The following is a 60948-nucleotide window of genomic DNA, read 5'->3' on the forward strand; positions in this document are numbered from 1 at the left end:
GTACCAGTCCTAAATCCACAAGCTATTTTCATGTGGCTGGTCTCACCTCAGTGAATGGGAAGGACACTAACAGCAGTACAGGTCTGTGAACCTGCAGCGTGCACAGCATGCATTTGGAGGAAGGCACACTGCTTTCTGATTAATGAGAGTAATCTGTCAGCTTCTCTGTATTAATATTTCTCTTGCTTTCTTTTTTTAAAACATTTTTTTTCCCTTTCAATAATGTCAGACTTGCTGAATGTGCAGTTGTGATTAAATTCCTCTCAAGCCTGCTCTGATAATGACAAACTGTCCTCATTTCCCCTCCTACAGAGCAAGCTTCTCAACCATTGCAAACGTGAGTCGCTGGTCGAGATCCCGGTGAAAGAGGAGCAAGGGTTCAAAATACAAAGATGGAACAGAATCAATATTCATGTGCCAGTGTCAAGAACAATATGTCTGTCATTAGCCAAATGAGAGACTGGGTTTATTATCATTTAGGGTGAAGCTGCGATTGCAAATTCATATGGAGCAGTCATTTTTATTCATTTCACTTTCAATGTTAAATGTGCGTCTGAGTATATATATATATTTTTTTTGCAACAGATTTAAAATGATGGAAGGCTTATAAAGGACAGGAAGCAAACTCGTGATAAGAAGTATAGGATGCAGCAGAGAAATGTATTTGCTCTAGCAATATTTGGGTATGATTAAAAGAATGAGTCCCATGGTAAGCAAAAGCAAAAGATAACTACACATGAAGAGGACTTAGCAATAACAATAAGTACAAAAACTCCTTTATGCTGTCAGGAGGTGCTATCTCAGGGGGCTTGAGGGTGGAAATGATCTGGGCTTGTAATTCATCTTGAGGAGACATGTTTATTTTCGTTTGTGCTACCTTTTTAAACCTACAAAAACACATGTAACAAATCGCCTCTTGGACTGGAACCGAAGTCAAGGAAGTCATCCTATTGGATATTTAACGAGGCTCAAAATTCCTGTGCCAACAATGAAGTGGAACTTCTCATTAGTTAAACTCCTGAGTCATCTTATTCCTCATCTAAAACATGCATGTATGTTATGACTTCAAGGACACCATCATGTCGATCTGTATTTGCATTTCAATTTATTTTTCTCTCGGGCAGTTTACTGAGGTTTCATGCTGATCAGAGCATTTCTGACTGGAACAAATACATTTTGTCTTTAATGCTGCGCCTGAATCTAAGCACCATCTTGCATTCGGGATGTACAGTAAGAGTGTTTTTGAAGAGCTGTGAAATATAATGGCCCAGAGTGGTTTTTAAGCAAATATGTGGCCACGTGGTCAAAGGCTAATCACAAGCAGAGTATTTCAATGCCCCGTGACACTTCCTCTATGGATTGTCTGATTTACAAGGCTGAATGAAAGGGCTCTCTGCAGGAGCTTCGCCCATGTAGCTATTCCTTCATGTCCTTTCAAATAATAGAAGGGTAATGACTTCCCAAGGCGTTTCTGTTTAGTCTGATCAAGACTCAGCAAATTGCAGGATGTAGGACCATCTATCCTCCTATTTGCTGCAAAGATTGTACAAGGGAGAAATATCTTGTGTCGCAGATAAAAGGTCCTGGCAGTGTCGACAACAGTGTTTTATCTGCTGAACAAAAGGGGACCGATCTCTCTATCACACTTGATACCTATCCCTCTCGAAATAACAAACCAACCCGTCAGAAGACTTCCGGCACTATATGGAATGTTAAAAATAAGGAGCTCAGGAGAATAGCTCCCAAAGGACTCACAAATTGACGTCACCCTCCTATCACTCAATAAGCTCCCGGTCTTCACAACCTGCTGGTGCAGTTTGCCGCAGGCAAAGACTATACTTGGCAAACATTGTCACTACTAGGAAAGTCACAATACCTTCATCTGTGCCGCTATGGAGTTATCTTGGAAATCCAGCACTTCAGTAATGATCTGACTGAATGCTGTCATAGTCCCATAATTAGCAACAAATAAATGTTATGATTACTTTGTATCTGTTCTTGGGATGTTCTTCAGAGACGGTGTCCTGAAGTTTATAAAACTGAAAACAACAGCATGCAGTAATCAGATCAAAGCATTGTTACCATAAAACCCTCTAAATTCCAAAATTAAGCCCGAATAGACACAAGAAACTAGGCTTAATGGGAGATGAATCACACAGGCACGTAACTAACTGGAAGGCTTCGAATCTAAAGCGTGTGATTTATGTGCCAGCACACACTGTTGGCTTACATGAATAGCTAGTCCTTCTTCTCTAAGGGTTTTGGCTAAGCGATGCCCATTTATGGTGACCCCTTCTTGGAAACCACTGAGCACTTCTAGCCTACTGTAGCACGGCAGAGAAACTCTGCAATGTGCATAATGTTTCATTAATAGACTGTAGCACAAAACCCTACACACACAAAAAAAAATCCCCTAAGCACTTCTGTGTTTTCATACAAAGGGAATCTTCTCATTAATGGTATCAAATTGAATTTCCGTCAAGGCACCTGCGTCCTTGTTAAGAAGCGAATAGCAAAACTAACAGAACATCATGAACAACAAATTGGAAGGCAGGCACAGACTGAGAGACTGCAAGAGTTATTTGTCTGATGTTATGTAACACTGGGTTTATTTCAATCCTGGTTTATTTTTGTGTCTGGAAAAAGTCTCTGCAAAATGAGAATGGTGTATCTAAGCACCAGCAACTGGCTTGCGCTGCATAACTGAACACAATTCCCTCCAGTTATGTATGACACAACGACAGTTTATTGAATAAAACTAAGGATAATAAAATAGTTTCACTGAATTTTCGAAATACAGAGCTATGTATGAAAAAAAAGAAAAAAATACAAAAAAAGAAAACATCAATTTCAGAGTTTAAAGACATTATCTTCCTAACACGAAATGTAAACATCTGAGAGTCCTGAATGTTACTCACCGCCTCCTGTAATGGACTTACCTTTCCATGGCCTTCATTAATAGTTTCAAAATCAAAAGACTAATATTCATGCTGACATTTCCTAAAGACAGCAATGGCAACACAATTCCTGGGAACTCTTTCAATAAGTTAATATTAGTGCCTGAGCCATGGCCTCATTGTTATTCTACAAGTGCTCTGTGTCTCCCTCAGTTCAAAACCTGTTCTGATAGGAATCTCCCAGCAATAGCCAGCAATTTCAAATAAATACAAAGGGAGCGGTGAGAGGAGCAGTGGGAAGGAAAAAGAGAGGAGAATGAAAAAAGAAAGTGAGTGAGGAGAGAGAGAGAGAGAGAGAATGGCCATCAAAGCACCTAGTTTACTTGTCATATCATATACCAGCTTTAAAAAAAATCTGGTTTACAGAACTTCATTACGGTTGATTAATAACAGACATGCAGGTATTGTAAACTGAAACTTCTGTTATATTTATCTAAAAAGATATTTTGTAGAATGTTGATGTCCAAACTTCATTAAACAGTACTGGTCTTTGTAAAATATTTTAAAAATATGTTCCACAGAAGAAAGAAAGTCATAAATGAAGACTTTTTGAAGAATTTTCGTTTGGAGTGGGGGTGGGAGGCAAACAATCCCTTTAAAACACAATCTCTGGGCCATTTTGCTTGATGGAACTGACTCGGATCATCTTGACATAAGGCAAAGCATCACGTTGCATGGTTTCCTTCAAAGACTAATCACAAATAGGGAGATCACATTTGGATTAGAGAAGGGAAAAAACCCTCTCACAGTAATATTAAGATGACTCACATGTCTGGTGTGCCTCCTGACACCTTGCAAAATTGTTGTTTTCGCAATAAACACTCCACCAGATGTGGTACAATAATGGAACAGACATGATGTTTTTAGCTACTTCATTTTCCCCCGGACCAGGTGAGATCTCAAATCTATATCATTCATATAAAATTATGTACACTTATAAAACTATAATAAGTTAAATTACCTTTTCAGGTTTTTAACTATTTAAACTATTTGCAAATGATAGGTTTATTCTACAATATGCACGTTTACTCTACATTTTATGTCTAATAAAAAAGAACATCTTTGTTAATGTTTCTTGTCTCTCACATTCAATTACGAATTACAGTCATGGTTTATGGAAATAATATGGGCTAATAGTTTGCATCACTGGATATTACTTACATTTCTGTCATAACAATTCAAATATTAATTGCTTAACTATAAATCTCACTTTCATTGTCGGAATTCAGACTTGGCTTCTGTGAACAGTAAAGCCTGCCTTCTTTGATTGGTCACCTTAAGCATTTACTTTAATCGCTTTTAAATTACTTTTAAATTAGCCAATTACTTTAAACTGCTCAAGAAGACCAGACAAAAAAAAAAAGGTGTGATGCATAATGGAGTAATACAAGGGGGGACTATCTGACTATATCCAATCAATGTCTATAATGGTTATGGCCCTGTGTTCAGTAATTGTTTTCTGTGTACTTTAGGATATTTAACTGTAGTACTGTGCTGCAGGTTTGTCATCTCTCAGCTGCATGTCTCTGTTGCTATGGCTGCCTCTATGAAGTAATATGAGCATTGTTACCTGCAATTTGACTGCTCTCAGACACACCTGACTCTTGAAAGAGAAGTCTCACTGAAAAACAGGCGACTGATTCTCCATCCAGAACTCACTGTGACTTTTATAAAACACACTGATAGCTTATTTGCTAATATACAGTACTTCTAAAATAAATAAATCACAAGAACACAAATGATTCCACACGACTAATTCACAAACGCCCACTTGTCTCAAGATTTAATCATCAGTGTTAAGCTTGTGTTTTACTTCAGTGATGGCGAGGGATATAAGATGTCATTCTTGTAATTGTGAGGACATAGTAGGTTGATTCAAGGCTTTGAATCGATGGGGCCTGAATCAATCTGCAAATGAGCATGTGTGCAAAACAAGCAAAGCCGATGGAAGGGACCTGGAATGATCGATGTCTCTAGAGACGCAGCTCAGCGAGAGCTGCATACACCGATTTTCCACTGCTAGGCATTGACGAAGCATAGGGAAAAAAAGCATTGTGATTACCTCCGAGCGCTCTTACCCATTCCACCAGATTCCTTTCTTTTAGCCATGCAGGAGATGACTACATCAGACCTTCATTATAAACTGAGAAAAACATATATATTTCATATCCTGCTGTATATTCATTGCCCACCTTGTGACTTGTGTGACTCATTTCAAAACTTTTCAGTGTGGCTCAAAGGTAGTTTAGTTATATAAATTATATAAAAATGAGATTTTCTCCAGCACACGGTTTGAGTCACAGAAATTACCTTGAATTACCTTGTATCTATACATAAAAACATGTTAGCCCAACAATATCCCTCCAAAAGTCTAAGCAAACAACAATTGCTGATTTGTCAAGGGAGCTCCCGTAATGCCCCGCAACATGAATTAATTATTTGGTTACTGTTAATATTGTTTGGATTTTTTGCTGACTTAATTTAAGCCATTGTTATTGTTTTTCGTTGTCACTGTTAGTTATCTGTGATGTGTTGATGTTTGGTGTCATCTTTTTACTTCATGATCTTTTTTGATTGTCACAGTGATTGATGTTTGTGCATTACATATTGAGCTATAGCCTATATGCATCTTTAAAAAACTACAGCAAATCATGTCTTTCCTTTGCACTGTTTTCTATTCTTCAGAGATAAAAAGTTCACTGAAAATTAAGAATACCTTAAAACTCTGCATAACAATTATATATTGGCTAAGCAAGACATTTAGCAAACCATCAGTTGTTTGTTAAATATCACTATTATACTGTTATATATGTATTATATTTTATTATTCTATTAACATTATTATCACGTTTTTATGAAAACTCAGACATCTCAATGTATTATGTTGCCTTGATTTTTAAATTACTTTTTGTTTTTTAACATAAACAGTGTGGTAACATTAATTCAGTTAAAACCATAATAATTAAGCATATTTTATTGAGATATTAATACTTTAAGAAAGGTTGCTTTTTACCCACATACAAATGAAAATAAGAGAAGCTGAGTATTATGCACCTGGTAATAAGTTGTATATCAAACATTGCTCAGACTCTTTAATGATGTTCAACTCTTGACTTTTAATGATGTTCTACTCATGACTGTTAAACATAACACATGCACTGCAGGACACCAGTTGGCAATAGATCAAAGAGGAAGTGCTGGTGAGTTGGTTAAGAATGATTTTGTCAGCCCTTTTACTCACTCTGGATGAGTGCAGGTCTTGGAGACTGGGGTGGGTTGTACCAATGATTCACTCAGCAGTCTGGACAGTCCGCTGCATTTGGTATGAGCTGAACCAGACAGTTGTAGAAGTGCAGAGGATGGATTCAATGACTGCAGAGTAGAACTGTACCAGCAGCTCCTGTGACAAGTTGGACTTTATCAGCTGGTGAAGGAAATACATCCTCTGCTGGAATGTTTAGGAGTGTATGTGGAACTCCCACTTAAGCTCCTGAGAGATGGTGGTGCCCAGGAACCTGAATGATTCAACTGCTGTTTATGATGGAGAATGCAGTGCAGTCAAACTGCAGTGAGTCCAGCAAGCTTCCAGTGATGTCCTTCAGGTAGGTCAGCACTGGTCTTTCTTGCTGTAGCAGGGTAAGGTATAGCCCAGGTATGATTGGTAGATTGGTAGACTTGTGTACTAGGTTTGCTTTATATTGTATCCAAAACCCAATGTTTGAACCATTTCAATTGTGTATAAATAAATCTCAAATGTTTTATGCTGTCTATGTCTCTCCATGCTCACCCTGGCTTTTGGCCACGAACCTGTGTACCCTTTCGTAGGGCTGTTCTGTCCCAGTATATTCTGGGTGGTGTAGTCGACGTGTATTCACAGTTGGTAAGTAGTAGTAATAAAAGGATTCCCTAAAGTGTCATAGACCTTGAGCCCTCGGGATTAAACTATACAGTACATTTATCTCAAATGTGGAAACCTCTGGATGTGGTTAGTTTGAACTGGAGGTGGGTAGTTTTTGCGTGAAGAGCTGAAACCAGGTATCATTGCCATCTGCCAGTTTGTTGGAAATCCAGGCCCTGAGGAGAGTGGGAGGGAAATCTGGGGGTTGGTAGCATCAACCTGGTTCCCTTAAATTATTGTAAGGTAGTGTGGAGACCATTGTAAGAAGCCTGTGTTGCCTTTTTAGAGCTTGAGTAAAGGGACCTGTCAATCACAGTAAGCCCAATTGGATCAGCTCTTTGGAAACCATGACCAGGTTAGATGGTTTTAAGTGTACATTAAGCCCCAAGGTTCCTGGTTATTTGCCTTAGTTGCAAAAGTAACCTCCCTTTGGGTAATCCCTTAACTGTAAGGGGTTGGCAACCTGGCTATTTTGGTTGGAAGAAAGTTGGGGAACATGTTCTACTCTGCCCTCAATTTGAAAGGTCCCTCCTGTGATTGGGAGTAGGCAGCCTTTTAAACCATAGTTATTGAAAGGAAAAAAAACTGTGCCCCCCCCCCCCCCCCCCACCACCAAACAAAGGAGTTATAGCTTTGTGGTGAATAGTGGTTCTAGTAGTTTTAGCGTCCCAGCATGGCATTGTCATTAGTGTCATCGTACTCTCCACTGTTGATTAAGCCTCTTTATTATGGATGTGGAATTCTGTCCAGCCTTGCTCCATCTGCAAGGTTCAGTCAAGGTGTGGAGTTGTAGGATATGGTGGATTGTAAGTGGCATATTCAATTATTAATTGTAACTTGGTCAGAGTGAGTTTTCTATGACCTTATGCTTTTTGAGCCTCCTAAATCTGGACTTTTTAGTGAAGTTGGTGGCCCCACCATCATTGGGGTAGGTAAGTTGGGGTACTTTTAATGCCAGTGAATGTGGGTATTAATGTGGAGCAGAATTTATGCTTTTATCCAGGTAATTTAATTAGCATCCATGCAAGTTCCCTTCTAGAGGTTCAAGCAGCTTGTGGAGGTTTTAGATGGATATTACCATTCCTGTAATCTGGAAGGGTAGGCCTTGGGATGATCCTTAACATTTTTAAATTCATCGTCTGGCGATAATGCATGATGTGGGGGTGGAATGTAGCAGGATAAGGTATAGCCCAGGTATGATTGGTTGATGTCATGCCAGCCTGGGAACGTATCAGTGTTCCTACTCCTTTCTCATTGGTTAAAATGGTTTAAATCCAATGAACCTATCAGTGTTGGGATTGATCCTATTAAAAAGGTCAAGATGCATCATCCTTGGTACTAGATCTTTATGGAAAGTCATGGACAAAGGATAGGGTTTGTTGCATCTCCCTGTTGTGTTGTAGCAAGTAGGCCTTTTTCAGCATGCACACAACAAGTCCCCCACTATAAAACAAAACTCTGTCGTAAACGCATACTAGGGCCTGCCATAATATTAGAAAGATATTAAATAGATGGGCATAATATCTTCATTTGTGAAACATAGCATGAACATCATATCTGAACTTGTATCTTAATATTACTCCAGGGCTTCACTAAAAAGGAACTGCTTATTGAGATGTCATGCTTTATCCTTATAAACATTGATGTAAAGGATTATACTCATACACAATCAGATTCTACAAATAATTTGAATGTATTTAATTAAATGGTATATTTGATATATTTAATGATCTTGTGTCAATTTTAAAACAACACAGAAAAATAAGATGAAGTCATATTCTGTTCTGCAGGTCTACTGAACATCATGGACATTCTTCACTCAACATCAGTTGCATTTATATCTGTGCCATTGATAGTCTGCAGTAGTTTTGAAAGGAGGGTGCAACAGATTCGATCAAATTTTGATCGGACTGAGGAAGCCGATGAAACCTGCTCAACAACAAAAAGCATTGCCTCAGAGATGTTAACTGCAACAGCATGTGGAGGGATGATGAGACCAGCCTCTGAAGGGGTTTGAATCACCCAAGCTCACTTCAAGCAGTACAAAATGGATGGCAGAAAACCATTGCTACCTGGATTCCCTCAAATAACAAGTCTTTCTAAGTTTTTCTCTGAATCAAGACTCTGGCACAACACAATTGGTTTTCATTTTCCTCTCAAGCTGTTAAATTGCAGACATAATACAACTGACTAATGCAAACATGTTTGAAGTTGCAGAGGGCGCTTCCACAGAAGTACAAGAAGGCCATAGAGACAACAGTGCCATCTCCTGGCTACATTATTTGAATTGTACATAAAGCTGTACAGCAGTGGTCCTCAAACCTCTCCATGAAGCACCCCCAGCACTGCACATTCTGTATGTCTCCATCTATTACACCTGATTCAGCTCATTAGTGGAAACTGCAGGACCTGAAATTGGTGTGTCAGATATATGGAGACATACAAAACGTGCATTGCTGGGGGTACTTCATGGAGGGGTCTGATAACCACTGCTGCACAGTATATTTATGGTTAGAATCTGTGCGATTATAGCAATTTCATATGAATACAAACCGCGGCCAAATTAGGCAACAAATTCTAATCATGACATTATGATGCCATTGTTGCTAAGCATCAAAGCATCCACACAAAAAGAAGAATGACATTAATTTGTTTCAGAATGCTGTAGACTCATGCAAGCCATTACAATATTTCATTCTGTTTGCAGGTAACTGACATTGTAAAAAATATTGAATAGAATACTGTTGTGAAAATTAAAAAAGAAAAAAAAAATTATAATAATTGCAAATGATGATCTGTACATTTTGAAAAGTCCAATAAGCATTTATTATTTTGAAAACATAGTGGTAACATTTGTTAAAGACTGTATCAAACAATGCCTTTATCTTCAGTGGGAAGAGCAGAGGGTTCCAGGCCACATTGTTTCATCTTCACAGCTATGTCAAATAAGTAGTCATAACATTCACACCTGAAAAATAACACAGATTTAAATACATATTGTATACATACACAGAATATAGCCCTAAGGTGTGCATTTCATTTTCTATAGCTCACATTGTCTTTGCTTTCTCCCAGGTCTCTCCCCAGACGTAGACCCCGTGTCTGCGGACGAGAACAGCGCAGGAGTCGGGGTACATCTCCATGGCTCGGGCCATGCGCTCTTTCAAGTCTTTCTCCTCTGGGGTGTTCTCAATTATTGGAACAACTAGAGTGTCATCATACCTGAGTCAAAACACAAAACACAAACAGTAAAGTAAAAGCAGGATTTAAAATACTGACGTTACCATCACAACTATTCATTTTTGTATGAAATACTATTACATTACTAATGTAAAACGGCATGAGTGCAGCATCTTTGCAGCAAGTACAACCTGTAGTTTGTACCAGAGTTTCCTTTTCGAATCCCCTTGATCATCTCTTGATGCGTGATGCGGAATTCTTTGCCGGGACACATGAGAGTTGCCATGACAGCAGACTTTGAGTGTGTATGGATAACAGCCTGAGCTCCTGTGAAGAAGAATGACAATGGATTTTAGACACAGTACAGAACAGAAGAGACCCACTGTGTGTGGACAGGTACCTCTCATTGTGTAGGCGTTCATGAAGAGGGGCGTGCATTGGCTTTTCTTCAGATTCTTCTGTGGAGGTGGACAACTGATGTCCTTCTCATCAATGTCACACACAAACAAGTCTTCTGGCTATAAACAGGAGTGGAAGGATACACTAGTGTGTTGCGAATGACACAATGCAAATAAAATAAATAATATAAAATACTTTACTTGTATTCTCTCCTTCTGAACACCTGAGGGAGCTATATAAATGTGCTCACTGGAAGAAGAAAACAATTATACAGTACAATCCATTCCATACATTTGTAAGTACATGGGTGCATGCATGTTTTTAATTTCTCAATTAAAAATCATTTTGATGGGCATTAAAGTGATGAAAAAAAAAACAACCCAGGAATTAAAATGTTCTCACCCTCAAGTTGTTCCAAACCTGTGTGACTTTGAGTCAACTTTAAAACACAAATAAAAAATATTCTTACTGAAATCTAAGAGGTTTTTGTTCCACTGCTGAAAGTCTAGGTAACCAACAAAAGTTGTAAAATTAATTCATATGAATCAAGTGTTTTAATTCAAGTCTTGAGAAGTAGTATCCTTGCTTTGGTAACACTTTAGAATAGGTAACACATATTCACTATTAACTAAGAGTCGTCCCAGAACAAACTCCTAGTTTGCGGTTTATTAATAGTTAGTAAAGTAATTGGTAGGAGTGGATTAAGAGATCTAAAATATGGTCATGGAGAATAAGGCATTAATATTGTGCTTTATAAGTATTAATAAACAGCCAATATGCATGCTAATAAGCAACTAATTAATAGCTCAAATTTGGTCCTTAAAATAAAGTGTTACCTTTGTGGTATCTGATGAATAAATTTAATTTAGGCTTTTATTTGAATCTAAGCAATGGTTGATTTAGTGCATTACATATAGTTCACAGGGAAGCTTGTGTATAGAACTTTTTTCTTTTAAGATTTGGTTACCTGGGCTCATATTCATGGAATTCCTTAGTGCAAAGAGTTGCTCCTAGTGAAAATTTTTTCATAAGCAAATTCTTAGAAAAGATGGTGAAGATTATTTTTTTCTTCTTCTTGAAATTAAAGAGAAGATCCTAGTAAAGATAAAAGTTGTTCACAAAGCATCTTAACCCTTAAAAGAGCTCTTAAGTTCGAAAGGTGATAGGCGTAGAAAGGAGGACCTTTAAGAGGATTGAGAGCTTTTTTAGCAAAGATGAAGAGGAAGAAGAAAAGTGTTGCAGACAATGGATGACAGTGTCAATAAGACACTACAGATTAGATTGTTCAGGGATCATGTCTGTGACCGATCTTTACATTAGAGACCTGACCACATCTCCGACACAGCGCAGAAATGCCATAGTGCCACAGATGAATAAATACATTTATACCATGGTCTGTCTATATAGTCTACTCAGATCTCATTGGCTAACATGTATGAATTAAAACAGTTGCAACTTCCAAGTCAGCTGAATCGCCTTTCTATATTAATGCAATGGTTTCACTGACACATACACGGAGCGAAAGAGTTATCGGGCTGCGCACACACAGAAACTTTCAGGAGCAAACAAACTTGTCAGGGCTGCCCCACGGCTTTTATTAATAAAATAGCTGAGATACTGGATCACGTCATATTCCTCACCAATCAGGGGTAAAACTGCTGTTATGTAACTAAAGTCACAGCTTCGCTATTTATAGAGAGAGACGTGCATGTGTGTGTGTGATTAAAATTTTTAGTGATACAATTTTAGATAGCTAATTATTATATTTATATTTTATAGATTATGATTATGTATATTTCACATAATACGTTCATATGTTAATTAATATCAAGTCTATAATAATAAAATGTTTTTTAAATAAAGCTTTTTAAACTGATGATTTTTTTTTTTTAGCTTCTTGTAATATAAATTATTTAAATTCAGTTGATTGACTTGAGTTGATATAGTTAGTAGCTGCCTTTTCAAACCTTTACTGCAGCGGTGTTAATTCCTGCCTTGTAAATGTTTTTCAATTCATGGCATTTTTTCATAACTATCTCTTCGTCTCTTGGAAGAAGTCAATCAAACTGATGCTTTCCATGTTCCGTGTGATTGGCTGTTTGCCACATGTGTCACACTGCCAGATGTACGTGCCTCACAAACTCTGGAATAAACTGGAGTTGACAGAGAACGCTTATACCAAGTGTTGTGCAACAACTGATCCTGATCTAAACCCGGTTGGGTTTACTCTGGAAATCTGAGATTGTTCATCTCTCTTCATGCTACAGGCCACAGGGGTGTCAAACTCAGTTCCTGGAGGACCGTAGACCTGCTTCGTTCGTTTCGTTCTAGCCTCCCTCAAACACACATTCCATGTAGTTTTCAAATAAACCAGAAGAACTCGATTAGCTCGATCAGGTGCATTTAATTTGGATTAAATCTAAACTCTGTAGGGATCTGGTCCTCCAGGAACAGAGTGTGACACCCCTGATTTAGGCCCAGTTTAAAAGCTCACAGTCTTTAAAAGAATGTGTCATACCAAGCACCAGTGTCAGCCCCACCTCCTCACTAACATTCAAATATTGTATATTTCAAATATCACTCTTAAACTAAGACTCATAGTTAGACATTTTAAGCTAAATTAGGACCTCTTTGAGAGGATTCTTAGAAGCCTGGAGTTTCAGTGGAGAGACAGAAACCTTTTAATCTGTGTTTCGAGGATGAACCAAAATTTTTGGGTTTTTGAACATGAGGGTAAGTGGTCACTGACAGAATTTTCATTTTTGGGTTTATATCACAAACATGGTGACACAACCATCCCGATACAAAAATGAATCAGTTTTGATAAAATAATAATATTCTCTAAAAATAAAGATTATTCATTAATCTTTTATAGTACATCGGTCTTACCATTATGCAGAAAATAGACTAAAATTGTTAAATATAATACAAGGAAGAGTTTTTCATACGAAACCAACATGAATACAAAGAGTCCATCTGTAAGAATTTGGTAAGTTACTTTTCTATCTTTTTATAAGACCTTTCCATTTCTATTTTGTGAATACCATGTACATCACGGACTCAAACAGCGATTGAATATCACAGAACACAGTGGATTTGATCACTGGTGTAAAATGTGTCGACTAACCCATGTCGCATGCTCACTCCTCCCCCGGTTCCTGTCACCCAGCCCAACTCATAGAAGAGCCTGCAGAGCTCTGGGATCAGCACAAGAGGATCGTCCTGATCCTTCAACAACAACAGCATAAGATCCGTAACTGCACAACTATCCACATAACACAACACACACTCCTGATCAGATACTGGCTCTATGAGAAGGGACCTTATAAGCTTCGGAGAAACAAACAATATCGAGTATTTCAGAGAGTAAGTTATACAAAACTAGTGACAAGGACATTATGTAACGTTATAGTTTTACCCTTACTGCCTTTCCGTTGCACTCCACGTGTACAGTGTTCACTATCGACGACATATTTATTACACTGAAGGGGGGAAAAAATTACGTGGAAAGAGGCTTAAGCTTTTATGATTAACATTTCAGCTAGTTTCGATTCGCAAAAACCCTCGCGTGATCAAACAACGACAGAGCTGCAGCGGAAAACGAAACGGAAGTGAACATCTTTAAAAGATAAAAGACCCGCAGACAAATACGTAGGTACCGTACATCAAAACACACGCGCGCGCCTCGTATTGATTTATTATACAGCTAGATATAAACAGTAACATAACTGTAACAGAAAACTTTCTACATATGTTTAAGTTACAAACATTTATTTTGAAGAATACCGGAAGACCTACAACAGAGAAATGTTGTTACACGGTTTGAACACAGTGTTAGTTGTGAGTTCATGAAAAACAATGAGGATTCTCTTCAGACAAAGACAACCCACGCAAAAGCTCATTTCAGGAAGACACCCATTCCCTGGAAACAGGCCTTCTCTGTCTTGCTCAATTTCAAGAATATTAAATAAAAATTTGCAGACTATAATATACTAAAATAATCAGTGGGCCTCTGTCAATATGTGAGAGACTCCCAGACCTTCCAGAAAAGGTGGGAGAAATTATGATATTTCGTCCCCTTGGAATTATAAGGTTCTATCTGACATTTTTGTCAAAATTGAGTTATTCACATATTCTTATTCTGTGACAATTTATGTACATTATGTGATGTTTTATTTTAAGTTGTGTACATTTTGCGATTTTTTATTGAAAAAACAAAAAGGTTCTATCTACAGAAGTCTATGGAACACAAAAATTTTAAAGCTCAATATCTCAAAACTACTCAGAACGCAGATAGAACCTTATAATTCCAAGGGGACGATTTATACAATACAAACTTTATATTCTTATATAAGTCTCTTTCTTATATAAATAAGTGCTGTACTTTCTGTCTAACATGAGAAGTGGTCAAATGTATGTCTATTTATATGATCTTAGCTCCACATTTGTTTTGGAAATCTATTTTGTGAACTTTATATGTGTTTAGAACTATAGTAAGGAAATTAGTGTGTTTATGTAAATGCATGACTGCACAGACTGACTCTAAGTTCACAGCCTTGACACTGAGCTCAAGAACGTGAATTTATTAAACCTATTCTTCCACACAGTTTTGATACTGGCCGCATGCAAAATAATGCAGCCCGTGGTCTTTCATTAACTTGTCTGGAAATGATAACTCCAGAAAAACAAATATCTTTTTAAAGTCTGGAATGATTTAAAAAAAAAAAAAAAAAAAAGCTTTACCCCTTTCTCAGTATATTCAAATGACTGAATTGACTCGAGAGACTTCTGATGAATTTCATAGGTAAAATGTTGAGGAAATTGCCAAGTTATTTAGTAGTTTATTGAGTTCCATTTAATCCACAAGATCCAACATGAAAACAAAGTGATAACATCCTACCAGCCACCTTCACTTTCTTCCCCCACTTGAATCAGGAAGTGAACGTGTATCAGCACACATGAGGGCGAGGCCTTTTCAGCACACCTGAGTCAGCCACACCACAGCATGTTCACACTGACTCACCATAATACATGAGGCCACCCTCCTCACCACAAACTAGGCCGTTTATTCCCACTTTTCACCTTGATAAGTGGAACACAATGCCTTTATCCAAACATATACATTTAAGTATTTTGTTCCTGCTTTATATTTAGTGTCTTTAGTATGTAGCCTACTAAAAAAATACACTCATACATATTAGGACAATGGACTTAGTAAATAGTAAGTACATTTTATTTATATAGCACATTTAAACACAGCGTAGCTGACCAAAGTGCTGAACAGAGTATAATAAAAAGTACAATAATAATAAATATATATAAAATAAGAATAAAACAACATGGAAGACAATATACTAAAAAAACACAGTGCTAAGATTAGATTAAAACGCCTGGGAGAAAATATATGTTTTCAGCCTCTTTTTAAAAATGATTATAGAAGGTGCTAGACGAATATCCAGTGGCAACTGATTCCATAAGCGAGGGGCAGCAACTGAAAAAGTTCTGTCGCCCTTGGTTTTTAACTGTGACCGAGGGACATATAAAAGATACTAATCAGCAGACCTTAAGGATCTACTAGATGAATGTGGGATAATAACTGATCATTAAGAGCTTTAAAAACAAACAAAATAATTGTAAACTGAATTCTGAAATGGACTGGGAGCCAGTGGAGCGATGTTAAGATCGGGGTGACATGGTCAAATTTCTTTGCTCTGGTTAACATCCTTGCAGCTGCATTTTGAACCATCTGGAGTCAAGAAATGGTTGACTGAGGAAGGCCCAAATACAAGGAGTTGCAATAATCTAAACGTGATGTGATAAAAGCATGAATGACCTTCTCCAAATCTTGAAACGACAAGAATGATTTCAGTTTAGAAATTATACGTAGCTGATAAAAACTATTTTTAACAACCACATTTATTTGCTTGGTTAAGCATAATTCAGAGTCCAAGATGACACCTAGGTTCCTGACCTGAGAAGAAACTGAGGGGAAATGATTGCCAAGTTCCTTAATAAGCCCGTTTCTCAATTTTCGGGGGAACAAAAACAATAATTTCAGTTTTAGCTTCATTAATTTGGAGAAAGTTATTTTTTAACCATTTCTTGACATCATCAAGACAGTCCAACAATTGTTGAATGGAATCAGCAGCTTTCAATGGGATATACAACTGAGTATCATCAGCGTATAGATGAAATGAAACATTGTGCCCTCTAATAATATTCCCTAATGGAAGCATATATAAGTTAAAAAGGAGCGGGCCCAAAATGGAACCCTGAGGGACACCTCTAATAATAGGAGCTGAAGAAGAGAAAAATTTGCCCAATGATACAGAAAAGGACCTGTCTCTAAGATATGAAGTGAACCACTGTAAGGCAGTACCCTTGATACCAATCAAATGCTCTAAACGCCAAAGAAGTACATCATGATCAACTGTGTCAAATGCAGCTGTAAGATCTAGTAGCATTAAAACAGCATTTTTACCAGCATCAACTGAAAGTAAAATATCATTAGATACCTTTAACGAAGGAGACTCTGTGATATGATAAGCAGTGAAGCCAGATTGGAAAGGTTCCAATAAATTTGCTGAATTTAAAAACAGGATCAATTGTGATTGCACAACTTTTTCTAACAGCTTTGACAGGAAAGACAGCTTATAGACAGGGTGATAATTATTTAAAGTACCTTCATCCAAACCCTGTTTCTTAAGCAAAGTTTGAACAACAGCATGCTTAAAACAATTTGGCACTAACCCAGCATCCAAAGATGAATTTATCAATACATGAATACTGGGGCCAATTTCAGAGAAAGATGCTTTTATAATCTCTGAGGGAAGGACATCAAGTGAGGTGGAAGTTATTTTTATTTGGTTGACCAGATCACCCAGATCCTCTAAAGAAACATGTTGAAAACTATAGAAGCATACCCGAGTAGCCAACAAATTCAAAGTCAGATCTGGGAACTGTAAAGTGAAGGAAGAACGGATGGCAATCACTTTGTCAGAAAAAAATGTAAAAAAGTTCAGCCGAGGGTACCCCATGAAATTGGCAACTCGGATTAATTATTGAATTAATCGTGGTAAATAAAATCTAAGGCCTATGAAGATGTGTGGCAATTAAATCAGAAAAATACCTTGACCTAGCAAATTTTGCAGCATGCTGAAACTTGAACAGACAGTCTTTAAAATTCTCAAAGGAAACAGTTAAACGATCATGCTTCCATTTCCGCTCCGCTTTACGACAGGCCTGTCTGAAAGAACGGGTATTATCATCAAGCCAGTAATAAGATTTTTGCTTTGGTTGTTTCAATTTGAAGGGTGCAATGGCATCTAAAATGTTAGAACAAAATGTATAAAATAAAGTAATCAAGTCATCATGCCCAGAGGAAGACTCGGCAGCATTTAAGATAGATAATTCAACAGCATTAGCTAGATAACATTCACTAAACTGAGAAGCAAAAAGAGAGTTTATAAAACGGGAGTAGGAGCCAATAGGCATAATTAAAACAAGAGGGCATACAGCAGGGACATTAAAAACAATCGGCTTGTGATCAGAGAAGGAAGCCTTTTCAATATTAACATTATCAATACGTGTCCCATATGACAATATAAGGTCGAGAGTATGACCAAGGACATGTGTTGCTTGATTTATGTGTTGACTTAGACCAAAGGAATCCAAGACATTACTAAATTCAGCAACAAATGGTAGACCTGGGCAGCATAAATGTACATTAAAGTCACCTAAAATTAACATATGATCATACAGAGGCAAGATAAAAGTATAAGATTCTGAAAAATCGCAAATAAAAGCACTGTTTAGGTAAGGTGGCCTATAAATTAAGGCACAGAATAAAGTGGAAGTAGTTGATCCTAACACGGCACACTGAACCTCAAATGACGAATAGACTTTAACGGAAACTGTCCGTACATTAAGTGTCTGTTTAAAAACCATAGCAACCCCACCGCCCTTGCCAGCGGACCTTGGGGTACTAATAAAACTATAGGTCGGTGGACAGAGTTCCTCGAATACTGTCGATTCACCAGCACTGGCCCAAGTCTCTGTCAAAAATAAAATGTCCAAATCATGACTGGTAGAAAAGTCGTTTAAAATAAAAGTTTTGTTGCACACAGACCTAGCATTTACTAGAGCTATATGTTCAGATGAAATTCAGGTAATGAGGGCAGATCCATTTGAACAAAATCCAGTTGGCGAAGATTTAAACAGTTTATTCCTCTGTGGCGAATCCGTGATTGCGGAGGGGCAGAGCAGACTGACGAGCAAGAGAAGTCCGGGAGAATAGGCAGATGAAAAACATATCTATATTCCCATGAGCGTTGCGTCAAGTGAAGTCCTTCCAAGTTTAAAGTATCCAAGGGAAACTCTGATTATTGTATTGAGAAGGCAATTGTCCATCTGATTCTCACTCGAACACCACCACGATTACCTCTCTTTCTGCGGTGCTTCCTTACAAGAGGAACGCAGCAAGGTAACCGGCGAGCGCACTCTAATGCGGGCTGGTTGAACGAGGATTGAAAGTGAGAATACAGAGCAGGACAAAATGGATGGAATCCCATACAGTTTTTGATGTTGAGCAAAACTTGGCGATCATAGGTCAACACTGAGTCTACACGATGCCAGACGAGCAGGACGAGCAGGTGCAACAGGTGCATCAGACTGTGAGAGACGGCATGCCGACAGGTACACTGGCGCCATCTTGGAATCTCGACTTACTGTGTTCATGTATTACAAAACACTTTTGCTGCTATTGAGATGGTATACAGGTAAAGTTAGGGACAGGATTCATGGTATAGTTAGGTTTAAACCTGGGTTGAGGGTACGTGCAGGCATATTTATTTAATTTAGGGTACATTCAAGCTGGCTGAATAGTGTGGCACTAACAACCTGTCCCTCAATGTGAGTAAGACAAAGGAGGTTGTGATGGACTTTAGGAGAAACTGTAGTGCAGCAGACCACAAGACCCTTCAGCGGACAGTGAACACAGCTGCAAAGATCATCAGTGCCCCTCTCCCCTCCATCCTGGACATGTTCTTTACACAGTGATCCAGCAAACCCAACAGTATCGTGAAGGACCACACCTATCCCTCCCATAGTCTCTTTCAGCTCCCACTGTCAGGAAGATGGTACCGGCGCATCAGACTGCTCGACAGCTTTTTCCCCCAGGCTGTGAAAGCCCTGAACTCTGAAACCCCACAAAAACCCCCTACCTACCTCCTGAAAAATGGACCATCTCACCTCCTACACCCCCCCCCAAACACCCCCCAACCTTTCCACTTCACAGAAAAACTGCCTGAAACCAGATGTCACCTTGTAAATATAGTCAGTCACATGACAGAAATTCATAGGTAAGACTTAAGTGTACAGATGCAAGAAATACACACAGATGTTTCAATTGGTGTAGAAAACAATATTAAGCATTAACCATGTTTTTTTCTTCTTTGTACATTGAAGGTGGATCCCCACCCGCCATTATTTCTCTCTGTCCTAGCCGGAGAGACTAATTTAAAACAAAAAACAAACAAACAAAGGGCTATGTAAAAATATTTTTTGTTGATGTACTTTGTAACACAATCTAGTTGGACATTAAGTTTTGTGCTCCTTTTTTGTGGCATAATTACTAAGTTCGACTCATTTGCACATTCATGATGTCTTGGTCCTAAAACAACAATCCATTTTGGTGGTAAAGGATGAGAAAGTAACCTTAGAAATCTTGTAATATGCTTTGTCATTAGATAAATCAGGACTTTGGTCTGCTGTTCGATGCTGAAACATCCAACAAGCTTCTTGAGAGGTGGGAGACCGCATTCAAGCAAAATATCTACAATGTCTCTTCAACAGCAGAAATGTGGTGTCTTCTCAATGCAGCAGGTGGGCAAGGATCTGAAAATGTTTGGCATTATTAGGGAGGATGTAAAAACTTCATATTTGCTCTGGTTACTTGTTATTGTGAGCACTAAATGTTTGTTTTTGTTTTCCCAAATTGCCCACCATACTCTAAACATCTGGCCATTCCTGCTGGGATCAGAAAGGACTTAGAGCAGGATCGACCACTTGCCTCGTTGTGGACAAGCGCATCATCCCTTTGCGTTGGAACCAGCTCCATGAGTGCCTTTTGAACTTTTTCAAGTTCACTAGTCTTCAACCTGTCCTACGTGGAGGAAGCCCTGATGTCAGAAGTGTCAACAGCTTGAAGTTCTACTATCCTTTTGATCTGCAGTGTTTATGTGGGTCAGATGATGGTGAATTTATTGTATCTTCTTTTATGTTGGTGTAATTGTAACATCTGTGTTAAAAATAACATTTCAAAATTGATACAGGGGTTTTATATTTTTTTACATTTATTTTTTTGAACAGTGCACACAGTTATTTTTAGTCGAATACAGATTATACTTAATTTCCTTACAGGAAATTAAGCCCCTTTCACACTGCAGTCGGACCATTTGCCGGAACATTGCCGGGTCGCCTTCTGTGTGAAATCAAACACGTCCCGGGATTGATTCCGGCATAGAACTAGGTCGGGGACCTAGTAAAATTGCCGGGTTCAAACCGGGACGAGCGCTGTGTGAACAAAAGCCAGATCTAATGCCGTTTCGTAGTGATGACGCACGTTATCTTTTACCGGCTGTTTTGAAGGAAGATCAGCGTTCGTGACAAAAACAATATGTGCAAACTGTAATGAAGCAGAGATCAGTTACAGTTAGTTTCCTCACTTCCCGCGCTGACACTGAGATCGTTCACCGGTTTCAGTGAAAGTATAAGGTGCCTAACGTTTTCAACTCGTACATTAAACGTCACGCCCTGATGTCACGTGTCGTTAAGGGATCTTTACGGGTTGTGTGTGAATGCACGCACATACTCCGGGTAATTACTGGCAGTGTGAAAGTGCAAAATCCAGCGACCCGGGAATAATTGCCGGAACATTTTACCCGTGTATTTGACAGAATCGCAGTGTGAAAGGGGCTCAAGAGACTTATTTCCACACTAACGTAGTGTTAATACAAACCCTGATTAAGGAAATTAAGTGTAGATTGACACAACTACTGTAGTTTCAACATTAACTTAATGTACAGTACAGACCAAAAGTTTGGAAACACCTCATTCAAAGAGTTTTCTTTATTTTCATGACTATGAAAATTGTAGATTCACACCGAAGGCAGCAAAACTATGAACTAACACATGTGGAATTATATACATAACAAAAAAGTGTGAAACAACTGAAAATATGTCATATTCTATGTTCTTCAAAGTAGCCACCTTTTGCTCTGATTACTGTTTTGCACACTCTTGGCATTCTCTTGATGAGCTTCAAGAGGTAGTCACCTCAAATGGTCTTCCAACAGTCTTGAAGGAGTTCCTCAAGAGATGCTTAGCACTTGTTGGCCCTTTTGCCTTCTGTGTGCGGTCCAGCTCACCCCTAAACCATCTCGATTGTGTTCAGGTCCGGTGACTGTGGAGACCAGGTCATCTAGCCCAGCACCCCATCACTCTCCTTCATGGTCAAATAGCCCTTGATGCCTTCAGTGTGACTCTACAATTTTCATAGTCATGAAAATAAAGAAAACTCTTTGAATGAGAAGGTGTGTCCAAACGTTTGGTCTGTTCTGTAAATGAGGGGGAAGGGAAAACTAATGGTGTTAATGTTGAACACTTACAGTGTTTTTACTGTATGCAAGTGTAAAAAAAAAAAAAAGTAACACTATTTAAAGTGTTAGTTTAACTATTTAGTGTGGACCTATATAAACCCCGAAAAAGTGTTACTTTTCTCACTGTGGGTGTTACTTTAACACTTTCAATTTTGTTGTGAGTAGACAATTTTCACACAAACTGCTGTATATACTGTACATAATCCCACAAAAGACTTGTGTTTACATGCTCATGCACTACAATTCATCTTGCACTGTTCCCCAGCCAGTGGCTTGACTTATGATGTTTCTCTTTGCACATGTACAGTTTTATGTGAAGCATTCATATAGTCTATATATTTTTCTTTTTAAGTCTATGTATACCTGGTAGCAACTGATGTAATTTTACAACACATTTTACAACAATGCACTGTATTCATGTCTTTTTATTGGAAATGCAAATGCATGATGGAAAATTGACGGACAGTCCTGTAATATCCTTGTAACTACACTTTAGAAGCATTATTTTACAGCCACCACCAAGCATGGTGGGATAGCATTAAAACAGGTACTTTCATATTCTTTTAAACATAAAAAAGTCCAGTTTTCTTAATGTCAAAATAAATTTTTTAAAAGGTATGATGTTCCTCAAACATTCTTTCAACTTAATTTTGATTTAAAAATTCAATATTCTAGGAATGTTGATTTGTAACATTCCAAGAACATAAAAAGGCCCAGTTTCCATATTAGTACGTATATTGTTAATTTAAGGTTAGTAAAATGTTCCTGTAACATTCTCCCAGTCATTCAAACACCTGCTGTGTACAAGCACTGAAAGAAAGAGAAATAAGAACACAAACTACAACTTTCTTCAGCCACAGCTTTAGATGAACTGAAGATACAAGACTTTAAATCTCTCAAGATCTGAATAAACAACTCCACAAACAGCATCACCAGCTTCACTTACAGTAATACTAACCAGAATGATTTTATTTCTGTCATGCATCTACAGAAGTTCTTATTGAGAATTCACAGCGGTTAAGATGTTGATGTCTTATTGAAAATGTTTTTTTGAGATCACCCACAGTTGAGGGTTTCATGGGGACCTCCATGTCATTCAGAACCGAAGTTTCTCGTTTTACTCTTCCCATTATCTGCTCCACATCTACCAGAAAGCCTTCAGTCTCGACCTCCGTAAGAATGTCTTCATGCGATTTTTTTTTATCTTCGTAAGAAAACAGATAAAGGATTACTGCCAAAAAGCTTAAATTTTTTAATGACAGAGTGCACAAAATATATGTAGTATTCTCTTAATTGATAAAATTTTATATTTCTGAAGACAATTGTTAGATATAACCATAATTCCATCAATGACATGAAAAATGTACCCTAAATTATGGTATGACACATGCATATACAGTATATATTTTACGAAATATTAATGTCACGCATACAAAAATAAATAAATAATAATAATAATAATATACACAGTAAATTAATTGCATCAAATTATTAATTTATTAGTTAAAGGCACTTAATATAACATGGGTCGAATATTTTACAGAATCTTTTAAACACAGTGACTTCCTTCAGTTGAACACATGAATCGTTTTATTTAGATCCTAAAATTGGAGCATGCATAAACAAACTGATCACTGAAACTCTACATTAAAGGGGGGGTGAAATGCTATTTCATGCATACTGAGTTTTTTACACTGTTAAAGAGTTGGATTCCCATGCTAAACATGGACAAAGTTTAAAAAATTAAGTTGTACGTTTGAAGGAGTATTTCTGTTCCAAAAATACTACTTCCGGTTTGTCACAAGTTTCGGAAAGTTTTTTTCGAGTATGGCTCTGTGTGACGTTAGATGGAGCGGAATTTCCTTATATGGGTCCTGAGGGCACTTCTGCCGGAACAGCGCGCTCCCGTATAGCAGCGCACTGAGAGCACAACGGACTTCACTGATCAGAGCGAGATCGTTGCGAAATGTCACAAAAGGAGTGTGTTTTTGGTTGCCAGGGCAAGACAACCCTGCACAGATTACCAAAAGAGAAACAGCATTAAGGGACCAGTGGATGGAGTTTATTTTTACAGAGCATCAACAGAGTTGTGCAAGTGTTTGTGTTTGTTCCCCTGCATTTCGAAGATGCTTGTTTTACAAACAAGGCCCAGTTTGACGACGGATTTGCACATCGTTTATTTCTTAAGGATAATGCAGTCCCAACGAAAAAGGGTCACGATCGTGTGTTGGAACCGCAGGCGGTGAGTAAAACTGCTTCAAATATCACTGTGTTGTTAACTTAGCTATCAGCGTGTAAGCACATCAAGTAAACAACATGCGATGTTGTCATCAAACTGCACGAGTAAAAGTGCTTCAAATATCTCTGTGTTATTAACTTAGCTATCGGTGCGTAAGCACATCAAGTAAATAACATGCGATGTTGTCATCAAACTGCACGAGTAAAAGTGCTTCAAATATCTCTGTGTTGTTAACTTAGCTATCGGTGCGTAAGCACATCAAGTAAATAACATGCGATGTTGTCATCAAACTGCACTTTCCACATGTACAGCTTGAAAAAAAAAAAGAGGACAAAGTGGAACTTAGTCATTTTCCAAAACCGCTAAGCAAATATATACAGTTTCAGTACATACCACATAGAGACTGATTGCTGATGCTGCTCTTGTTCAATTTCAGCCTCTGGATCTGATTCTGGATCATAAATATACGCTGAATCTGACTGTTAGCCATGGTTTGTTTTGGTTGGTTTTGTCCTCACGGTGTCACAGCTTACAAACGATATCAACGCAAAAGCTTACTGGCGCTTGTGATTCTTTAGCTCCGCCCACACGTCACACCCCTAGCCGGTCGTGTTTTTCCGGGAAAAATCGGTACAGACTATCTTTCTCTTATGAATATAATAAAACTAAAGACTTTTTGGAGGATGCAGTACTACTCTATAGGTACTAAAGATTAACAGGGTATTGAGTGAAAACGAGCATTTCACCCCCCCTTTAAAACCAAAACTGTTATGCAAATGTGTCTGACATGTTAATGACTGTACAGACGCAGATAGAGAGCGAGTGTGAGAGAAAAAGAGAAGGGTGTGTTCTTCATAGCACCACCCATCATTGAGTGTGTCACAGAGTGTCTGAACATATAAAAGAGGCGAGGTACATCTCTAGAGGGCTCAGAAAATTACAAGGACTGGAAGAGAATCAAAGCATTGTAAGAACCATACCAGTTCAGGGCCAATAAACAAGTATACTTCCCTTTATCTAGCACATGACACAGCACTCGACATGTGGACTTTGTTACTTGTAGTATTTGTTTCTGGATCACCAGCTCTACTTCAGGCGGCACCGGTTCAGGGTGAGTGATGGTCAATGTGTTACTTATTTATCTCAGAAGTGCTTTGGTGGCGAGTGTCTTTACCTTGTAGTCATGGTCAAAACAGATTTACAATCACAAGATCAGGTCATACGTAAGATACTGATATGAATATAGTAGTGAGATTGTAACCCTTTTTGCTTTTCACAACAAAGGCTATATGGTTACAAAGCCCATAATTAATCTGCAGATATGACAATTTCAGCTGACTTCTGCTGTTATCTGTGAGACTTTAAAGACTGCATCCATAGAGGAAAAACTGAATCGTAAAAGAAAATGAAAAGTTCCCACATTTCCACTAATTCGTTTTAATACATTTTCCAGTTAATCATGAGTACATAATTTTTAAATTTGCATTTCAGGAACGGAATAAATACATTAAAACAATTATTCTTATCAAAATCTTTAAAACAATCAGGCTGATAAATTGCTAATATTATTTTGTATAAAACTAAATAAACCCAACGAATAAATAAAATCAATTATTTATATGCTACAGGTGAAATTAGGTAAACTGCATATTTGAGATCTGATAAAAATGACATTTAACAGTATTATCAAATTATTAAAGATTAACTTATCGTTAGATGATGGCAAAAGTCATTTTAAGGATCCGATGAATGTGAATAAAGATATTTTGGAGCTCATCTTTTATTGTTTACTTTTAGTGCATTGTAGATACATTTCAGAATATATGGCTTAAGATAAAGTCCTAGGTTGTACATAAACTTGATATCTTTACCAATGAAATTTAGATCTGACAGGTTTAAACTGATATCAGTATGGTCACAGATAAGATAAGTTTCAGAGTAATGATCTTTCTACCCAGCTTGTTAAGTTTATTGTACATATAAAACATTCTCTCAGTTCCACATGAGTTTATTCATCTCATATGCCTCCTCAGGTTTTAACTTCATTGGAAAAATGATTTTCTTACCCAGTATTAATGTATTGATATCCAGTACAAATATCTAAACATTCTAAAATCATGGTTGTGCATATGAAATGATTTTCAAATTGAAGTGAGTTTTTGATTAAAACAAGAAAAAAATATTTTTAGTTTTTTTTTAAGCATCATTTTGAAAAACCTAATATATTAATTCATACAAAACCTAATAATTTTAAGCAAAACCTAATATCCTAAGTCATTTAGCCTCTAAAGTAATGTATTTGGATTTCAAGACAGTCTGGAAATCAAGACCAATAAAGTGTCTCAATCCATAGCATACCTGGTTTCTTCTAGCCACATTAAACTCACTCATTATGCTGCACACTATTTATCACTCGTTCCACTAATTGATGTCTTTAAAATTGTATGTCAGTGGATTACAGATGGCCTAGATGTGTTACAGATGTGCTCACGTCTGCACATGCAATGAGTCATTAAGGGATTTATCTAATGATACCTAATGTTAAACTGCTCATTCATCACACACACACATCTAGCCCTCATTTACAAACTAATGGTTAGTATGATCACACATGGAAAACAATTAAAGATTTCTGATTTTGAATATTCACATTAGTTTCCCTTTCGACAGGTTCCAGTGGCAGATGCAGTTTTGCCGGTGTTTCCCTTTTTGAGGGAACCAGCCTTTACTCTTTTACTTTCCAACAAGCTCTGGAATTGTGCCAGAGGTTTGATTACAAACTCGCAACACAGGAACAGGTCAATGACGCTTATAAAAAAGGCTTGAGAACATGCAGGTAAAGAAAGCAGGCTGTGTACAATAGCCTTTAGCCTAGAGCTAAATAACATGTTCAGACGTAAAAGCACTTCTTTTGATATTGTTTAATGGCAGTACTTAAAAGTGATTTTTTTAAAATTAACCCCACACCTTTGTTTAGATATGGCTGGATAGATGGGCAACACGTCATGTTCCTCCCACACGTTAATGGTCCGAACTGTGACTCCAGTTCCACCGAGATTACCATCCATCCTGAAACAGCAGGATATCTTTCTGATGTCTACTGCTTTAACCCAGCAGGTGAGGGGATCAAGAAAATGTGGTATCTTACTGAGAAACACCATAAAAAGGCAGGTTTTGTCTTATTGTCTGATTTCCCTCCTACAAAGCTGCATCACTAAACTGTGAAGATACTGGTAAATCGAACTCTGAAGACTTAACCAATGGAAACACAGCCACAGCAAGTAAGTTCCCTCTATAATTCCCTGCAGTACCTAGAATTAGATTTTGATATCATGTGCTTTTATTGTAGACTCTTTGCCTTAAATGGCTCAGACTTTCGGTGCCTTAACTTAACCTTTTGAGTTGAGGGTGTGTATTGTGAAGAAGCAAGACATGCAGCAGACATACAATTCATTGTTCATTATCCAACCACACCTAATCCAAAGCATTAGTCATATCTCTGTGACCTCATGCATGTTTTATGCACCTGCAGTACTACAAAGTAGAAGGAACAAAAAATTGCTGATTTCATTTGAATTCTCAGGAAGTGATTCCTTGTTCGTTATTGGTTCCTGTTTAACCATTTACTCTGTACCAACGTATCTGCGTGGTTTAACTCGACATTCCACTCCTTTATTTTGCTTTGGAATCGGCACAGAAATGCAAAACACTGATGTATCATAAAAAAATGTAAGCTTTTTGGCAGTAATGCTTTATCTGTTTTCTTACGAAGATAAAAAATCGCATGAAGACATTCTTACGGAGGTCGAGACTGAAGGCTTCATAGTAGATGTGGAGCAGATAATGGGAAGAGTAAAACGAGAAACTTCGGTTCTGAATGACATGGAGGTCCCCATGAAACCCTCAATTGTGCCTGCCTTGGAGGAAACCCCTACAAGCATGCCCCGTTTTGTGAAGAGCTCATCCCCTGTTACCTCCCACGTTTTGTTCTTTGATACAGAGGGCAGTGGATCAGCATCAGATAATGACCCATTGATTAAAGATCCTGAGCATATTCAATTAACAACAACAACGATTGCCACAGACGCAACTCAGAGTACAGACATGGCAAATGAAATCGAGGAGCCTCCAATTCTTCCAAACAAAGTTCGAAAAATAGTCTTCAGTGAAATAGGTAAATATCCTTAACAATCCTAACCCTTATATAATGGATATTGTTGGGTTGACGGGGGATCATAAAGGCCAACATAGTGAAAGTGAGAATTGTGTGGCAGACATGTGCATGGTTTCTATGGAAGCCTGTTCCACTTCAGAGTAAAAAGAAAAAGAAAAATGTTACTTGAATACATTCTTAGTCTTAATATTTTACTTTGTATGGCACAATATGACTATATTTCAACTTCTAAGCCAAAAACATTTAGCTTCCATGGGATTTTTGACAATAGTTATATAAATAACCTGCATTACAATTAATATTAATATGGTGTGGTACATAACATATTTGCTTATAGATTTTGTAATTATGTTAATATATAATACAGTATGCTAAGTCATCAACTCTTATTACAGATGTGCCTTCTGAAGTCCCACAGAGTGGCCAAGTAAAGAACGATGGACCATCTAGTAAGTTCTTGCACAGCACTGCAGCACTTCTTGACTTTTCATTCAACTGACATAATGTAATCTGTCAATTTACCATTTTCTCCCTTCTACAGCCTGGCTGATAATCGTTGCATTCTGTGTTGCTGTTGGAGTCGTAGTATGCATACTTGTTGCTATTGCTATGAGAGACAAGTAAGTTTGTTATTGTTGTTATTGTTGAGTAAATTCATCACATTCATCTGCCACAGCAGCATGGCTTCAGTTTACTAAATGTAAGTCTTACTCTAGGTTGTTCGGACAGAGACAGAGCAGAAACCTCACAACTGAAGTGCACAGCAAAGACTGCAGTAAATCAGAAAAACTGCCTCTGTCAGAGAAAGAACAGGAGATAGTGGCACTGATGAGTGTTGCGAAGCTGAAGAATGGTCATATCGAGGACATTGCTCCCTGTCTGGAAGAGCGTGAGAAAGAGTATTTAATGTAATGCTTTAAATCCTGTGTATTAATAGGTTTGAACTCTTTTGTACTTTTTATTTGCACTAGTGATGTTTTTTTTTTCTGCTTAGAGTCAGATTTTTGTATGCAATTTGTTTTTGTTTTTATTGCTTTAGAATTTAAATGCTTCTTGTATTTCATGTCTTTTCTAATATAAAGTTATTTTTCTTTTTGTTTTTCTCAGTAATAAATAAATGCTTATCTCTTACCGAATGATGGTTAATAATGATATGGTGAGAAAACATTTTTATACTGGGTTTCATCTGTTCGTAGGTACTATGTACTGTGTGAGATATGAAGCATTTTTTAATGCTAGACATGGCCCGTGTTTTTATTTTATTTTATATAAATAGAGAAACCCAAGCAGTTTGTAATGCAATTAAGCAATTGTAAATCATTTAATTTGTTAAAATACCCATGAATATGTATTTTGTCAGCTCTCCGAGCACATTTATGGTAGGATGAGTCTTTCAATAAAACATGAAATTTGAAAAAGGTATGGGAGCTTTAATTAATTAGTTCAGTTATAGAAGCTGAATGTAAAAAATAATGAGTGAGTTGTGAAATCATAAATACAATTTACCTTTCTACATTAAATTGATTTAATGTCTGAAAGAAAGACAGAAAAAGAAACGCCACTGAGACAAGAAGCATTGACTTTATTTACATTTTCTCACAGGTGTTTCATAGAAAAATAGAGGAAAAAGACAAATTTGAAAAGTGGATGCAAAATCAAGTTTGGTAGACAAGTAATACAATATCTTTGAAACCAAACATGGCTGACATAATTTTAAAAAAGCAGGATGATCATTCAATACGTGTTAACACAAATCACTGTACCTTTACATATTTGTCAGGCCCTGCCTGAACAGATATTCCAACAGTGCACACTTTTACATTATAGATACTGTATCTAGGCTGTATCTATTTCCATAAGATACATACTAGAGATTTCTGCACTCTACAAGGCTGTTAAATCTGTAACAAGCCTAGTTTAAAATAATTAGTAATTTGACTTTTTCCCCTAGTGCCATTATTCCTTAGAATGTATAACAATACACAATATTTGAGATACAATATCATCATGAATTGTAACAGTGAAAAATACGCTTACATTAATATACATACATTTGATCTCATCAATCAATGTTTCAAAGCCACAGTTCACAGCAAGTTCCCTGTGACTTGTACTGTATTATAGCATTAACTACTTAAGACAACCTGTTACATTCTAATCTACCTAGTAAAATATGGAATTGAATACATGGATTGCCATTGTTTTATAAAACAATGTGCAAAAAGAAATGAAATTCTACATTTTGAATTTGCATGAGATATATATCTAAAATAGAACCACATACATATGTGTATTTATTTGTATACAGAAAGTGCAAGGAGGCACTTTAATGAGAACATTTGAAGATTCTGGTACAAAAGAGAATCTGCTGAATATGCTGAATGCTCGTGTTGCTATGAAAGTAATAACAGACTACCAAATAAATGGTGCAAATGTAATGATAGATCTCAGTCCGGTCATCTCTTTTCTGTTAAATGCTAACAACCTGAGCACCAAATAACTTGAGGGCCTCTCTTAACAGCGAGAATATAGAATCCATTCAACTGGACATAATATCTGTGTATCCAAGAAGGCTCCTCAGAGATTTAAACATTGTTACTGGTCTAAGATCCAAGAAAACGGGATTGCATTTAATATTAATGTCGTAAAGTCTTCTGTCTGCAGCTTGCAGTTGAAATCTTCAAGGCAAGATTGTAACTTAGCAAATAAACACACAAATAAATCAACAACTTAACAAAGCACACAGATACATACAAAACCTAAACACATGCAAGTCCCTTCCCTCAAACATAAACACGCATGGAGACTTATTATTAAGTCTGAATGAATACTATTCAGTCCACTATGCCGGATTTTAAACCCAACAGTCCTTGCAGATGACGTCAATTGACTCAATGTCATACTTCATGTCTGATTGCTCTGTAATTGCTGACGTGGCATTTACGTCGGGCAGCGTCTAAAAATAAGTGGCAGCATTTGGAGGCAAACCACTATTTCAGAACCTCTAAGTACACTGGTAAGCTCTTATAAGAGGCTGATCGGGAGTGCTGCCACCAAGGGTTAATCCACCTAAGCTGCGCCAGTCAAAGGTATCTTCAGCAAACAAGCTGCACTTCTCTCCTCCTGCCACTATAGCGCTCTAGGGTCAATCTGGGGCTGGACAAACCAATGCGATCCTTCTATGCAGAAGCCTTAAGGCAGCAGGTTTCAGAACAATTGTCAAACCCAAGGCCTAGAATTCTAACTACCGTAATCCTTGAGTATAAATAATAACAACTCAAAATGTAGCCTGTTCTCTATCGCAAATGAACTACCCGCTACTTTAAGCTACGCTATCTTCCCTTTGTGTATCAAATGTACTGAGATTGTCATACAAAAGTCAATGCTGGTGCATATGAAATGTTCTGTGGTAACTTCGGACTGTTTATATGTACAAAATTAGCATTTGGTTTTCACCAGAAAGGATAAGCTTGCGGGACTCAGGATAAGGCGGAGCTGGATCTGTGTGCTGTGTTACTCGCGTATCCATGGTTCCTCCTCAACAAGTGAGAAGTCCGCAGGGGAGCCATTTGAGGCCAAGGTTACCTGAAAGCAATTATCAGGAACAACTAACTGTTGGACCAAGGCACAGTCAAAATGCATTAACCGGTGCTTACTAAACTGTTTATGGTTTGGAGCAGAGAATCCAAGTAGTTTGATATTTTAACAGCACAATTTATATCCAAATTCACAGAAATGTACCCACCACAAGACAGAAAATAATTAGCTGCAGCAGGATTCCTTACAGAATGCTGAAAGACTGAATACAGATGGAGAAAATCATTTGAATTATTATATTTTATAAATATATACTTTGTATTTATTCATTTATTTTTACTAATTACAGTGAATCTCTGCCCAAAGCTAATCTTCTAAAGGGTTTGTGAAATAGTGCCACGCGTGCTACCACACAGACCTATACATTTGTGAAACACAGGGTCAAAAAGAGGCATAAAATTCACCAAAAAAGAAAGAAAACAACTGCAGTTTTGGAAAACAATCACTTTTCTGTCAAGCTTAAAAAACTCTGAGCTTGAAAGAAATGAAATAGCAGCCTTTGTTGTCTCAAAATGTAGATGGTAAAAATGATATGTGCATTAACACACTGCTTTGTTTCACTTTTTTTTTTTTTTTGGGTTGAGAACAGCCAAAGGCATCTTGGCATTAGTACTATACAGACATTTGAAGGATTTACTGTTCACATGTATATAGTTGCCAAACTGATGATATGCAGACTGATATGAATAAACAAAGTTTGTACAAAAACTGCTATTTCACCAAGTACCAGAACAAATAAATAAACCATATTTATTTATTCCTTCATTCTGTTTAATGTATTATGCATTCACGTCAGGAATGACCAAAAAATACAAAAGTGTAAAAAAAAAAAAAAACACAAGTGGTACATACAATATTGGGGAAAGAAATGAAAGCAGCTACATACAGGTTTCTATGTCAGTGAGAGTAAAATGTACCTTGCAGTCATCTATTTGGACCGGCTGATAGGAGTTGTGAGATGAATATACACCGTGGTTAGTGTTATTCTCAAAAAAGGATTGTGTCTTGGTCATCTCAAAGTCATCTGGTCTTATCTGCTGTGCATCGAACAGGTCAAGCTCATCCTTGGAGAGGTGGTACACGATTCCCGCCCCGTACGAGTCACCAACAACATTGACTGATGTTCGGAAACGATCACTGTTTGATAACGCAGAAGGAAACAAAGAAAGGAGCCACATCTCTCAGTACTAAAAGACTCCAAATGCCATTAGGGCTTGTACTAACATGCAAAGCAAATGCCTAAACATGCCTTGAGATTGGCTTTAACAAAAAATCTTAATCTGGAGATCATTTGTATATCATATATAGATCATATAATATAGATTGTGTCCTTTTTTCAATGAAAGAGCAGAAAGAGAGAGAGCTTGGTTTAACTTACAGCAGCCAGTCGACTGCTACCAGTAAACTGATGTCTTGAGTCGGTAGACCCACAGCAGTCAAGATCAGAAGCATCGTCACCAGGCCAGCACTGGGGATACTGGCTGCTCCTACGCTAGCGAGAGTCGCCGTCAGGCTACAAACAAAACAGAAATATTTCATTTGATAAGATTGTTTGTTTGATAACTGCAAACTTTAATACATCACATGACTCTCATTCTCACTTGGAAAATGGTATCATGTGATTCTATCAATAGTTTGTTTCAACAAGTATACTGTGTTTTCTGTAGAACTGAGAATGACAGCTTACAAAGAATCTCCATGCAGCTATTGTTCATACAGTTCTCACACTGAACATATGAAGCTAGAAATAATTTGTTTCCTATAGTAGGGTGACCATACGAGCCATTTTCCCAAGACGCGCCCTTGCCAGGATTTCTATAATGCCTAAAACATCCAAAGTAGTTTGACCAATAACATGCAGGTATTGTACATAATTGACCAATCGTGGCGTATGAGAAGGTGAGATCTACAGAGAACGATCAAAGCAATACAAATACATGTACATGTCAGGTGTGTTTGTTTGTCCGTTCGTTCGTTCAACTTGAAGCGTCCCGATCACTGTATGACACCAAAGTACCAAGAGAGTGATGCGAATGCACAAGGAGCCGTGTGCTCTACTCTCTGTAGCTCTTATGAATGTCATACAATGATCAATCTGCAAAGTGCAAACAGCCAAAACCTTCATATTTTAGGCAATATAGAAATCCTGGCAAGGATATAAGAAAAATTTATAAGAAAAACAGACTGAAAGTTCATTGTTCATTTACTAATAACCATACCCGCTAATGAGTTGCTAGCGGCTGCTACCTGATACAATGAGACAAAGAGTTGAACTTGAAAAGTAGAGCAGTCAAATTCATTAAAAAATAACACTATTTTGAGCTGATTCTTTTCAATGAACCGGTTAATAGAATTCACAAATCAGATTGTACTATTCTTTTCTTACTCAATGATCCAGATGTACCCAGGAATATTTTGAGGAATAGAGAGCACAATTCATATTGGACTACGTTTCTGGTGCTTTTTTGAAGACATGATTACTATGTCACTGTATGGCAAAAACTCAGTAAAGATTCTTCTGATTTTGTTTAATGGAAAATACAATAACATTAAATAAGTTTGGAATGATGTGAGGACAAATAATTACTGAAGTTTAATTTTATATAGCAACCAGGCAGCCATCTGCAGTGGCTCAGAAGGTACATGCCATTAGAAAAGCATTTTTTATAAAGTATGTTTATTTCTGCTTCCAGACATTTGGTCTTACCTGACTGTCACAATCTGACCAGGATCAAGTTCTATTCCATTCATCTGGGCGATAAAGATGGCCGCTACAGCCTCATAAAGTGCTGTACCATCCATGTTGATTGTGGCTCCAACAGGTAATACAAAACGAGTCACTCTCTTGTCAATGCCCAGATTTTCCTCCAGACAGCGGAAAGTAACAGGTAATGTCCCAGCACTGGAAAAAATGCATAACAAGATTTCAGAACAGATTTTTTCATTATTTATAACTCAACATCCAAACATGCCAAATTAATTAATAATTCCCTTCCATTTATTTAACTCAATATGTGTCCAAATTCTCAAAGGTTTACAAAAAACAAGACATAGTTATAGAAAATGTTGTTATTAACCTTGAAGCTGTTCCTAAGGCGGTGACCCACGCCTGGAAAACTCCCATGAAGAACGTGAATGGGTTTTTCCGAACAATAACAAAATATATTAAGGGAAGGAATATGCCTCCGTGAATAATAAGCCCAATGATGACAGTGAGCATGTACATTCCCAGCTGCCTGGCCACCATTTCCAAATCGTTAATGGAAATGATCTTGCCACAGATCAAACACGCAATGCCGAAGGGGGAATACCTGTTACAGGACAGAGATGTGCAGCGAAGTCAACTAACAGGTTAATCAGACACTTCAACACAGTTACAGACAGTTAAACTGTTAAAAGTCACTATCATTACACTACTTTTAAAAAGAACGGGTTCTGTAAGAATTCAAATAAAACTTTTAGTATTTAGTTAATTATAATATTTGTACTCAGCAAGGACACATTAAATTAAATAGCAGAGCTAAACAAAAGTGCCAATAAATTTATAAAGTTCCCAAAATTCTATTTATATTTCTATTTTCTTCTTTTTACATAATTATCACAAAGGGTTTTTTGTTTGTTTGTTTGTTTGTTTTTTGTTTAGCACCAATTGGCTAAAGGATAACGTGATACTGAACTGGAGTGATGGCTGTTGAAAATACAGCTTCGTCATCACAGGTATACAATATACATTAAAATATAAAACTAAAATTGTAGTAACATTTTAGAATATTCAAATTTTTACTGTGTTTTTGACCAACTAAATGCAACCTTAGTGAACATAGGTTAAAAAATACTTTCTTATCGACCCCAAAACTTTGAATGGTAGTATAAACACTTCATATCTGTATAACAAACAGATTCCTAATGTTGGGAACGGAAATCATGTAAACTTTAATCATCTACGTCATTAACAATCATAAAAGCTGACCACATGATCATGCCGACAAGCCTCATAACGATCTCGTTGAGAACGTTGAAGAACTCAAGCATCAGCTTGGCCTTTTCTCCCATCTTTCCCATGCAAATCCCAAATGCCACAAAGAACCCAATGAGACCTACAGAGACACACATTGCCACCATGTTAGCTTGAAGTACATAAATGACACATTCATGCATATACTGTGTGATCAGAGCCATTTATTACCTAAAACATTCATGCCACTCTTGAATTGAAGAGACTTCTTAATCACATATTTTGCTGCGCTCTTGGTTGCATTTCGTCCAAACCGGTTTAGATGTGGAGGAGGACTTACTTCGACCTTGTTACTAACAGTCTGGATCTACATAAAGGGATAGAAGAACTGTTAGTGAAATATTAACGAAAGACTAATAAATATTAACAGACAAAAGATCAACAGAAATGGCTGAGATTAAATGGATGAAATTATATGAACTCAAAAGCACATTCGACACCCACACACCTGCTGAAAACAAGCCTGAACAAGATTTTCTGGAAACAGATTTCTGATGAGATCAAAGAAGGCATCTAAACTGGACACTTCGTCGTTCTTTTTCCCCTCACCGAGGTTTGCCTTCAGTTTGGGGTTACCGGGGTGGATGAGGAGCACCAAGATGACCCCCAGCACAGCTGCAATGATGGTGGTTGACATGTAATACACCATGGCCCTTGTGCCTAGACGACCACTCGACTTGGCATCCAACCCTGCTAAACCTAAAAAAATTAAAAGCAGTATGGCATTTAAACTACATTAAATATTACTACATAAATACTACTTCACAAGGCACAATTACTCTTTATTTTTTTAAACCACTAAAGCATTGTACACTAAAAAATTACACACAATATGAAAAGTTTTTTTTAACATGTTTAAACCTGTTCTGTTCATGAGCTGCTGAAACTGATCCACCCTAAAATGTGAGAGGCGTGCCCCCCCCCCCCCCCCCCCCCCACACTGGATTACAAAGAAAGGTCAAAAGGACAAACAATGGCTTAATCATTAAAAAAAAATTACTATTTCTTTAGTTATTCCTTGGTTAAGATATAAAAGCTATAACACTGGTTATAACTTGAACTCTGATTTCATTGCAGGCATTATTTCTACAGCTGTTTTTGTTCTTTCCTATTTTTTTTTCTCTTGTATCGTTGATGGTTTAACATCATACACATAGAATAAGATAAAAATGGGTATTGTTTTGTGTTGATGGCATTGCTGGAGGTGTTTAGCAAAGCATATATGAGTACCTGTGATCAAACTTGAGATGATCAGAGGCAAAATCACCATTTTTAACATCCTCATGAGAATGTCACCCGGGAAGGCGATGACCATAATGACATCAGCGGGGAGTGGGGATGCATACCGCAGTAGAATACCAGCTACTGAACCAACGATCACACCTAAAATTGAGACAGGGAATCACAATGAACAGTGAACATTCAAAAAATTACCGTAAATTTACCGTAAGCAGTAACAAGTGTTCTTTCATTAGCAAATTGACACCTAGGCGCTACATTCACCTAAAGTGCAAAAATGCTAAAGTAACTTGCCAAGAACTGTGAGCACGAGTATGAGATTCTTGGTGATTTTGTCACAGAAGCCTCCACACATGGACTCTTCAGGCAGTGGAGGAGGGTCCAGATGATTCTCGTGCATTCTGATTTCCACTTGCTTCTGCATTTTGTTGGCACTGGTGGGAAAAGAAGTGGAGCATACAGTAAAGTATGTCAATATAAATTATCTAATCAAGAAACACTAGCAAACAGCACTAGCTATGTTTTTTAGTTTATGTCCTTCTGAAAATTACCACTTTACACAAAATTCATTCATGCTAGAAATATAAATTGTTGTTGGGTTCAGTATGTGTGACCAAGATATGTTTGTGTATGACATGTTGCAATTCCAATGACACTGAATGACAATGCTGTGCAATTCTTGAGTTTACATCTAACATTTTTATCTGCACATATTGTACAGATGCAATCAAAGTATGTGAACCATAGAATGGAATGCAAATATACATTTCAAACCAAACTAAACATGCAAAAAGATGCGTGTTTGAGCTTTTGAGTACATGTCCATGTACTGTATATCTGATATAAAACAGTAACCACAACAGTAACCACAATGTTTAAAAGAAATACCATAACTTTAATATGCCTGCCATTGTTTCTTTACTTTAATCTACCAGCTGGATAACTAATACAAGCTGCCATGTCTTGTCACATGGCACGAGAGTTTAGCTTTACCGTGGTCTGGATTAAAAGGTTCTTAAAAGTCAACCCCGATCAACAGAGATAACCTTGTTTGGTTACATAACCTGAAGTCTTGCAGTAATTGGGCACATCCATGCAACAGTTTGTTTTATTATGTCTAGATAAGTTTCAATTAAGTTGTATGTTTTTCTTGCAGGAGACATCTTAGAGGCCTACATATACCAATCTCATAAGAAGGCTTTTTTGGTTTTGGTTTTTTGGACCACCACTATTCAACAATCATTAACTGCATGGAAAATGAAAGGAAATGCAGATGAAATATATTACTAACACATGCAACAATAACATCTACCAAGAAAATACTCAAAAGAACAGATAATAGATGCTTTAGTGCTTGAGTACAATGTGACCTATCAGAGTAGCTGGACTCGGGCTCATCTGAACAAGATTAAAAAAGCTGAATGATGCCAAGGATGCAAACAGCTCCAGCCCTAATGAGATAAAAGCCTGCTAACTGGTTAATTTTAGCCACTGAGCGCAGCAGTAATTTTGTTGCACAACAGTTGAGAGTATGTAGGAAAAGTCAAGGTGCACATGAGTGTTTTGGTTTCAAATGGTAAATAATAGCATTTGACTGGTTTAAATAATGCAGAGCAAGTCCAAAAGATTGAATATGTGATTATTCATTCTGATAATAGCACACACATTTATAGCTAAGGTTGTATTTTTGTCCTTTTATGTAAAAACAGCTCAATCCAGTCTCATTAGTGTTTACATTAGCTCCATCTCACTGACATGAAGTCTGAGATGTGAGCAGCAACAGTTTGTCTGCAGGTTATTTAAAGATTATTAAATCTTAAAAGATGCATAAATCTATGAATGTTCATCAGGTTAAAGCTATAAAAAAAAATTGCTAAATGAACTTGGCTTTTTTTTTTCATCCGTCTTACCTGTTGTGGTGCAGTCACTGAAAAGGAAGAGCTTCACAGCAGTTTTCTAGAAAGCCATGGGCTATAGAAATGACTCTGAATGAAACGCTGTCAATCTACAGTTTATCCATCAGGAAATCCTGTCCAGGTCATTAGATATGTCAGTCAAAACTCCAAGCACTAGGTGGAAAGCAATATAATAAGTGACTGCTCTGATGCAATCTGCAACACTTCCTTGCCAGATTAATCAAATTGACGGATAGGAGATTCCATGCACAATCTTCTGTCTTTGAATTGATCTTATCCCACCATTAGTACTAGAGAAATGGGCGAAAGAGGTGCTGCTAAGGACTCCGCGGGGCAACACAGAGGAGGAGTCTAGCATCCAGATTATGTGTAAGTAGCAGCTAATATGCTTGAGACTCCTCGTCCTCTCACTCTCATTCTTTCACCCCCTCCATCTCACTCCCCAGTTCTGATCTTCTCTAATGAGCTCTGAAATGAATGAACGGAATCAAAGAGTTATACATGGCAGAAAAGCAGATTCAGGCAAGCTGTCCAACAATAACTTTCATGGAAAAAAGGGTTAAAAATGATGTGAACGAGTCCCTAATAACTCTAATAATAGACCAACATAATTAGCTGTACTGAATATGTGATTATTGCATACTGTATATGAGCAGTGCAAATGCTCATTATAAATTTATCCAGGCTACTTGGTTCTTTCCATGGAGACATCATGGCCTACACGTTGTTTTGTTAAAGGAAACAATCTTGACCTGTGATGACCGTTCAGTTGCATGTAGATTCTGGCCCAGGGCTTTTCATCAACTCTACAGACGCTAACAGATCAAACAATTAGTAGTGCATGAGAACAGTGGCCTCCTCTGAGAGCCTCTTTTAATGACATATAAACCCAAACTTCTGCATGCTTATAAATATTCTTCAAATAAATATTCAGTGTACACTGTAAAAAAAAAAGAAAAATTGTAATTTCACCCAGAAAATACTGTTACCAAACGGAATAAGTTATTCATTATGTAACTTTCTATTTACCAACGATGGTACACTGTAAAGAGTAAAACAAGGATTATTGGAGTACGTTTTAAAGAAAATATAATTTTCTACTTTCTACTTCAAAATTTCACATTTAATCCAGCATTTTACTTGTCGTTTTTTAGTTATTATTTGTTAAATTTACTAGCAATTTCTAAGTAAAATATGTTTCTATTCAAAAGAAATTTCAGTGTGTTATGAATGTCAGTATATGTACATAGGTTTTAGTAGCAGCGTGGCCTTGCTAATTCAGCAGAAAAGGACTGGTATATTAACCAGTTTTATGTATTTATTGTTTATTTGTTTGTAAATTAACCTGTAATATTAGTTATTTCGTTTATTTTGCAAACGTTTACAATTTTCTGTATTTTTACAGAATTATTCTAGAATATATTATTTTAAAAAATACCATATTTTATTACAGTGTATAAAAAAGACTAAATAATGACTAAATACATTTGACATTAAAAGTTTGTTCTTTAAAACTTAATCCGTCTGTAGTGAGTCTACAAGTCCCACCAGAGTATGAAACACTCGTTTTGTGCAAGTGGAGAAGGTGGACTGATGCCACATGCAAGGAATGTGCACAGACACATGGTCTCACATCTGCTGTCTGCCCCCCACCTGTGCTACACCACGCTGAATGCTGTCCAGCACACTCTTCAAGCTCATCCACCTGACTCCAGTCTCCATGCTTAGCAGACAGGTGTCTATAATTAACTAATCTGTTCCAAACCTCTCTAATCCCTCATAGATAGACATGGTTCACACACACACATATTCTCATGTGAAAGTACTGCATGTACACAGAGTGTTAATTTTAAAACCTCACGTGCATGTATTCTGTTATACAAGTTCGTTCCTATACATATTTGCATTGGAAACCTAAGGCTTTAAAATGACCTTGATTTTGTGGTCTGGTGTTGATGTGCAATAACATGCATCTCTACAAATCTGAACTTGATATTGTACATGATTAACAAATAATATTTTGTCTAAATCAGATTTTCCCTGAATATGTTATGGCACACGATGCAAAGCACTGCTCATTAGGAAAGGTTAACTACAATTACTACAGTTCTCAAGGGTCATGCAGCTTGATTAAGTAACACCAGCATGTGCTGCATAACATGTGTGATGTCTGCATGTGCATCAGATGTGTGATGCAGATATTTGACCTAAGGTATATCAAAACATGCACAATCCACCTAAAAAGGAAAATGTATTTATATGCAACTATTTAATGAATGATTACTTGTATTAATAAAAAAAAAACAACAACACTTGAATTAATTACATTTTGGTTAAAAAGGGTAACTGTTAGACATGTTCCATGTTCCATCTGCTAGTAATAACAGTAAATTGTGAATATTTCGATGCAACTGACTCTAACCAAACCCTATTCCTAACCCTATAAGCATGTTACACTACAACAAAGCACCTTAAAATAAAGTGTAACTCCGAAAAATGATGATTCGAGAAACTGATTCAGGTGATACAATCTCCAGTTACATAGGTCATTTAGACTCGAGTGCAGACTTTTCTCACTCACCGGTTTCAGAGGTGAGATAATGGAGGATCAAGTAAGGAAAATTGACAGGTCTGTACCAGCCTTGACAGCATCACTGAGGTCAGTGGTCTGTGTTACTTATAAATCATGCATCACTGAGAATAAATGAGTACATTTCAAGATAAATTCACCATAATGAAACATGATATGTTACAAGAAACCTAAAGCTGAACCAGTGCTACAAGTTGTGTGCAGACGTAGATGACATTGGGCTGGGAAGAGATATGTTATTGTTGTATGTTATTTTTGTACAATTGAAAGAGGCATTTCTATGACTAAAACTAAAAGATTACATTAACTATATTGTCACAATGTGAGTGCGACTATTTCGAGTCACAATGAAATGGAAGTAGCTGTGCACAGATCTTTTCATCCATATTGTGGTGTACATCCAAGTGAAACAGATTTTAAGATGTGGCCCTTGCACTCAACCATGAATTCAAGCTTGAAGTCAGGATTTACACAAACTGAATTATTGGAGAAGTTCAGTGTTCAACACCAGTGAGAAAACTGTTTTCACCAGAAGATCATGTGTTTTTTTTTTTTTTTTTTTTTTTTTTATGAAACATACACATGGATGAATCATTCACAATAAAATGTGTAATATGCATTTAAAAATATTCATGCTAACTTTAAGTATACTTCAACAAGCTAAAAAGTGATTAAAACTGGTTGAATAATTGATTAAATAAATCATTTATTAAAATTGACTACAAAAAAGTAGAAATGGTTACTAAAATTACTGTGCATTTAAAGTAAATATTACCATTTAATATTTGTTGGGAAAAGTTCACATCTGTATTATTTGTTAACTACCCACAGTTGGATAAGTTTTGAGTATTGCCTCTACACTCTACACAAAAGCTGTCACTGGGCCAGGACCCTTGGGATAGATACTAATATGTACCTTTTTGGTGCCAAAATGCAGCCTTTAAAAAGGGTACAATGGTGTACCTTTTGAAAAGGTACCACCCCAGTGAGCTTTTGTACCTTTTTTGTGTAATAGTGCATTATGCACACATTGTTCACTGTAAATAACTTTATTGTTATTCATTTTAAACTTTGATCATTTTTTTTAAAAATAATCTTACCTTGAGATCATACTTTTCTACTTGATTTCTGCATCTTTCAGCTTAAAAACTTTCTGCAGGATTTAAGTGCAACCACTCCACAACCACCCACAATGCAATAGTTTGACATGCTATGCTTAGTCAGCGTAAATAAATTCTGCAATGTTTGTCATTACTGACACGCTTTTCACAATTCTCACTAAATGCATTTAACGACTGTTTGCGAAGTATGAGTCAACTGAGTACATAAATGAAGCATGTTTACAAAGAAGTAAGACTTTAAAGCTGAATCTTTGGATAAAGCAATATTTCACTCTTATTGTTCCTCAGATTATCCTGCAAAAAAGTTAAACAGACAAACCTAGAAACCATGGACATAAACATATACAGCCCTGCCTAGACTTGCCAAACTTCAAGAAACTTACTGGATCCCTTTTCACTATTAACATTCAACAGATTGTCTGCATTCATAACAAACACAGAAAGGGGTCACAAACTGGCGCGGGGTCCAGTGTGAGGTGGGTGTGAGGCGCCCCTCGGTCCATTCGTGTTCCACTGGGTGGGGGGAAGGTTATGGGGTTGGTCCTTCTGTCTGCTACAGTTGCAGTTCCCTAAGGACAGACAGTGCATCCTATAAACCACCCACCCACCCACACACACACACACACACACAAACACATGCACAAGTAGATACATGCACAATCAAAAGGTCAGGATCCTACCCTGCAGATTATAGGTAACAGATTAGTTTCTACACCCTCTATTTTCAGACACACACCATCGCAGAAGAGTGTGGAAAACAGAGAACAGCCCCCAGGGAATTTCTGTCATCCTAAACAGTGCATTTTGAATTGCTGAGAGATTACTCTGTTATTTTGTATGTATAGTATATATACATAAAAAATATACATGTATATCATTTTATATTTATTTATTATTATACGTTTTAGATTATGTTTATGATGCATGAATATTAGAATGATTTCTGAAGGATCATGTGACACTGAAAATTGGAGTTATGGGTGCTAAAAAAATTCAGCTTTGCCATCACAGGAATAAATTAAATTCAAAAATATATTAAATTAGAAAGCAATTATTTAAAATTTCATAACATAACTTTTTTGATCAAACACATTTAGCCATAAGAGAAAAACAAACAAACAAACAAACAAAAATCGTACTGACTTTTGAATGGTAGTGCATGTACATTGTACATTTTGATAGATTTGAGAAAGCTCTACATTAAATTCTTACAGCATCAGTGCTCAGCACTAGCTACTGTAGGTTGCAGGTTTGATCCATGAATGAGTCATGAGATATCCATGAGATATCACCAGTGTGTCCTTATGAGGGCACTTAACCTCAGGATACCTAAGGGGGCCGTCCTTGTAAGTGTACTGTAATCTTTGGGTGTAGCAGAATAGATGACAACAAGGAACATTTGTATAAAAAATATAAATACAACACTGGGTTTCTCAAATTTGCATTTATTTAAAAGCCATTTGAATAATAAATACACTGTTCCAGTTTTAGTTGTCAAGGGCTGCACTAAAGGCAAGTGTAAATACATATTGATTGTGTAGAAAGTATGAGCAAATTGGATTGTGAAACATCCTAAAGAAAGAGCAAAGACAAGCTAAGGCCTGCAAACCCAGTGACTGAATTCACATGGAACGCTTGCTCTTCATTTTACCATGCAAAAACATATCCTCATACACACGCAAGGCCATGAAGGAGTTGTGAAATCCCGAGTTTCACACTTTCTCTTATTGATGAACTTTTGATTTTTGACTTCTCTAATGTGATTTTTGCCAAACTATTTCTGTCAAATGAATGTGAAATCGCAAAAAACAAATGCGACTTGTATCATCTTCATTTTTTGGGATATGGAAAATGCTACACAACAGATCACGCTATAATATATGATCTCTCTATGTAATGTTCTTTTCGATCCAGTTTTTAAAGGTGACTTCCAGTGTGTCTGGAATCTGGATTATAGCCCTGCGGATCATGTCCGAAGCTCACTAGCCCCAGCAGTTCCCAAGCATAATGAGAATCAGTGTCCTCCTGCCCTAAAGTGTGCTGGGAGTCAGCAAAGGATGAAATTAAGATCCCTCCGGTTTCAGAAGAGCATATCCTGGATGGGCTGAGTGGATGTTGCTGTCCACATAGCATATTGTCAGTCATACTGATCGGTACACCTGTTTGCTGAATTGCCCTTCACACTTCATCACATCGGCTAATTCAATCAGTCTGGTCCGGGCTGCTTCTGAGTCTGTGTGTGCCCTGTGTTGGCCTGCTACACGCCAGCCAGTGAGGAAGTCCTGCTTTGTAGTGACCTCTCCTCCCTGCCAATATGGCAGGCACACAGGGGACACACACTCACTGATTCGAGCTTTGTCCACCAGCTTCAGCATGGCCAGGTCAGAGTCTAAAGCCACGGTCACACTGCACTTTTGGCTCCACTGACTTCCACGAATTCCAATTAACCGCATACTGGAAGAGAGTGAGTACCTGTTGTGTGGGTGAGTGAGTTCTGGCACAAATTTCCAATTTAATCAAATTATTAGTGAGTGCAAGCTTTGGAAAAATAAAATGAGTGTTATCGATTATTGGATTAAATAATGTAATTTTGCTTTGTTAGCCTACATCTGTCAGGGTTATTAGAATATTTGCAAATAGGGAAACCGGTTCAACAATTTGCTGTAAATGTAAAATATATATATTTATAAATAGGAAAACAGAATACTTAACATGCTGTAAATGTGTTAGTGCTTCCCCCACCTGGTGTACAGGAGAAATGACGTCCTCTTCACTTGCCTGTCTTTAGGCATGACTGGCGTGCACTACCTGAATGATTGTGAAGCACTGAAACACACTCATATTCTATGCTGGTGTACACATGGTGGAAAGTTGGTGGCAAATCTCCCCAAAACAGGAAACGCTTTCTCCACTGTGTCTGCTACAGTCCCTCTCTGAATGGATGCGGAGTAGAGCTTGTGGCCTGGACTTCCTAGCATTAAAAAGGTAAAATGAGGATCTGACTTTACCAGTTTAAAACCACACTGTCACAAAGAAATTCAAAACTACTACCTGGACGGAGGTTGGTATTTTAAGACTGTCTGCTGCACAAGTTTTTAAACTTTAGATTCTCTACAAGCTGTAACACAGTGTTCAAGTTCACAGTTTGTTTGCAAAAAGTATTTCCTAATTGGTTTCAAACTCGAAGTACAGATGGCACCCCTGACACACAGAGGCTGACTGCCGCTCCAGGTCCTATTTTTATGGCATGTTCTTTTTGAGTCTCCACTGAGAATATATACATATTGTTGCAGAAATAATCATTGCGGAGATGTGGTGGAGGTGGACAGTCTTTTATGATTGCTTCTGTAATTCAACAGTAGAAAGGGTCACTAAAATTAGCAATGATCCTTGTTACTAACAAAAGTGATTTTTAGAGCATTGCTTACATTTAAAAGACTTATTTTTCATAAATTTTAAAATACTGAAAGGACAAAATAAAAGATGATGTTCTGTGATCTCAAGTTCAAAGAAGCCTGACTCACATGACTCACATGACAAACATGCACACCTGACTTTGATTGTAAGCAGTTTAGTCAAAGGGTCTTATAACCAAAAACAGTTGTCATAACTATAGGTGTCAGCATACAGGAGCACTTCCACTCCAAGTGCCATTGGGAAGGCATGCCTGCTGAGATGCTCCCTTAATATTGTATGGTTTATATCAAAGGAACTGAACCGAAGTGAAGGTGTCATCTTCCTTGCACTGCAGGAAGAGATCTCTGTGTGCAGGCTTCTTGGAAAGTTGCACAGAAAGGTGGTGCTTGTCCTTGTGAAAAGCAGTACAATATTATGACGCATTAAAAATTAAACAAAATGTTTTGCTGAGAAGTGAGGTCCATAAAATTAGAGAAAACTTAAACATGTGTTCATAAAAGGAAAGGAGCTGTGTGCTTCAGGATTTGAAGACCAAATAATTATGAATTAATTAATTGCTAACAAAATATACTCAAAAATAAGTAAATGAATAAATAAATAAAATGTAATAAACAAACAATAACATTAGCTAACTACTTATTGATTTTGTACCTGAGACTTCCTGGAATGTAGCAAAAAAAAAAAAAAAAAACACACACACACAATACGGTGCATAGTTCTTGAAGTCATCAGACACAAAACGAATATACACAGTTTCCAGAACTTCTGATTGGTGAAGGGCTTTCATCCCCACAGTATCTGCCAATCACAGGCAACGTCAGACTGTTGCCATCCCACACCTCTACATAATCATATAGTCTCCAGGCTAATCATTGAGAGCCTGAATACATCTGAACATTGAGAAACTGTATTGTGACAACATACTGAACATATTTGCAATATAATAGCTTCTTCAAGCTGATTCAATTGATGTTTAAACTACAAAATATTGTTCATTAGCTTTGTAGCATTTATAGTAGACACCCGAGTTCTGTCGTTGCTCCTTTGCCAACCTGTGGTGTCAATTGACATTTGGCATTGATTGGATAGCTTTACGCATGTACTGTATGCAATATAAATCCATATTATGAACTGCTAAGATTGAAAAAATGCACTTGCAGGTCTTCTTAAGTTCAGAACGTCAAACACAGTTGTGTTTCCTCTTACCCTGGTGAAGGATGCAGTGCTCACACTCATCCAGAGCGTTTCGACTGCAGGGTACAGCGTAGCCCACTTTCGTTCCCGGAGATGGTCACTTACATGAAATCTGCTCATACTCACAGCAGGTACGGCACATTGCATTCCACTGTGGGCTGGGACACTTATCCTCCTGCGACCTATAAACTAAATCAAGCAGACTAGAACACGAAATTCATCTAGAATTCATGTGACTGACATTAAGTGAAAGCTGCTTTTTTAAAATGAAGTGTTCACTGTGATAAGTTTAATTTGGCATGTTAGAGGAAAAGTAAATTTATCTTCCAATTCAGTCAGAGAAAGCTGATGTGATGATTTATTAGGGAATATTGAGCCAGTGAAAAATGTAAAATGTTATAATGCTGTAGACAACCAAGACAAAAAAGTTAATTTGCTGAAACTCTACTCACTTCTAGGTCATCGAAGATGTAAATGAGTTTGTTTCTTCATCTGAACAGCTTTTACATTTAGCGCTACATCACTTGCTCCCCAGATAGCATCAACTATTTAAATAATGTTAAGTCAATGTTGATGTGTCAACGCTAGCTGCATTGATTAAATGTTACAAAATGGTGTTGGTTCAGTCTCACTTTTGCAACTGCAGCATTACACTATGATTAATTTAACATCACTACTGTTGAATTAACATTGAAATGAACAAAAATAATCAGTGGTAATATTATTGAATCAACATTACACTATGATGTTGATTCTACATCACAGCTGTTAAATCAATATTAAAATTAACCAAAAAATTATCAATGTTGATGTAAGGTTGGTTTTAAATCACTTTTGTTGAAACATTGAAAATACAATTGAAATGTCATCATAATATAACGTTGCCATCTGACGTAAGTTAATGATGAAATAACAAATATTTCTGACCATTTGAAAGTTTTGGGAAAACCTTTTCAAACATAAATGACACCTTTCCAGCAGTTGGGTCAAATTATTTGATTTGACAGAACATTAATGTGCTAACAAGTATGATCCACCGGTTTAAATTTCTCAGCACAAAATAATCAAACAATATTTATAATACTGTAAAGCTTCAAAATCAAATGGAAGCACTATACTGTAGCAAGGTGGCCAATCTTTCCACCTACTTTATCTCCAGCCCTAATTTAACACACTTGAACCAGCTAATCAAGATCATTAGGATCAATGAAAGCTTCCAGTCAGGTGTGTAGGAGCTAAACTCTTCAAGAAGAGGAATAAACGCCTCTATGACCATTGTGTAAGTCTCATTTTCTAAGAAACTACAGGACAAGTTTCTCTTTCTTCCCAGGAATATGTATTATTATCTGATTAAGCAGTGATCAAAGAGCAGGGCATAAGAAGCAGGATCCCATGTCAGGTGATGATCCTGTCAACTACAACTAAAGCCCCTTTCACACATATTGTAGTCTTTAAATTACAGGTAGGGTAAATTAGAGTTAAAAGATCAGGGTTGCATTCAGCCCCGACAAAAATGGTGCAAAACATTTATTTATTTTTATTTTATTTTAAACTGAAATGGTGGTTTGTTGAACACCCTGTTCTGATGATGCAAGAGTTGCAACTATGGCAGCCGAGAAGGCCATTCTTTGTGTTCTTTTTGAAGAATTCTCAGAGCCTGATGAAATCGATATAAATATTTGTTTAATACTGAAAAATACACTTGATGTTACAGTCACTGGCCTTGCTGTTCAGAATAAAAGAGAACATCCTAATCGAGTGAAGGGATTTTGGAACTATGGTTCTTAATTATTGTGATCCAACATTTACCTCGCATTTCAGGAAGACAAATCATTTCAGGTGAAGGATAATCCACTTCTTACCTCCTGTTATGATCTAGATGACCTTATTATTTTTATTGTGGGTATTATAGGCTTATCATTATTGCTGATTGTTGTGCTATGATATTGTAATATTCACCATTCTATAATCAGAGGAGTATAGAAAAGTTTATGAAAGTGTCACTCCATAATACAATAGCAAAATATATAAATATGTATAGCATTTTTTATGTTACATTAATCATTATTTACCACACCTTCCTAATGAAAGGATATGGACCAGAAGACATGGCAATTACTAAATGATATGTAGACATACTTAAAGAAGTTCAAGATCTATACTTGTGCTCTTATTATTTTAGTAATTTTTCCTTTAATGTTAATAATCGTGCAAACAATACACTTGCTCATGAATTTATTTTGATGTTAATTACATTGTGCAAGCTGTCTCTTTAATACTGCATGGTTCATATACATGTTGCTGCTGATTGGGTTATGTTTGACACACCACCAAACAAGAGAAAACGCATCTCAAACCCTGTTTCTAGTAAACATGTCGTTCAAACCAAATACCGTAGCAAAGCGGTGCACACCGGATTGAGCTTGAACTTGCCCCAGTTCTACTATTGAAACTGTTCTAATCAGTTGCAACATTACTAAAACTGTAACCTACCCCACTGCTTCAGTTTTTGTGTCAGCAAGATTCCTGTCTGTGTCTTGCTGTCTTTGAGTTCACAAAAAATATTCCTAATATAAATTTTCTGATACATTTATATAACTGTTTTTCTAATTTGTGAGAATGTCCAAAGAGATTTATGCATGTCAAGCACACCCATCCAGGTTTACTAAACAATAAACAGAACTGAGCAACACAAAGACAACTTTTGAATATTTAAACAGATTTATAATTTAAATTAAAAATGTAATTTAAATTTATGCATTTAGCAGACGCTTTTATCCACATTTATTAATTTTCAGCAAGTATGAAAAAAACAACTGGTAAGGAACACTTATCTAAAGCTGACCTTTAAAACATATGTGCTTTAATGGAATGCAACCTGCAGAATAACATTAAGTGGTGTTAAAGGACTAAACATACAGTCGTATAAACATATTTTCCAGTGGCTGTGGGATTTAAATTACACACTGCATTGCAATAACAGTGTCTGTGACCGAAATGCAGTCATTACTTTTTAAAGTAAATGTTACAGTTCTTGCAAAACTCTTACCATTAGGCCAAGATGCTCCAGTGCTTAAAAACTGAAGAAGATAAAAAAAGAGAGGGAGCGGACTAGCATGGTATCCACACTTAGGGGACATCCATATCCCTGTAGTCACAGCCAGCTGGCCTGAGGGAAAGAGTATTCTTCTGCCAAGACTTCTGTTGTGTCAAATGAGCTCCTGCAACATGAGGCCAGTGATTAGAAGCCCCAGTCTCTCTGTCTTTCCTCTCCCACTCCCTCTCTCTCTTCTCTTTCTCTTACTCTCTCTCTCAATTTACAGTCTGTTGTAGTTTCACCGCTCAACTGCTGCTGTGACGTAAGAAGTTTGATATAGAGCAAGGGGAAACCTTTAACCCATTCTCCTACCCATGTCATGTTTGTATATTTGTTAGACAATGTTATTTCTAAATATTCCTCTCAATAACGTTCTGTCAACACACCAAATTGTTGTAGTTGTTGCTGTAAATGTAGTTTCCAGAGGATAATTTTGACAATAATAATTTTGGTTATAATTTATGTGCTGACAAAGCACTGTTGGGAGAGTATATATATTAATATATAATGCATAGGCAACATTTCACTGGTCAAGCAGATAATAGGATGTGGAGAGGTATTATATAAATGACTGGCTCTGAGAACTCTCTTTCATTTGCTCTCTCTCTCTCTCTCTCTCTCTCTCTCTCTCTCTCTCACCCATCTGTTTCTCCATTTGCCTGCTCCATTGGGACTATTTTCTTTACATGTAGACTTTCAGCCTTCTGCTGCAACTTTCACTTTTGATGTGAGAAAAATATTTGTTTTCTCAAAGATGGGTGTTACACAGACAGCTGGTTGGTAGAACGGTTGAGCGGGATAGACTGAAGAGGGAAACATTTCCCCCATTTGTTTTGAGTTTCCATATTCTTAACTGCTCCCAAATACACTCATTCTGTCTGAATGAAAAGAAAACCGCTTCTCTTATGACTGTGATGATTTACAAATGTGTCACAAGGAGAAACACATTATAACAGTGAAAAAAAGGTTTTTAATTACCCTCCTGGTAAACAACAGTTGATTTCCCCTACACTATCAATATTTATAATTAGACAGTTAGTGTATAATGATATTTGTGTTCGAAACAAGATCTCGATATCTCTGCAACTGTTTTCCGGTTTATTTTTTATTACTGCATTTTCCACCCTTTCTACACCATACAGTATACATTTTCCATATAAACTCTCCTTTTCATTCTTTCCAAACATTAAAATCAGCACCAAAATCCATATACCACTACATCTTTGCATGGTTATGATTGTGAGCATATTGAGGGCTAATATAAGATTATGTCACCAGAATGTTTAGCAGTTTTACAACTATATGTCATATTGAAGTATAGCATCAATGAAACGACCGAACTTGTGTCCAACATCAGGCAAATAGCATATATGTATAATACATTTAATAGTTAGTTAATTTTGTTTTTTGATGGGTTGTCAGAGATGTTTTACATGCAACGCTGACATTTAATTAGTTTCAGCTGTGGAAGCTAAATATAAACAAAATTCCACAGAAAGAACAGTGTTTAAAACATATTTTTATAGAAACATCACTTTCCAGACTTTCTCTTGGACAAATATTAATGAATTTTGAAGGACATTTGAACAAATTTTTGTTTTTTGTTTTTGTTTATCACAAACTTTTTAGTTCTGTTCAGGGGTAGTCACACTCTATCAATGTCTAAGCAATATTGGATTATATCCTTGCACAGCAGGGAATGATAGCAGGAGACTGTAATAACTTATTGAAACCCTAGACTTGCCTCTGGATGTTTTGAGTTAGAGTCAACTACCAAACAAGAAACATTCAAGAACCGTTGCTGATGGTGTGTTCTACTTAGCATCTCTTGCTCAAGGGCAGTCTGAAGGGAAAAAGGGCTTCTCTCTAAAATATTCATGGACATTCTGGACAAAGTTTGCTAAAATGTGCATTTCCAATGAAAAGGAACATCAAGGTAACATACACTTTGGTAATTTGCCACTTTGGCACACCCTCTGTTCGGCTCTGCAACATTTATTCCCTATATTTTAATGTTGATCCTGTTTATACCACCTATGTCACTATTATTTGTTGCATTCACAAAGTAAAAGATGAATGGACCATTAAATGTATTTAAATATAGCAAAATGGAAAATGGAGTGAAGTGTCTATGATGTCCCTTGTTTGTAAGAACCTTTGGATAAAAGTTTTTTTTTTTTTTTTTGATTGCCAAAATCATACAATAAGCCTTATTATTCTTATTATTTGCTTTGCTAAATTACAATTACAATACCTGTCTAAGTGATTAATATGATTCTTCTGATTGCTGGAGCCGGCCCAGTAGTGATTAAGCAGTCTATAACAGACAAACAGTCTTCTTATTTATTTATTTATTTTTATTTTTTTAGTTCTAGTTGTCAGTCAGGGGTCTTTCTTTCCTCAAAAGAACAAGCACCTGCCAGCAGAAGAGGACATTCCACATCGGCTGCTGCACTGATCTCAATGAAATCCTGCAGCGGGCCGAAGCTGCCTCCAGATCAACCTTCCTCATTCTACTGGACTTGTCTGATGCATTTCAAGCTAATGATGTAGAGCTTATGCAACATGACAAAACCTATTCTCAAAGACCAGCTCGCAGTCTCTGTACCATTCTCCTTTCAGACAAATTGGCCAGGATGAAAGAACAACACCTGTAACCCAACCTAGCAAAGACAGGGGCCCTTGTCAACCCTTCCAGTCATAAAATATGACAACATATCAATACAGATAGGCTTAATTGGTTTTCTTAGATCCTCTAGCAACTTCAACATGTTTCAGTGCAGACTTGTTATCTGCAGTGAAATAAGTATAGTTTTTTTTTTTTTTTTTTACAGATGAACTGCTGTTAGTGTATATTCATTAAATGAATATATGTTTTAAACATTTCATCTATTTCAAAAACATGTATTTTCTGCTGCAGCTGACGACTACTTGGTTATTTTTGGTTCTTTGTCATTTTGCATTATTTGATGTTTGATTCATCCTGGGTTACTTTTTAAGTCATACTCCAGGGTTCCCTTATGAGCATGTGCACTCTTCTAAAATGGTGCTTATCCCATATTCAGAATTTGTGCTATGCATTTAACCCATCCAAGAGCACAGTGCGCACACAAAGTAGTGAAAAATCAAACACTGTGAACATTTTGCTGCAGCACCCAGGGGGGCAATTAGGGGTTTGCTATTATGTCACGACTACCCTATAGATTGAAAAGAATATATTTAAATGGAATATTAGATGTTAGACATATTGTACTGCATGTTATCTTGCTTATTGTGCCCAAGAGCTTAATTTAAGTCCATGTGTCTTACTAAGAGACTGTGCTTCTAACCACAGGTTGAGAACTGACGTTCCAACCACGTACGTTTTCTAAACACATTTCTGTTTAGAAAAGTGATGATTTATGTTTTGTTTTTGTTTGTTTTGTTTTTTTTTTGGGGGGGGGGGATAGTTTAACTATGTCGGTAACAAAGGAACTTGAGACCCTAGATGGCTAATGATGCTTTTTGGAAACACGCTTCATGGTCTGGCTTTGTTCCGCTATAACACCATCCCATTTTGGGGACCACCAAACTTGCACCCAAACCACAACATATCTCAGTCTTCTCAGCAGGTGCAAAGCTCCAAAATCAGTTTGTGTGCATTCAGGTGAAGAGTGACAGAATGGAGGCGGGGGGGGGGGGGGGGGGGGATTAGGCACAACACCTGCAGCTTTTTCATGCTCCTGGCCAGACATTTTGGGAACATGGGATGACCAGATGTATTTTTGGCAGTGTATTCAAGTAATAAGTAACAAGTCAAAACAGAATGACGGTAGGATCTGCTCACAAATGACAAGACACCCCATAATGTTGTGATATTAAAACTTTTTAATCAGCAAAAGTTAACGAGTGCACCCTTAACGGGATAGTTCACCTTCAGTTGCTGGTCCCCGTTGACTTGCATAGTGTTTTTTCTTCTTCTTTTTTTTTTTTTCATGCTATGCAAGTCAATGGGAGCCTGCAACGGAAGGTGAACTATCCCTTTAAGTAACAACCGGCCCGCCAACTAATCACACCATGCAACTGATACTGTAGGTCTCCAGAGACCTCATGGCTTTAACTTACTATGCGAATAAATGCTGCTGTTGATAGAGAAGTTTGTAAATATGTCAAGAACGAATAGTTTCCTGTGCCTTTACCAGAAAAGTCTAAACATCCTCGTCTAACATTTCGTCATTCGCATCCCCCCTGGAGAAATATGAAACCACATTTGTCAAGTCTCACGATCTGATTATGGTCACGTGGTTCGCGCCCATGAGACTGGAGCTATAACCGAACGCTGGAAGAGTTTGGGAGGAGAGGCAGGGAACAACGCATAGGAGAGGAGAATTCATAATGATTATATTTCAGCCATAGAAGACACGTGTAAGAAGAGGTAAATGGAAAGCGAAATGGACTAAAATGCGTTTTGAAATCATGAACGCTGGCAAGATTCAATTATGCGCCTCACTTTGTATGTGGCTTGGAATAGTTACCTGGACAGGGAATATGAAGTTACATATTTGGTCTGTATTTGTCCAACAGTCCTATGAAGGAGACGTTGTGTTTTCTGTTTTAAACGAGCAGGTAAATGTGTCTAAAGGATTGCGCGATGGAAAAACTTTCAGTATTCGCTCCCCGGTCACTCGGAAAAACGCGATTGAGCACCGGGTCTTCTGGAGCGCGTGGCTGGACAGTCTCTCCACTCGTGTTTTTGGCGTGGAACACGAGAGGGCGTGGAGAAAACAGGTCCGGGACGCTCGGGTGGTTGTACTGGAAGCGGGCTGTGGCAGACCCACAAACCGCCTCGCGACCTTCTCCGACGGCACGAGAGCATGCGTGCGATACGGCATCGACGCGGATCAAGTGCTGGGAGAAACGCTCTCGTATTATCTAGCGGAACTGCTTGGGATTTCCAACCTTCCGCCCTTGGCGCTTTCCAAACTGAACCTGTCCAGCGAGCAGTGGGCAAGTGTGCGAGGACACATCGAGGCGTTAGAGTGGTCGCCAAATGCCATTGTGTCTCTCACTGAGTTCATCCCAAATGTCACTGGAGTGTTTATTCCATTACATTTGCGGAAGCAGCAAGGAGGTCTGCAACTCTCTCCTGAGACGGTATCCAACATGACTGTGACATATCTGGTTGAATTAATGCAGTGGAGTGATCTAATCATATTTGATTATTTGACAGCCAACTTTGATCGAATTGTCAGTCACATTTTCAGTCTCCAGTGGGACGCGCGCGTGATGGAGAGGACCACTAATAACCTTCTCAAAACAATCAATGGACATTTGCTTTTTATTGATAACGAGGCAGGGATTGTTCACGGATACCGAGTGCTTGACCTCTGGGAACGGTATCACAGACTGCTGCTGGGTTCGTCGTGTATATTTCGCAGAAGTACAGTCCGGCGCATATCTGAGATGAAGCGCTCCGGTGACAGCGCGAAGCTGCTGTGTGAACTGTACCGCGCGAGGGAACCGCTGGCGCGCGAGCTGGGCTCTCTTTCCCAAGAGCACGCGCTTACGTTGCAGAACAGGATCGATGTCGTTTACAAACATATTCAGCAGTGCACAGACATCATGTAGACCTTTGCGAGCTCAGGTGTTTCTGTTTGTATGCGCTACATGTTAGTCTAAGTCTGTTATGTCATTCCAGTGTGAATATTTTATGCAAAAATGAATAACGTGATAGAATATGGATACTAACACAAGGTTGTTATTGCTTATTCTATGGGTTGAATCATTCCAGCTCTCCTGCTGGAGGAAAGAAAACGATTTAAACGGTTTAGGATGTTTTATTTTCATGGGGGTCCGTCTGGTTAAAATAAATAAATAAATAGGCCTAAATTAATTAACATTTGGTGGATCTTAGTCAAAATAAATACAAATAAATAAATAAAAATCAAACATGTTTTCCCTTCACTTCATTTCCTGTGTGATATGTTAGCTGTGTTAAAGGGTTAGTTCACCCAGATAGCAAATTTATGTCATTAATAACTCCCCCTCATGTTGTTTCAAACCCGTAAAACCTCAGTTTATCTTTGGAACACAGTTTAAGATATTTTAGATTTAGTCCGAGAGCTCTCAGTCCCTGCATTAAAGCTGTGTGTACGGTATACTGTCCATGTCCAGAAAGGTAAGAAAAACATACAATTTTTTGAAGCATCAAAAATACATTTTGGTCCAAAAATAGCAAAAACTACGAGTTTATTCAGCATTGTCTTCTCTTCCGTGTCTGTTGTGAGAGAGTTCAAATCAAAGCAGTCTGGATATCCGGTTCTCGAACGAATAATTCAGTTCACCAAATCGAACTGAATTGTTTTAAATGGTTCACATCTCTAACACGCATTAATCCACAAATGACTTAAGCTGTTTTTAATGTGGCTGACACTCCCTCTGAGTTCAAACTAACCAATATCCCGGAGTAATGCATGCACTCAAACAGTACACTGACTAAACTGCTGTGAAGAGAGAACTGAAGATGAGAACACCGAGCCGTCAGCCCATCAGGGTAAGTTATTAATTACATAAATTTGCTATCTGGGTGAACTAACCCTTTAATAGGGGACAGCGGGGAGCATTGTAGCAAAACATTTAATGTCCTACATTTTAGATGCATCACATATTTTATGCTATTTATCTATCCCTAAACTGTGTAAATGTGTGGCAAGTGTAGAGTGCTGTTGTTACACCACCACATTACCGGGGGAAGTTGCAACGCAGAAAATCTAGTAAATTTAAAACGTACCTGTCAATTTATTTTAGTCATTTTTCATAAACATTGGTCTACACTTCATTCAATTTTGTACAATATTTGTTGGTCCAGTAGAAGTTAATTACAACCCTCTTCATCTGTTCAGCCATGATGCATCTCATTTCTAGAACATGTAGATGAGATCTTCTTAGCATTGGTTGAATATGAATAGACCTGACAGAAGGATCTATGACTGTCCAATGCAGCCTACTATGAATGCTGAGACAACAATGCGTTTATATTATATATATATATATATATATATATATATATATATATATATATATATATATATATATATATATATATATATATATATATATATATATATATAATACCATCGTCTTTATCAGAAATATTGATCTCCATGACTGATATACTCTGTGAAACCCTTCCTGAAATACAATTACATGCATTATTTCCCTAGTTCAAAATTATACTTTATTAGAGTTTTTGCCCACATTTATACTGGCAGAGTAGAGTCAGCAAAAAAAAAAAAAAAAAAATCTTCCTAACTTGTTTGCAAAGAATGAAAATCTAATATTTTTTATTTATATTATTAAATCTGTCAATTATATTCAGTTCCATAAATCAGATGTGATGGAGGCAGGGGGAACTGTCGCTAAATATTAAAGTGAAATCTTTGAGCACGCTTTCATGAGAGCATGACTTTGGCATCTCGTCAAAAGTTGCAGAAATGTTCATTTAAAATGCAATATACAGCTTTAGACGTGGAAGAAATACTATTTCATGAGAATTGAGAGAGGGACTTGAAAGAAACAAATATGGCGAACCGAGGGCTCGATTCCTGCATTTCCCCACAGACTCTCAGTCCTGTCGTGGCCTGTGCTGAGGGGGATTTGGTTTCAAAGGCATTTGCAGCTTTCATCAACATCACTCATAGCCTCTTTAAGCTATTTTATCATGACTGCTTAGGGATCGGGAACACTAACAACAAAGTGAGCTTTTTAAATACTTTTCAGCGCCACATATATTTGAAATAATTCACGTATGGTATGACTTGAATTCCTATAGCTTATATACATTCGAGGGAGCAGCAGAAGTGATTAAATGGAGATCAGAGGTTAAACAAAGGGGAATGTTTATACCAGACCAGCCACCTGCACAATCAGTCACTTTCCATGTCAAACACACCCTACAACCACAGCTAAATATGTTTACTCTTACAGTTTGCAGATCATAAACTATATCACTAAGTCTACTATACTGAAACTCCAACTGTAGGATACTGTGTCCAACATAGTAGCTTTTGAAGACATTGGTTAGTTAAAAAAATAAATACTTTTATTCAACAAGGGTGCATTAAATCAATCAAAAGTGACAGTGAAGACATACTATTACAAGAGATTTCTATTTCAAACAAATGCTGTTCTTCTGAACTTTCTATTTATCAAATAAACCGGAAAAAGCAAAAAAATGTAAAGCAGCTCAACCGTTTTCAAAATAGACAATAAACTTTTGTATTCCCAACTCTAAACTTGAAGTTCAAAAAGTTCTTCTGTATTTGAAGCAAGGCTATAGGCATTATGTAATGGCCTCAGAGACCAGGCCTTCTTCTAGTATTCAAAGGTCTGTGGTTTTGTGTACTGCAGTAGCTTATTATATTACAGTATATGGAACAGCATGTAGACTATATGGGCTTTTTTAAATATTTCAAAACTGAAACCAATTCCCTGATGTTAGGGTGTCAAGTATGGTTAAAATATTAACCTATCCCCAATATGGAACACAAATAATTTACTCGGCCTCCACACAAAAAGCTTTCCCCTCTCTGTACGCCACAAGCACTGATGGAACCAAATAGATTCCATCTATAATAATGACAAATACATGGAGCCGAGCGCATGTGAGAATTGGAGAAATTGAGAATTGTGGAGAATTGAGAGTTGGAGGACCATCTATCAACGTGGAACGTGGGAGTTGCAGAATGGCAAAGTGGGTGTAAGCGTGAACTTGTGGAGGATTTAATGACTCTGTTTTTCAGACTTTTCACAACCTTGCCACATGAATGTATTGAGCATTAGTTATTTTTCCTCATTATTTTGTCAGTAAAAAGTATTTTTGTGTCACTTGCCTGTTATAGGAAGGATTTCGAGAGAAATGCTTGCTCGTGAATGCACTATTTGTTGAAGTAAATCTCCTGCTCATGCACACAAACACATGTACGCACATGCAATTCATGAGTTGCTATGGAAGAACAGAGGCGAGGCCAAAGCACTCCGTAGCACACTGGCAGTAATTGGCATTTCTCCCTCGATCTCCCCAGGCCCTGTTTTGCTCCCACACTGAGGGAAACGAAAAAGCCATAAAATAAATAGGAGAATGGCACACAGCACATTCCTTCCCCTGTGTTTCCCTCAACTGATCTCAAAGCACATTGAGCACAGAGGAAAAATGGCCCTTTCATGAGCCCCTGCCAGCTCCAAGACACCACCTCCTACTACATCCCAATGGTTCAGAAAAGATGAAGTCACCCCTTTTGTCAAAAGTAAAGTCATGGCCTCATCCACATAGTCTCACTCACAAAGCTCTACACATAAGCCCTGGTACTCTTTCATAATACATTCTTACTCTAAAGAGAGATTTCATTTGTACATTGAAAGAGAGATTTATTTACGCCACCGTTCTAAAGTTTTACATGTTCTTGAAATAAGAACATTCTGCTCACTAAAGCTGCATTTGTAATGAATCTTATTTTTTTAATTATCTTAATTAATTGAAGGGGAAAAAACAATAATAGTATACATTATAAAAATATTCTATTTGAAAATATATTATTTTAATATATTTTAAAGTGTAATTTACTCCTCTGATGGCAAAGCTGAATTTTTCAGCAGAAATTTTTTGTCACATGATGCTTCAGAAATCATTGTAATTGATTCGTATTATTATCAATGATGAAAGTAGTTGTGCTGGTTGAAACATTTGTGGCAAAAATTTTTTTTATCTCTTTACATAATACACATAAGTTACCACATATTTATAAGTTATTATAATAATAATTAATTAATTACGTTATTTAAAAAAGTGATCAGTGATCATATGAACCAAAGCTGTGCATATTCAGCCACCAGGTGGCAGTCTATTATAACAAAGTGGACTCCTGCAGGCCACCATTGGTGTAACACTCTGCCAGAAAGTAAGCAAAAATAATAATAATAATAACTAAGATGATTTTTAAGATTTTGGCTGTGAAAATGTTCGTGCATATTAATAATGAAAGCTAAAAAACATGTAATAGATAGGATCCATCACATAGTGGACCATACTTGAGAATGTTAATCCCATAGTATCATGTGTCATTTTGTGTGTCCCTCATCCCCCTCCTCTCCCAGTACCCCCTTGCACCTTGCTCTCAGGAATCTCCAGACATGGAATGCCTCAGTAATTCCCTCAGGAGTGTTGATACTTCCTCCGGCATTAAATGCCTTAGAGCACCAGGTGATGCAAATATTTTGTTTT

The 60948-nt window shown here is 37.3% G+C and overlaps 4 protein-coding genes and 1 pseudogene across 7 annotated transcripts; 2 read left to right on the forward strand and 3 right to left on the reverse strand.

Annotated features, from left to right (window-relative positions):
• Positions 1-9657: 9657 nt before the first annotated feature.
• On the reverse strand, positions 9658-14045 carry LOC128016602 (methylthioribulose-1-phosphate dehydratase). Of its 2 annotated transcripts, none has more exons than XM_052601243.1 (7): positions 13859-14045; positions 13562-13662; positions 10635-10683; positions 10436-10553; positions 10227-10362; positions 9910-10077; positions 9658-9823 (listed from the first exon to the last, which is right to left on the reverse strand). In XM_052601243.1, exons 1-7 carry the CDS (start codon positions 13904-13906, stop codon positions 9724-9726), a joined length of 720 nt encoding a protein of 239 aa, XP_052457203.1. In that variant the 5' UTR covers positions 13907-14045; the 3' UTR covers positions 9658-9723. The 2 variants fall into 2 exon arrangements, with proteins under 2 accessions (XP_052457203.1, XP_052457202.1); XM_052601242.1 differs by having other exon boundaries at positions 13853-14045.
• An 11204-nt stretch (positions 14046-25249) lies between these two features.
• Positions 25250-29922, forward strand: LOC128016603 (uncharacterized). The gene is made up of 8 exons (XM_052601244.1): positions 25250-25441; positions 27001-27166; positions 27308-27447; positions 27537-27611; positions 28103-28504; positions 28900-28953; positions 29046-29124; positions 29221-29922. Exons 1-8 carry the CDS (start codon positions 25372-25374, stop codon positions 29414-29416), a joined length of 1182 nt encoding a protein of 393 aa, XP_052457204.1. The 5' UTR covers positions 25250-25371; the 3' UTR covers positions 29417-29922.
• Positions 29923-30066: 144 nt separating this feature from the next.
• LOC128016604 (excitatory amino acid transporter 2-like) lies at positions 30067-39609 on the reverse strand. 3 transcript variants are annotated; one of them, XM_052601246.1, is made up of 12 exons: positions 39266-39609; positions 37650-37789; positions 37347-37499; positions 36565-36815; positions 36288-36423; positions 36072-36198; positions 35179-35412; positions 34809-35003; positions 33480-33614; positions 33019-33238; positions 32250-32303; positions 30067-32089 (listed from the first exon to the last, which is right to left on the reverse strand). In XM_052601246.1, the coding sequence occupies exons 2-11, from the start codon at positions 37777-37779 to the stop codon at positions 32286-32288; spliced, it is 1599 nt and encodes a 532-aa protein (XP_052457206.1). In that variant the 5' UTR covers positions 37780-37789; positions 39266-39609; the 3' UTR covers positions 30067-32089; positions 32250-32285. The 3 variants fall into 3 exon arrangements, 2 of the variants coding, with proteins under 2 accessions (XP_052457206.1, XP_052457205.1); XR_008184219.1 differs by having other exon boundaries at positions 32250-33238; XM_052601245.1 differs by lacking the exon at positions 32250-32303.
• A 4802-nt stretch (positions 39610-44411) lies between these two features.
• On the reverse strand, positions 44412-50895 carry LOC128016605 (inactive serine protease PAMR1-like; annotated as a pseudogene).
• A 4064-nt stretch (positions 50896-54959) lies between these two features.
• LOC128016298 (four-jointed box protein 1-like) lies at positions 54960-56618 on the forward strand. Its single transcript, XM_052600789.1, has one exon. It carries the CDS (start codon positions 55131-55133, stop codon positions 56295-56297), a length of 1167 nt encoding a protein of 388 aa, XP_052456749.1. The 5' UTR covers positions 54960-55130; the 3' UTR covers positions 56298-56618.
• Positions 56619-60948: the final 4330 nt, after the last annotated feature.

Source organism: Carassius gibelio, chromosome A7 (assembly GCF_023724105.1).
Source record: "Carassius gibelio isolate Cgi1373 ecotype wild population from Czech Republic chromosome A7, carGib1.2-hapl.c, whole genome shotgun sequence".
NCBI classification, from domain to species: Eukaryota; Metazoa; Chordata; class Actinopteri; order Cypriniformes; family Cyprinidae; genus Carassius; species Carassius gibelio.

Excerpts from the sequence above, each read along its gene's own strand:
- LOC128016602 (XM_052601242.1), bottom strand. The coding sequence starts at position 13,906 with ATGTCGTCGATAGTGAACACTGTACACGTGGAGTGCAACGGAAAGGCA. Across the intron at positions 10,554-10,634 it reads TTCAGAAGGAGAGAATACAA|CCAGAAGACTTGTTTGTGTG; the intron begins GTAAAGTATTTT and ends TCCTGTTTATAG. Across the intron at positions 9,824-9,909 it reads TGGGAGAAAGCAAAGACAAT|GTGTGAATGTTATGACTACT; the intron begins GTGAGCTATAGA and ends GTTATTTTTCAG.
- LOC128016298 (XM_052600789.1), top strand. The coding sequence starts at position 55,131 with ATGCGTTTTGAAATCATGAACGCTGGCAAGATTCAATTATGCGCCTCA.
- LOC128016604 (XM_052601245.1), bottom strand. The coding sequence starts at position 37,779 with ATGCAGAAGCAAGTGGAAATCAGAATGCACGAGAATCATCTGGACCCT. Across the intron at positions 35,413-36,071 it reads CTTGTCGGCATGATCATGTG|GTATTCCCCCTTCGGCATTG; the intron begins GTCAGCTTTTAT and ends GTCCTGTAACAG. Across the intron at positions 33,239-33,479 it reads GTAGCAGTCGACTGGCTGCT|TGATCGTTTCCGAACATCAG; the intron begins GTAAGTTAAACC and ends GTTATCAAACAG.
- LOC128016603 (XM_052601244.1), top strand. The coding sequence starts at position 25,372 with ATGTGGACTTTGTTACTTGTAGTATTTGTTTCTGGATCACCAGCTCTA. Across the intron at positions 27,167-27,307 it reads AAAGGCTTGAGAACATGCAG|ATATGGCTGGATAGATGGGC; the intron begins GTAAAGAAAGCA and ends ACCTTTGTTTAG. Across the intron at positions 29,125-29,220 it reads GCTATTGCTATGAGAGACAA|GTTGTTCGGACAGAGACAGA; the intron begins GTAAGTTTGTTA and ends GTCTTACTCTAG.